At 44.3% G+C, this 65,840-nt stretch overlaps 2 protein-coding genes across 12 annotated transcripts; one reads left to right on the forward strand and one right to left on the reverse strand.

Moving 5' to 3' along the window:
• Nucleotides 1-12,406: 12,406 nt before the first annotated feature.
• Plgrkt (plasminogen receptor with a C-terminal lysine) lies at nt 12,407-26,691 on the reverse strand. 8 transcript variants are annotated; one of them, XM_063287022.1, is made up of 7 exons: nt 26,629-26,691; nt 24,490-24,838; nt 23,506-23,613; nt 20,727-20,813; nt 15,026-15,156; nt 14,342-14,451; nt 12,407-12,816 (listed from the first exon to the last, which is right to left on the reverse strand). In XM_063287022.1, exons 4-7 carry the CDS (start codon nt 20,805-20,807, stop codon nt 12,695-12,697), a joined length of 444 nt encoding a protein of 147 aa, XP_063143092.1. In that variant the 5' UTR covers nt 20,808-20,813; nt 23,506-23,613; nt 24,490-24,838; nt 26,629-26,691; the 3' UTR covers nt 12,407-12,694. The 8 variants fall into 8 exon arrangements, with proteins under 8 accessions (XP_063143092.1, XP_038964779.1, XP_006231265.1 ...); XM_039108851.2 differs by lacking the exon at nt 26,629-26,691 and adding an exon at nt 22,087-22,116 and having other exon boundaries at nt 24,490-24,639; XM_006231203.5 differs by lacking the exon at nt 26,629-26,691 and adding an exon at nt 22,577-22,702 and having other exon boundaries at nt 24,490-24,639.
• On the forward strand, nt 26,048-49,789 carry Cd274 (CD274 molecule). 4 transcript variants are annotated; one of them, XM_039088034.2, is made up of 8 exons: nt 30,069-30,107; nt 30,320-30,398; nt 35,267-35,332; nt 36,370-36,711; nt 43,104-43,388; nt 44,321-44,431; nt 45,876-45,935; nt 47,036-49,789. In XM_039088034.2, the coding sequence occupies exons 3-8, from the start codon at nt 35,281-35,283 to the stop codon at nt 47,056-47,058; spliced, it is 873 nt and encodes a 290-aa protein (XP_038943962.1). In that variant the 5' UTR covers nt 30,069-30,107; nt 30,320-30,398; nt 35,267-35,280; the 3' UTR covers nt 47,059-49,789. The 4 variants fall into 4 exon arrangements, with proteins under 4 accessions (XP_063127798.1, NP_001178883.1, XP_038943962.1 ...); XM_063271728.1 differs by lacking the exons at nt 30,069-30,107; nt 30,320-30,398 and adding an exon at nt 26,048-26,380; NM_001191954.2 differs by lacking the exon at nt 30,320-30,398 and having other exon boundaries at nt 30,065-30,107.
• The last annotated feature ends 16,051 nt before the right edge of the window (nt 49,790-65,840 follow it).

Below are 65,840 nucleotides of genomic sequence, written 5' to 3' on the forward strand. Positions count from 1 at the left end.
ATTTCTTTTCTGCTGCATTTCTGAATGGCAGCTTTGACGTGAACAATTTTCTTGGTTGTCACATGTTTTCTTTCAGAACATAGGACTCAACCCTTCCCTTCCCTCCCGGTCTGAAGATTTCCTGTAAGCAGTTAGACTGCTGGAGGCCACGATGTGACTTCTTACTTTCCTCTTGCAGGTTTTAAAGTTTTTTCTTTTAAAAAGATTTTTAAGGTTTTTTTTTTAATTACATGTATGTGGGGGGCGGGGCATGTGTGTATGGACATAGATGCCTGTGGCGGCCAGAATGTGTCAGGTTCCCTGGACCTGGGGTTATCTTGTATTTTTCACAGTGCAACTATGTATCCCACAGGAGGGTCAATTCTGACAGTTCTATTTGGGGTTCTATGTGCCCTCAATATATCTACATGTCTATCTCTGAGACTGTGGGGTTTTCCAACTGTTAGTTCATTTAATAGATTTTTGTTTGTTTGTTTGTTTGTAATACTTTTCTCTACTTCTTTAGCTTCTGGTGCCCAAAAGGTGAGTCCTTATTCCTGAATCGTGTCTCAATTGTCTCAGAGGCCCCATTTTTTTCTCTTTCCCTTTTTATTTTCTGTCTGAGACATTTTGGTCATCCACCCTTCTTTTTTTTTTTTAAAGATTTATTCATTTATTATATATAAGTACACTGTAGCTGTCTTCAGATACACCAGAAGAGGTCATCAGATCCCATTACAGATGGTTGTGAGCCACCATGTGGTTGCTGGGAATTGAACTCAGGACCTCTGGAAGAGCAGTCAGTGCTCTTAACCCCTGAGCCATCTCTCCAGCCCTCATCCATCCTTCTGATTGAGCAAGTCTATAGTTTAAATGTCCAGCCTCCGTTTTTTCCAGGTGTGCTCCTTCTGTGTAAGATTTCTGTTTGATTCTTTTCAAATGTCTCCAGCAATCCACGGCTGGTTTTCTAGCTTTGCCCTCCTGTCTCCCTGCGTGGTCCCTGACACCGTTCAGTTTCCCTGTGCTCTTTCTCTGGAGTCACACCCTTGTCCTGTGCCTTGTAGCATCTGTGTTATTGAGCTCTGTTGTTTGTGTGTTTCTACAGAGGTGCCATGGCTTTCATGCTTCTTGTGACCCTGGGCTGATATTTACACATTGATGACGCCCATTGTGGCTTTTGTAGCACCTTTTGTGGGGGTGTCAGTTTGCGAAGGCTCGTGGCGGTTTGTTCCAGCTGGGTCCTGTGGCACATGCACTCTACAGCTTCAGCTGTGATTGACAACTTTGGGTCTGATGAGTGTGGTTAGAAGGGTTGAGGAGCCTGTCTGTCTCCAGCATCACAACGGGTTAACAGATACTCCAGTGGCCCAGCGGGTGAGGGGCCTACAGCTGTGGGGGTGTAGCGTTTGGGCGTGGCTACTCTGACAGTGGCACTGAAAGTGTGGGGCGCAGCTGCCCTGGCTCCCCAGAAACAGCTTGGCTATGCATGGCAGCAGGTTTTGGGGTGGGAAGCATAGAATTTGTATCTGGGCTTAGAGGTATCTCAAGCTAATGAGCCAGTTATGGTGTTACCATCAGCAAATTATATGCTGTCAGCCCCAGCGCCAGTGCAGGCTGAACTCCCCCACTCACCCTTTCTCCCATAGCGTGATACTCCCTACCTCACCAGGGAAACTGAGATCATGGTTTCTCACACTCTGTTCCAGTCTCTAACCTTTGTGTCTTTCAGAGTTCCAGCTTCTTCTTTCCTATGTCTAGCACCGACCGTCCACTTCAAAACACAGCTATGTATTTCTCATTTTGGTTCCTCCTATTGGAGCAAGAGCCAAGCAGTGGACAGCCAGCAACCATCCTGCTCCTGCTCCAAATACAGTTTTAAAAGTAAAAGCATTAAATTGAACACAGGGTCATCTGCTTCTCACAAACATCTTAGGCACACTTCGACAGGGCATGCATTAGCCATGACAATACTCCGAAGATTGAAGCAATTGTTTGGCTCTTTATAATAAATGGTTTACCATGGGTTTTCTTGACAGCATGTAAAACCCAGTCTTTCAATAATTGAGTATATATTTTGATGTTGTGACCTCTGTCTGAAGTTCTTTGTTTGGAAAGAAAAGGTGGATACAGGTGGGGCTGGGTCTGCGGGGCTCCTTCTGCATCCAAATGTCATTTCTGTCTTATTGTCCAGGATCTTCTGTGTTGACATCACGACACAGATTTTGAAGAGCGCAGGTCCTGCCTATATCAGGTGATCAAGCAAATCTGAGTTCCCACAGCCTATTGTTGAATTCCTCTGCTCATGGCCTTCTCCCTGTGCTAACTCCTACCCACCATGACATCCAGTCAGGCCTAGCCAGTGGCTCAAAGAGAAAAGGGAAACTCAGTTTTTAAAAGATGGGCTACCCACTCTTCCAAAGCTGACCACCAATAACTTTCTGGTGCTTTGTCTTTTCTGATCAGTTCTTAGTGTTTTCTCCAGTCTGTCAACTGCAGACAGTCTGCTCCTGGGCCCGCCCGGTGATGATCCATGCCTCACGGCACCTCTGTTTGTTGCCTTTTATTCTACCATATCATTGGTTTGAGGAATAAGGTGAAGGTGTGCATTTCCAAGCATTCTGGGTAAAACATGGCGGTAACTCTGCAGTTCCCAGAAGTCCCTGCAGTCATTCATCCAGTGTTCCCTACCTGCTGTCTTATTGACAATGAAAAGTAACAGTGGGAAATTGATCTCCAAGGGCTTCTGGCTGGGAAATTATTGGAAATTTCTCAACTAAGAGATCAAGAGAGAGAAGCTTTTCTGATCACTGATTGCTCAGCTCAAATAGTAGCACAGGTGCCCAGGGAAGCTCTGCAGTGCCCCAGCCTCGTCTATGGCTCCAGGACTCACTCCGCAGACTCCAAAGAGGTTTTTGGTTTGGGTGTGGTTTTTAGATTTACTTATTTTATTTTATGTGTATGAGTATCTGTGCATGCCTGATGCCCAAGCCGATGAGAAGAGGGTTTGAATACCCGTAGACTTGGAGTTAAGGGTGGTCGTGAGCTGGCATCCGGGTGCTGAGAATGGAACGTGGGCCCTCAGAAAGAACAAGTATTCTTATCTGCTGAGTCATCTCTCTAGCTCTCTCTCTCTTTTTTTTAACCAGTTGGCCACTGAAGTGTGCCTTTATTGTGGTCTGTGGCTTTCACATCACACCAGGCACTGACGCTGTGTCATAATTTGTTTTCTGGCTACATCACTCAGCCGTTACCACAAACATTCTTGGAACATCACAACCACAACCCGCTCCCTGCCCTGTCACAGGACCTGGGACTCACACTTAGTTTCGGGAAGTTCTATTGCTAGTAACGAAGTAGGCCTGCTGAAAGATGGCAAGGGACCCCAGACAAGATACCACACTTCTGATGACATTATTCCCACACACCTCTCTCAGACCTCACAAATAAAGTGCTCAGGGGCCATGTTGAGAACCACAATGTCGTACCAAGCACCACTGCCTGATAGCCAGTCACACACATAAAACCTGCCAACCCAAACCCTCATGAATATTAGCCTCGATGCTCTAAGGTGGATGACAAGGGACAAGCCACTCAGTCTTTGTCTGCATTGATCAGCCACTGAAGTGGAAGTGTTTCATTGTCAAAGAACTACTTATTGTGCTTTTTGGTCGAGAGTCTTGGGCAAGGACGGCAGCATTTCAGTTAAATAAAAACATACTTTATACTAAGAATCCTGAAAACCACAGATGTTTTCTCTTGGCTGTGTCAGAGCAAATGGAGCCAACAGTTCTCCACAGGTTTGTAAACCCCAGAAAGTCATCCTAACAATGTGGTCCTGTCCTTCCATGTATCAATCACCCATTTCCATTCCTGGTAAAGAAATGGGATCAACTTGGGTCTGAGGCCTCAAACAAATGACCAGGAGTCTCGTGTGCTGCCCCGATACCAGCTGATGCTGGAAGGGCCTCTGATGGCCTGTGCACAAGCCACTCTCCCTCACTGTTACTTCAGATGACGTCTCCCAGCAAAACACCCTTCCTTGTGAAGAGAACGCACGAAGTACTACTCTCCCTTGTCCCAGGGGAGTGAGTTTCAATTCTCTGCCAGCCAGCTGGAGTATCCAAATCAGCCAGTCACTACTCTCCTGGTGGCAACCAGGAATCACGTCACCCTCTCAGTACTACAAATGCTTGTCTCTCACAGGTTTTTGCCTATTCAGTCTTTGCCCACCTGCCTCACCCGTGTGCCCCTGTACAGCATGCAAGACCCATGTCCCAATCCTGGAACTACATGATTGATAGCTGCTGTCTCTCTTATGTGCTCAACACCAGTGGGTGGCTGTTTAGTCACCTCCATAACGCAAATGGGGGACCCCTCCCTCTCCGGTAAAGTGACTTGATTAGAAGAAGTTTCTAACTGACAACCTCTATAACCTGCCTATCCTTCCTCTCTCTCTCTCTGTCTCTCTGTCTCTCTCTCTCTCTCCTCTTTTCTTCATTCTTTTAGATCCTTCCTAACCGAAGTATTGTACCATGGGTTTGATTTGTAACCAGTACTTCTGGTTCTGAGGGTGATATCTGAGGCTTCGAACAACTATGTCCACATTGTTTGCACTCAGGGATCCAGTCGTCCGAATCTGGAGATTCTGTTGTTGTTGGGGTTGCACTGCAGACTGCTTTTGGTGGCTGGGGCTTGAGTTTTCCACCACCATCACCCGACCCCCCACCCTCCCACCCACCCCCCCCGCCTCCCCACCCCCCACCCCCGAGAGCCCTGCAACAGGCTGCAAGCTCCATTTCAGGCAACCTTCCCACTCTCTCGGTTATAGGGAGCATGGAGCTCTCGGTCTTTGAGCATGGAGCTGTGCTGGCAGATGTAGGGTCAGAGAAGCAGACCTTAAGAATTAGAGGCCAGGGCTGGAGAGATGGCTCAGTGGTTAAGAGCTCTGACTGCTCTTCCAGAGGCCCTGAGTTAAAATCCCGGCAACCACACGGTGGCTCACAACCATCTGTAGTGGAATCTGATGCCTTCTTCTGGTGTGTCTGAAGACAGCAACAGTGTACTCCTATATAATGATAAATAAATAAATCTTTTTTTTTAATCTTTAAAACAAAAGAGAAAAATAAGAGCTATAGGCCAGCTCTTCTTCCAGACTGAGCTTTCAATTGATATACCAAGATCAAAGCGTCCCAGCCACCTGACCCCACCACTGTCATAGCTGCTGTGCCTTTCCTGCCATGATGGACTGTGCTTTATCAGACCATGAGCCAAAATATCCTTCCTCCCGTAAGCTGCTTCTTGTCCGTCATCTGGTCACAGTCCTAAGGAGGTGTCATGCCTGTGTTTGCTACGGGCTTGTTGTATGTGGACTTGAATGCTTAACTTGTAGAGAATTAGCACCAGGGGCATTGAATTTCATCGAGTGCCTTTCCTTACCAGTTGAAATGATTGTGTGTTTTGTCTTTTATACTATTAATGTGGTGTGATAATTCGGTCCCCCAGCCCCCTCATTGTTGGGCTGCTGTTTTTCTGTGTGTTCATGATTACTTACTGGTTGTAGATACTTAGGAATCTATCTGTCCTTCCAGGTTGTCCAGTTTGTTGGTTTTAGTTATTCACTGTGTTCACATTGAATTATGTGTATACATGCGTGAGGGGAGGTGTGTGCACCTGAGTTCAGGCGTCCAAGCCAGGAGAAGGCATCGGATCACCTAGGTTAGGCACTGTGAGTCTCTTAACATGGGTAATGGAAACTGAACCGTGCCCCTTTGCAAGACACCTCTTACGAGAAACTTCTCTCTTATAAATACTTGCGCAACCACCTATAAGTTTTGGAACATTGTATTTCTATTTAAATCTTTAAAATTTTAAAAAATTTTCTTTTCAGATCTAATTGTCAGTCAGGAACAGGAACATATTGTTTAATTTCTACAAGTTTGTTAATTCTCCACGATTTATCTCCTCATTTTCTAGTTTCAAACCATTGTGGTCAGAAAGGATATTTGATATGACTTTAATCTTGTGAAAAACGTAAGCCGTGTTCTGAGACTTAACACATGTTCCGTCATGCAGAACATCCCATGAGCAGTTGTTAGGAGCGTGTGTTTGGCAGCTGACAAAGGAATGTTAGGTCCGTGTGCTCTGAAATGTAATTGAACGTCCTTGTTTCTTATTTAGGCCTGGTGTCATTTGACAGTGATGAGTTCAGTGCTGGCCACCACAGAGTTCCTCACATCTTAGGCCGAGAGTGACCGCAGTCATGGTAGGGGTCGTTAGAGTCTCCATTGGCAATGCCCCTAACATCCTCCCAGTCGATTTACTGAGGAAGTTACGGCTGAAGACATCCCTCTTGGCGGTGTCCGGCTTGCAGACTATTTGCTAGTGGTGATGGCATCATGGAATGGACAGTCCATAGAGCTTAGTCCTCAAGCACTCATGAAGACTGCTGCTCTGGGTCTGGGTCAGTGATGGCACTGGTCCCCATCAAACTTCCCACGTCAGTAATGGTGTATGATACGGGTACTGGTGAACCAAGGGGTCAGGAATGAAAACAGAGCTGGACACCAAGTTGGGGGCTCCAGGGTCAGTGTAGAAATGTTGGTGCCAAGAGCGTGGGCATGTCCAGAGAAACACAGTGGGGAGGTGCGTTCAAGTACAAGTTAGCGACGAATGAGTCTGGTGTCTGAGGTGTGGTGAGCAAGGCAGTATAGTCAAAGAGCATAGACCTAGAATGTGGGCATTTCTGGAGCATGGGTGGGGGTCAGGACACAAAAGGCTGGGAGAGGTGGGGAACATACACCCAGGTCTCTCTCTGTGGTTTCCAGGAGGGAACGGCTGTTGAGTACTCTGTGGCAAAAGATACTGGCATCCTTTGAGGAGCAAGCTTTTTGGGAACACAGTGGCTCCAGTGTACGGTATACGGAGGCTACTACAGAAACTTTAGCTGTTCTAACCATCCAGGTGTCTCAGACAAGTACCAGCCACCTATCGATACAGATGCTCCATTTTCCTCTGCCCCACTGTATTGAAGAATTTTAACGGGCCTTCTCAAGGGTTTTGTTTATAACTTGTTTTTTGTTTTTGTTTGTTTGTTTTGTGGGTGGATGTGGGTTTCCAACTCCTACTCCATTATCTTGGTAATGTCACCTCTTTGGCGTGGATTGCGTTTCGGGAATCTTTTTACTGGGTTGAATGAATACCTCTATTAGGTTTTTTTTTCACTCAGCATTATACTTTTGTTATTTATATTTTCTAATGCATGTAGTTTCAAAAGTCTAGAAAAATCAAGTTTGCTGATCAGGCAGATTTAGAAAATTCCTTAGACTTTAAAGATTATTTATTATGAAATTATGTGTCATATAAGGTATGTTTCACATAAAGGACACCCACTTACTGGTTTTTGTAATTATTGTTCTACCATTCTTATTTCACCTGTACCTACAAGTGTCTCTCTTTCTGCATACATATAAATACACACATATACACATACCACACACACACACACAAACACACCACACCACACACACACACATACAGACACATACACACACATTTTCATACACACCATATACAACCATATACACATACTACACACATACCACACACTATACACACACATACCACACACACATACCATACATACTATACACACACTACACACACATATATACAGACCACACACACCATACATGCCACATACCATACAGATACACACACACCACACACACACACACCACACACCACACACACACACACACATACTATATATACATACCACACACATATCACACACCACACACACACCATACATACCACATGCCATATGGATAAACACCACACCACACACACCACACACACATGCCACACTTACCATACACACCCCACATACATACACACTATACACACACACTACACATACACACTACACACACACATACACACCCCACACATGCACACATACCATACACACACCACACATGCCACAGACCATACAGATACACATGCACACACATGCACGCACACACACACACCCCACATACACACATACCACACACCATATACACATACCACACATCCACATACCACACACCCACCCACCCACACACACACACACACCACACCATATACACATACCACACACACACCACACACATCACACACACCACACACACAGCACACACCATATACACATACCACACACACACACACACAAACACACACACTACACACACACACAGACAGACACCACCCACATACACACACACAAATACACACACCACACCATATACACATACTACACACACACACACACACACACACACACACACTATAGTCTTCTACTCATCCAATTATGACAATGAAAATTATGGTGATAGTTATTATTTTAGATAGATATTATTCTAACTAATATACCTTGAAATGCACAAATATTAAGGACACAGTTTTGACAAAAGAGGACACCGGTGTATGCTATATCTTTGTCCTGACACAGACAGTTCTATTCCCCTCACAATCCTTTGTAGTCACTGCTCGGCTTTCCAGGAAAACGCTGTTATGGGCAACTGAGGTTAGTGTTGCCCAAGATTTCCTACGTGGAATCACAATGCATGAGCTTTTTAATTTAAGGAAGACTTGGCCAGAATGGGTCTCTCATTAAAAACAATTACAAAAGGCATGGCCCAGAAGCATGGAAGCTATGCAGTGAACAGTAATTGAAGCAGTTCCAGTAATGGGTACCAAATGTACTCAGAGAAAGCTGGTCTAACTGAAGCATCTCTGCCTTACGTGTCTAAACAGAAAAGGAGTGAAATGTGGCAGACAGCGCTGAGTCGGCAGCTAAGACTCCTGGCAGCATTCGATGTTTAATTACAGCAGCAGAATCCAATAGAAAACCTTCGATGGTCTTCTCTGACCTTAGATCTGTGGTTCTCAACCTGTGGGTCGCGACCCTTTGGAGGGGTCAAATGACCCTTTCATCGGGGCTGCGTATCAGATATCCTGCATGTCAAGTACTCACCTCATGATTCATAACAGTAGCAAAATTGCAGTTATGAAATAGCAACAAAATTACCATATGGCTGGGGGGTCACCATGACATGAGAAAATGTATTAAAGGGTTGCAGCATTAGGAAGGTTGAGAACTGCTGGTTAAGATGTTATCTCACACTGATCTTTATTGAAACATCCAGATACTCGGAAACAGCTCTGCTATTTAGGAGATGTCTGTGCTTAGAACAACAAAGGCACAGCAGTGGGAATGTGTGTGTGTTTGTGTCAGAAGAAATCACATTCTTCATTAGCTGTTTAAAAAGGGACTGGCTTGTGAGAAGATCCCACTATGGCCACTGGCAGTCATGCATGGACTGTCAAGTGAGCCCCTCCCCTCACAAAGACTGCGCCTGCTCAGCCCGGTCCTTGACTTTTGGGCCTCTCAGATTGGGCATATACACCCCTTTCTGGGTCTTGTGGTCCCCCTGTATATAACTCAGGAACTGCTCTAGTCTTCATCAATCATGAGACTGACCAGTGTAGGTATTTAAAAATCAGTGGGGATCTTGAAAGCGCCAGAAACTGCTTTCCGCACATTGGTAGCGTGCACTGTGTCTTCCTGTCTTCTTCTGTGGGTACCCACAAGGCTGAAGCCCAGGGAACATTTCCAGTCCTCTTGCAGAATAGACACACCCCCAAGGGCAGGAAGCACCACAATGTTTGAGAAACAGGCTACATTTAACAATGATTTCTTAGCAAGAGACTGTTCTTTTCTCAGAAAGGCAGAACAGGAAAAAAACCATGTTCTGGTGAGAGTCTCTAGGCTGTCCATTCACATTTGGACATTCATATGTTGGAATTGTTGGCATCTATATAACACACCAATTAGATGGTTTACATTTGAATCATATCAGTTGTGGAGATTTTGAAATTTGACATCTGTGAGTGCATACACATTATATATGTTATATACAATATCATATGAAGGCTGTCTCTATATCTGTCTGTCTCTGTTTCTCTCCTCTCTCTCTCTCTCTCTCTCTCTCTCTCTCCCTCTCTCTTTCTGAGTGTGTATGTGTGTGTGTCTGTGTGTCTGTGTGTATCTTCCCAGTGCTAGGAATTGAGCCGTGGACCTCATACATGCTAGGCAAGCACTCTACCACCAAACTGTATGCCCAGCCCAATTTTGACAATCAGAGTCTGCCCCTTGTCTACTCTCTTTTGACCCATGTATTTTTTGGTTTTGGGTTTTTTTTTTGTTGTTTGTTTATTTGGGTTTGTGTGTGTGTGTGTGTGTGTGTGTGTGTGTGTGTGTGTGTGTGTGTGTTTGAGAGAGTCTCATGTAGTCCAGGCTGGTCTTGAACTCACTACGGAGCCAAAGGTCATGGGCTAACCCATGCACTTTTGATTCATTTCCATACACTTTATATGGCCCTAAGACATGACAAAAGTGACTTTTAAAAAAAGCATATTATTGGTGACTTTTTGATGTTTCATTTGTGATTCCAAGGATAGAGCCTACAGCTCATACACACTGGATAAGAACTGTATTATTTAGCTACAAACTCAGTCACTCACTGGTTTTAAAACTTGATTTAGATACCACTCAAATACAACCATCACACTGTATTGAAAAGAATCCTCCCACAGATTCCTGACACTAGCATCCAGTGGAAACTACTCATTTTAGATGTAAAACTTCATAAAAGTTTTGGAGAGGCACGATGCTTTCCCCTAAGTGTAAATTTAAAACATCCCGAATGCTTAGAAGGGGCCTGGAGAGATGGCTCAGTGGTTAAGAGCACTGTCCGCTCTTTCAGAGGCCTGGGGTTAATTCTCTGTTTTCACATGGCAGCCCATCACCCTCTGTAACTCCTCCCCCAGGGGAATCTGACCCCCTCCTCTGGCCTCTGCTGGACTGCACACATGTGCAGGCAAAACACCATTCACATAAAATACAAATAAATCTTGATAAGGCTTAAGTACTAAAATCTCATAAACTAAGTCTTAATTATTACAAAAGTACTCGCTTTCTCCTCCAGCAGACTACTGAATGCTCACTGAAGCCCTCCCACCCTGAAGGGGACTTCTCACCTAGGTAGCTTTGCTCTGTCTGCCAGAGTGTCTCCGGACGTGTCCCACCCCAACTTTGCCTCTGACCATTGGCAAAGCCAGAGTGTGGTTACTACGAATCTCTACATGTTTGTTCATAAAGCGACTTCAGCTTCCTCTCGCCTTTACCATGTTTTCTCACGTTTTATTACCTCATTTTTCTTGAAGCCCCGCAAAAGGCTGTGATAAAAAGCTACTTAAGAGACCATAGCTGGGTTGGGGATTTGGCTCAGTGGTAGAGCGCTCGCCTAGGAAGCGCAAGGCCCTGGGTTCGGTCCCCAGCTCCGAAAAAAAAAAAAAAAAAAAAAGAAATTAAGAGACCATAGCTGATCCGGTATTAGGAGTTTAATAAAAGTTGTAATTAGGATGTGCTAAATATCTAATTAACATAAGTGACTAAGATAATACAAGAGTTACAGATGTAATGTCTGGCAACGCAGTAAAAGGATGGTGTAAAGAAAGGAAGAAGGGAAGCCTTGAATAATCACTTCTAAGGCCGGTTGGATCAGCTTTTAACACAGCTGTGCTTCAAAGCAGTGGCTTCGACTGGCTTTGGTTTTTGTCTCTCTATGCACGTGGGGGAGAATCCTGTAGGAGTACATGTTTCGATGGGAGTTATCGATGAACCTCATGACACAGAGCCAGAAGGAAAGGTCTGAAAGTCAGAGTGCTAAGGGCCTGGCTGGATTGCTTGAGGCCCAGTTTTCTGAGGCACGGCTCTGAGGGGGCCTCAAACTCCACGGGCTGAGCACTGATGTCCACAGAGCTCACACATCAGAATAGCTCTGAATTTAAAACTCTCCATGAACTATTTTGGGCACCGATAACACACCAGTATTGTGAATTATGAGATTGTGTGCACACCAGAATTGTAAGATTGTGTGTGCGTGTGCGTGTCTTGTTACACTGCTCAGCCTGGTCTCAAACTTAAGAGCCTCCCGCCCAACTTCCTGATTAGTTGATATTATGGTAGATTCCATCGTGCCTGGATTCACTAGATGAAATCACCATTTCTTTCCTCTATAATTTCTTTTATTTATCTATTTGTTTGTTTGTTTATTGGTTGGTTGAGACTATCATGTATGAATACATTGAAATAGGATCAACCCATTTCCCTCCTCGCACTCCCTTCAGATTCCCATTTATATCTCTCAGTTCATCACCCCCTTCCCCCCCCTTCCCTCTCCCCGAGACAGTGATCGTTGTAGTTCTGTGTGCATTGGTCACTATTCTTTCGTGGGACAGGACACAACAGCAGACGCCTGTGAGAGATGAAGACCGGGTAGAGATTCTGTCTGACAGGACCTGAAGCAGCAAGACATGGGTGTCAGATTCAGAACAACATAATTTATTAATTTTGCACTTGGATACTTGAAAAAAACACACATACACACGAGAAATCTTAATGTTACTTAGGATACTGCCATGGTTTGGTTGAGTGTTAGAAATTTTATTTTAAAATAGTTCAACAAACTCACTTCGGATTTTAATATTCTAAAATAAAAATGCATTGTATCAAAATCTTGATCATTTAAAAAAACTGTAAACACCATGATTCAAGCCAACGATTTTGTGCTTTTGAGACGCAGTATGTGCTTCGAGGATAAGTGGGACTTCATTTGTCTGAGAAGAATTTACTCTGCTCCCTTCTGGCTTTTTCAAGGCTTTCAAAGGTGATGAGTCCTTTTGGCAGCTCCAACTTTGTCTTTTCTGTTTCCAATATGTCTTCAGCTTCACCTTAAAATGCAGAATAAAAGGCAGAAATGGATAAGCTGATGAAGGGACCATAAGGGTTTTATAAGAGGACTGGCCGGATTGCTGTTCCAGGGGCACACTGTGGGTCACAGGATCAATGACCTTAAATCTCACTTAAGCGTCTCACCTATCTGACTCAGGAGAAGGAATCTATACCACTCAGGGGAAACACACGACGGATTCTGAAAACCCAGCTAGAGGTGCTTAGATTCTATCACTCAGGAAGTAAGACAAGAGGTTCATGAGTTCAAGGTCAGCCAAGGCCACACAGGGAGACTGTCTCAGAAAAGAGATGCTCACAAAAGAAATGATAAGTGCACGAGGAGATGGCTGTAACTACCTTGATCTGACCAATGTACAACACACACACACACACACACACACACACACACACACACAAAACTGTGAATTGACACTAAAAACGAATAAGCTGTCTTACAAAATGAAGAATACCTATAGAAATCACTAGAATTCTTTCCCAAAGGTTTAAAAATGTCGACAGTTTACAATCCCTGGCCTAGATGATCAACAGAATACAGGGTTAAGCCTTGACTTGGTGTGTTTCCAGTGTCCATGAAGTAAATACTCCTCACGTGACAAATCACAAGCCACCAACGAGTGCTGCCTGAGGCCGCAGTCGTGGCTGTTCTTTGCTGCATCCGTATGCTGCGTTTACATTTACAGGATGCAGATCCAATGGATATGAGCAAGCCATGTCATATAGAGTAGAAAAATAATTAGCGACAGATGAGTTCTGAGTATCTGATACCTTTGTTTTAAGTGCAATTTAGTATTTATTATAATTTTTAATTTTTTAATTTAATTTTTAATAAACAACTGTGCCTCGTATCCATCATGCAAAACTTCTGGTTTCTTTTTTTTTAATATTTATTTTATGTATATGAGTACACTGTAGCTGTCTTCAGACACACCAGAAGAGGGCATGGGCATGCAAAACTTCTAATCATTTAGCAGTCAGTTCTTATGAGCTGGTGAAAGCTGACTCCATGCCATTGTGTTAGAAGTAGAGATGCCTGCCCTCGGAATCATAGTAAAATAGTCCTATCAGAATCCACATAAGTCAAAGATTTGTAAGGAAGGTGTGTGTGTGTGTGTGTGTGTGTGTGTGTGTGTGTGTGTACATGTGCATATATGTATTCATTGTGTGCACTCGTGTGTGGAGGCCTGAGGTTAACTGCCAGTATCCTCGGTCATTATCTCTGTGTTTGTTTTTGTGCTTGACACAAGATCTCAGACTAACTTGGAGCTCACCAAGTAGGCTAGTCTGGCTCGCCGGGCACGCCAGAGATCTGCCTGTCTCTACCTCCCCGGTACTGAGACTGTAACATAGACCACCACACCTGGCTCTTTCACAGGGGCACTAGGAATTGAACTCCAGGCTTTCCCGCTTGCAGAGTGAGCTTGTTATCAGCTGAGCCACCGCTCAGTCCCAATCCTGAACTGCAGATTAATTCTGACACAGAGTCTCTTGCTTAGGAAGACTTACTTTTCATTCTTTGTAGAAGAGTTCCGTAGCCCAGGTCATACTGGTAGGTGAAGATGAAACTTAGGGGAACTATAGGAATAAGAAAAGCTGGCTTCTTTCGCTTTATTGCTCTGTTTCAGAAATAGAATGATGAGTGTCAAATGTAACCAGCAAATACATATCTTATCCTTGTAATTAAAAAAAAAAACAACCACCTTTGGGAGGATATATTCTATCTTGTAAGCTATTTAATTCATCTGAGTCTTCCATAGGGATTGAGTAATTGAATTTCTTTGTCCATCACACCTTGCCAGATTCTTTGGTTTTCAAGGGGAGGGTCTATGACTTGCTAACCTTCCTTTGACTTCAGGTCTTAGATTCCTCCTTTTAAAGCAGACAAGGACTGAGAGCTACCATTCAGGACCTCTGGGATAAGCACAGAGGCCATCCATCTTGGTGTCAAGTGAGCCCTCTTTAACATATGGACTAGAGAAATAGTCAAAAGGCACATGAGGAACTAAAGGCAGGACGAACTGTTACCACTCTTGTTCTACAGACCAGTAAGCTAAGGGAACTTGCTTTGTTCCATAAATACTCAAGATTCAAAACTCACAGGCCTACTCCAGCCACCTTAACGGTGCTATGACCTATGACCATGGCAAAGACTTTGCTATTTCAGAAACTTCAAGTAAATTGTAAACATACCCAGCTGCTAAAGAGATCGTTGCGATGCCAAAAAACGTTCCAAAATATTTGAGGAATTCCCGAGACCAGGCGATCTGCATAGCCATTTGCCGTTCTCTCATCTCATTCTGCATGATCAGCTGTCTTTCCAGCTAAGCACAAAAACAAAAGAACAGTTTCTCACCCTCCGCCTTGGACGGTGTGACGACCTGCTCTTCCTCCTCCCTTTGTTCTCAGGTGTCTTATTTTTGTTTAAATCACAATAGACTTTGACCAAGTTGCTCTGAACAGCTCTGTGAAACTGTCCCTTTGGCAATGACAATTCCTTCGAATGAATGCAGGACAGTGCCCTGCTCCCTGAGGTCTTGACTGGTTTTTTGTGGATCTGAGCCATGGCTATATATCTAGGCCTTTCTGTTTCACATGAAGAAATTTATGGGTCACTAAACACACACCTTGCTGGCCTTTGTTGTTAATTCTTGCATGGGAATCATTTTGCCTTCTGCTCATGTTGCCAAACACACCCAACTACAACTTGAAATACCAGGTCTTCACACAGTGATGGAGGGATGTCAATGGAGATCCTTGTTTGTCACATGTTTTCCTAGGTGGCTGTCAACAGCAGGGGAGAAGCTCCCCTCAATCAGAGATGCCTCCTCTAATGCCTGTGCCACCTAGGCCATACCAAGATTGTTCCAAGGCAAAAGGAACAGAGAAGGAGAGAGGGTAAGAAGCAATCAAGCCACCTTGTGTTGGCCAAATTTGCCTTTATCAGTAGAAGCTGAGGTTCATTTTGAGTTCTGTTAAAGATACATAACATGATTTTGTATATGTGAGTATTGAGTGTGCAAAATGCATCCTTGCCGACCAAAAGTTATTCCACATGTTAATTGGAGGTTAGGTCAGCATTACTTGTTTAGTTTAGTTTAGTTTAGTTTTTTTTGCAGGGCATCTAGGTAGTCCTAGTATGCAACCAGGATTAAGCCAGGATTATGAGCTATCACAGGATAGATTTTTTTTTTTTACCCCCAGTAAACATCAAGTAGGTACCAGTCTAAAACTGATGGCTGGGAACTATCAAAGGGAGCAGCAGAAAGTTTCATATCAATCATGAGAAAGTAAGATGTTGTGGTGAACACAGAACATGCTGTCCTTGTCACAAGAATAAAGTTTATGGTAAAGAGTGAACTCGATGTACCAAAATGTATAAGTCAGCCAAGAACTCAGGAGGGGACATAGAAAGAAGAATCATAAATTTGAGGCCAAGTGGGGCTACATTGCCACCCTTTCTCAAGGGACAACAGCAGCAGCAGCAGCAGCAGCAGCAGCAACAACAACAACAACAACAAAGATACAACTAGGGTTGAAAGTCTGGGATTAATGGCATTTTGCAAGACAGGAGACACAGGGCAGTGGGTGTCTTAGTAAGGAGGAACCTGAGAGGCGTCAGCATGGATCAGGTGGGAGGGAGGGAGCCAAAAACATAATCTCTCATTCTACTGTAGTTTTAAAACCTTTGAGGTCTTCATGTTCAAAAATTTTGAAACATATGAAACTTGAAGTTAAGGTTTTTCTTTTGGGAACATATAACTGAAATTTTTGTCTGAATAGTATTTGGCACCTAAACAATGTGTAATGATTGAAAAACTAAAATATACCCATATATAATAAATTCATGTCTCCAATGGCACAATTATTATAATCAGTAACCTCCTAAGCCAACAGCTATAATTCATCAAACATTCTAAACAAAATCTAACAATGAACCTGAAACTAACGTCTGTTTTCCTAATAGATTTAAAACAGAAATAAATTTATTAAACATAATCCAAGTACTTTTTCTTCTAAGAAAAGTCCTATATAAAATATTTGACCCATGTCAGAACAGACAGAGAGAAAAGCTCTCATGTTTATTCCCTCATTGACAATAAAATTGAACCATGTGCAAGATCTAATCTCACTAAAAATTAAGGGACTCTACACAGTCCAGTACCTTACATTCTCAGCACACAGACAGTCTGGTTCTCATGTTTGGTTGGCTTTTGTTTTTCTCTCACGTTGTTCCCTGAACACAGCCAACGACAAACTTTTGCTGCCCACTAATCTTTGCATGACCCTACTGCTTGGCCTACAGTCCTACATCATAGCATCGGGATTCTTTCCAGACTTTCTGGTGTTATAAAGTTGTTTATGTGTGCCATCTAGTGGCATTGTGAAGAAATGCTCATTTTAACTATTCTCAGTAGCAGAAGTTAGAAGAAGCAGTTTCTACCAAAGACTGTTGATAATCATTGTAATTACTAATGTGGGTCCCTTCCATCATAAGCATTCTCTCTCTCTCTCTCTCTCTCTCTCTCTCTCTCTCTCTCTCTCTCTCTCTCTCTCTCTCTCTCTCTCTCTCTCTCTCTCTCTCTCTCTCTCTCTCTCTCTCTCTCTCTCTCCAGTACTAGGAGCTGAACTTAGGACCATGTGCGCATGTGCGTGCTTGGCAGCTAGTCTACCTCTGGGCCACAGCCCCCAGCCCTAGTACCTCGTATGAAATTCTCAAAAACTAAATTTTTAAAAAAGGAAAACAAAATCAAAAAGTTTTTTGTTGTTGTTTTTGTTGTTGTTTTTTTGTGGTTCCTGAGGGGGAAACAGAAAGCCTTGTCACAATAATCACTGAGCATCTGCCAAAGTGTATAAACTCCCGAAACTGTGTAGGGACCTTACAACACTTAGGCTAGATTCTGTGCCTGGAAGATGGGCGGAGTTCAACGGAGGTAGTCTGAACAAAGTTTGCAGTGAGGAAGGGAGCTTGATGCAATTCAAGATTCTGTCGTGCACACATGTAAGTGTACAGTGAAATTGATGTGGCATTCTGTACAAAAACCTCAGGGTGACCAAATCCCTCCCAAATCCCTCCCAAATCCCTCAGGGTGACCTCTCTGCTGCTCCTCCTGGGACGGCTTACAGAAATAGGGAGGAAAGCTGCATGGAGCCTCTAGCCCAACACACCAGCGCCCCCTTCTGGACACAGGCTCCAGTACTCCCTGCTTTAGTTTGCTAAAGCTGCATACTCCCTAAATCCCTGCCCCCCACCCCCAAAGAGGCCAAAAACTGGTTAATTTAAGCAATAGAATATATATATATATATATATATATGTCTTAGTTCTGGAATCTAGAAATCCAAAAATCAATGTGGCCGATTCCTGGACAAGCAGTGAGGAGACCTCTATCTCTGGCTTGTAAATGAAATGTTTGGGGTGCATGATTAAATTTCCTCTTAAAAGTCACCAACATATCAGATTAAGGTCCACCCTGTGGATTTATTCTAACTTGATTACCTCTGTGAAGACCCTATCTGCAAATGAAGTCATATTGGGGCTGGATTTCCAGCATACAAATTGTGAAGGGATTCACTTCAGCGAATAAGTGAAGGGTCAGAAAGGCAACGCCATCGCGGTTCTGTTTTGTTTAAAATAACCTTTGCTCTGTGGAAGCCGCGTGATCCTTAGGTGTGACAAGTCCACTGTGGAGTCAGGGATCCAAGACAGGACAGGTAGAAGGTAGGAGTCCGACTGCCGGAAAATCAAAGTAGTGTGCTTGAAGGTGCAATTGGTCAGACCACACCCTAGTCTCTTCTTGGTTGCACGCAGGAGCGGTAGTCACAGTTCTCGGGAGGATTTCAACCCGTCTTCTTCCAGCTGAGACAAAGCTGCTGGCTCAAAAAGGGCTGGGTTCCCAGGCTGGGTTCGCCTTTGGTTTAGCTAAGCTGTAAGTGATGGCTGATACAACTCGACCTCAACGCCACACATGGAAAACCTGCTCTTTGGGATATCGATGAGGAAGGACTTAAAGCTGTTCTCCTGACTCTGGTCAGTCAGCCGATTAGCAAGGACCATGGACATCCTGCACATTCTTGATGGATAAGTAAAACAAAAACAAAAACAAAAACAAACAAACAAACAAAAAACCCCAAAACCAGGGCCCTAGCTGCCGGAGCCATCTCTTGCTTGCGTGTCAGTGAAAACCTTGAGGAGTGAAACAAAGCGAAAGCCTCCACTTTCTTCTTGTTCATGCTTCCCTAAAAAAGCAGTGGATTCCCGACACTCAGTCTTCCCCATACCTGACCCAATCCACAGAGCTCAGGAGCTTTGAGTAGCAGGAGGAAGTGACGTCAGCGCCATGCCCACACTGCTTCCATGAACTCCTCTGGTGTGGGAGTCTCTGGTTTTCTGTAACTTCCAAGAGGAATAAAGTCCCCAGATCTTCACAGATCCTGAGGTCATGTAGTCTAATATAAGAATGAAACTCTCGTAGTTTCCACCCACACGCTACTCTTGTTTCTGAGATCCTGGACTGATTCCTAGTCTATAAGTCTTCTCTGGTCTCTGCTCGGTTACAGAAATTAACTTGCCCGTTCTTTCAATTTTCCCCAAAGGAATCATTACCCCGCACTGAAACTTTTGTGTGTTTCATACCAATAATCCCATCACTGAAGACGTACGAGGATTAGAAGCTCAAGGCCATCTTAGACTACATAACCAATTTGGACTGAGCTAGATGAAACCCTAACGTTAAAAAAAAACATTTTTAATAGCAATGACAGCAACACCTAATATAAGTAAGAGGCATTATATTATACATTCTATATAACATACATTCTATATAATGTGCATAAGTTTTACTTCTTGGAGCATCTCTGAAGAGTGTGTTGTCCCCAGGGTACAGACCAGGAGACTGAGGGCAGGTCATGCACACAGTCAGGACACTACGGACTCACCCAGGCCGTCTAGGTTATCTCTCCACTTGTACTGCCCGAGAGTAGGACTTTCTTCTCTTAAAGCCATAACAGACCACAGGGGCCTCACGATCACTGTCTACAACCTTAGCACAGTCGAACTTTTTAACATTCAGCTGTGTCTTGCAATATTTTAAAATACTTTGACAGCTTACATTAGACAGTTAAGCAATCTCTTTGATTTTTTTCTAAACATCTGCTGTACAATCTGAAGTCAGGCGCCACAGTGGATACCAGTTTCCTAATGCCGCTTTAACAAGTTACCATCTAAGTTTAAAGGGCTGTGGCTTTTCTGACTTATTAAGGCTGCCTGCACTTTTTGGCCCACGGCCTGGATTTTTTTCCATTTTCAAAGGTAGTAGAGTGCTGCTCCGATGTGATTGTGTTTAAGACTCTTAGGTGCAACAGTATAACATCTTCTAATTCTCTTTCTCTGTCTCTCTGTCTCTCTCTGTCTGTCTGTCTCTCTCTTTCTCTCATACACACACACACACACACACACACACACACACACACACACTCACACATACACACACACTCTTATAAAGGTTCTGGAAATGACAATGGATCTGCATTGATAATCCAGGACACCACTTCTTTAGATGAACACATTGTAACATCCATTTCCATGCAATGTATCATATTCCTAATCTAGTCACAGTTTCTAGGAACCCAGAATACCTTGGGGGAAGAGGCATATTCTGTTCATAATATATTCTAAGCAGTTACCTAGTCGTGTAGGAATTTTGGCTCAAGTACCTGTATTGGAGACGTGGGCCATTCACCAGTTACTTGGTCATCCACTTCACCTTGTCTTTGAGGGTGGAGCCCAAAAGCGTCTTAATTAGGGGTGAAAGGGGTTCAAAGAGAACATGCCTCAAGAACACCATTCTAGAAACTTAACATGATTAGGAGCATAGCTCCGTAACTAACACATACCTGAAGTCGAGCGTGCATAACCATGAACTCCTGTTGATTTTTCATGTTTTCATTCATAGATTTCGAAAATATAAACCCCATCTTGACCTAAAGTGTAAAATGCAGACATATTTAGAAAACAGACTCTGTATATCCTTATACAGGCTCTGGGCTCCTATCAACTGTGACAATGTAAAAAGGTAGAAAAAAACCTTGACTTAGGGAATAGTGTAAACTCTAAGTAGCGGTCTAACCTCTGGCATACTTACTTACCCATTTTGAACACCATTTACTTAGCCAAGAACAGCTGACTGAAATGATTTCCCATCTCTCCCTGCTCTGTGAACACACAGTGCCATGTTTCCTCATTTCCCCCTCTATAAACCTAATGCGAGTCACCTTCTTACCGTCTGTTCTGGAAGACAGGAAGACCTTGCATCTGAGGATGTGTGTTCAGACCTTTTTTTTTTTGGTTCTTTTTTTCGGAGCTGGGGACTGAACCCAGGGCCTTGCGCTTCCTAGGGAAGTGCTCTACCACTGAGCTAAATCCCCAACCCCGTGTTCAGACCTTTTGTGTGTCCCTCTTGACCTTGCATCTTAAGATGTAGGTGTCTTAGGGTCAGTATGTCAGTATTTCTCCCGGACTCTCATGCTCCTGTCCTTTGACACAGGTCTCATCCTCTTGCAGCTGATAGCCCCTATTTTCCTCCAGCTCCGACTTCATTCTTGCCAAGTTAGAAGGCGCTCACAAGGGCAGGATGAGGATGCTCACATGGCTTTGCAAATGGATCTCAGGGTTGGGGATTTAGCTCAGTGGTAGAGCGCTTGCCTAGCAAGCACAAGGCCCTGGGTTCGGTCCTCAGCTCCAAAAAGAAAAAAAGAAAAAAAAAAAGAAAATGGATCTCCATGTATGGAAGTATGTGTGTGAGTGTATGTATTCACTCGTGTGTGAGTGCAGGTGGGTGTGTGCCACAGCACATTTGTCCAGGTCAGAGGGTAACCCCGGGCATTGTTCTGCCCTTTCCACCTTGTTTGAGACAGTCTGTCCCAAATGTTGCTCTCAGCTGTGTAGCCCAGGCTAGCTGACTGGGAGCTTCTCTGCCTCTCATCTCACCCCTGGAATTACAGATGTGTGCTACCACACCCAGCTCTTCATTGATTTGCAAGCTTTCAACACAGGTCTTCACGATAGCATGGCAAGTGTTTTACCCACCAAGCCATCTCCTCAGCCCAGAATTGGATTTTTAAAATGGTCACACTGTAGAGTTTCTCTATTATTTCCAGTGGAAGTTACAGCACAATAAACTCATTGGAAGTTGGAAATACCATAGAGGAAAAAAATGCATTTACTACACTGAATATATGGAACACTGTGGCTTACCTTAGCCTGCTTTAATGTTCTCAGAAACGCCTAAAGAAGAACAGACATCTTTTTATAATAATATGTTCAATATAATTTATTGAATGTTATAGTAGAGTTAAAAATAGGGGGTTGGGGATTTAGCTCAGTGGTAGAGCGCTTGCCTAGGAAGCGCAAGGCCCTGGGTTCGGTCCCCAGCTCCGAAAAAAAGAACCAAAAAAAAAAAAAAAATAGATTGGTTGTTCTTACTAGCCTGGGAAATGAATTCAAATTTTCAAGTTTTTTCCTTATGATCCATATCGTCATTTTTGACCATCATTTCCGTAAAAACTGTGACTTGAGCCATCCTCCTCATCTGGCACCATCTTGGTTTATTTTTAATTTTTTTTATCTTATCATATGATCTTACCTAACAGCTACCCGAGAGGGCTATAAACTGTAGGTGGGTCAGAACTCCTAACTTTGTTCTAAATACAGCCAAGTTTGTTCAGAAAACATTTTCCTTATTGACCTTTCAGTGGACCATAAGGCCCAGGGGAATGCACGATGACTCTGCTTTCTTCAGTCTTAGGCTGTCGAATGCCTGCACGCCACGGCAGTCAGGTCCAATGTTTCACAACCAGGGTTTATCTGTATTCTGAGGGAATCCCAGACAACAGTTATTTCCACAGCTTTCCTCACAAGGAAATCCCTGGCTTTAGAGTGACCCTGGAAATGAGCACGGAGAACAGGGGCATTTCACCTCAACTGGGATGGTTACCCTGTTAGTCGGGCTCCAGGGGAGTGTGAGCTGACAGCCAAGTTTCAATGACTCCCCTGTATTCAGACAAAGACACAGAAAACACATCCTGGAAATAAGTGGCCCTTGAGCCATTCGGCTGTAAGGCTAACAGAGGCTGAACTACTTCCTAGGAAGAGAGAGAGAGAGCCCTAAGCAGGCCTGGGACGTTATGAGGATTCCTCCTGTCTGTCACTGTCCCACTCAGCACCCTATGAGCAGGGGCAGAGGGTGCTCATCAGGGAGGGGGATCTAGCTGTCTACTCTGTTATCTAAGCATTGGCAGCTCACATGAGTCATTTCCAACTGAGAAACGTTATCATCCATCTTGATAGTCTCTGTGGCTTCTACTATACACAAACGCTTGTGCAAAATAGGAATGGTCCAGCAGAAGGCAAACTTTGGTTGAATTTTTCACCTGTTGCAAGAATCTTCAAACATCTTAAAAGAAACCTACTGTTCTCTAGTCTGCGCATTCGAGCACACACACGCACGCACACACATGGGCACGCGCGCGCGCACACACACACACACACACACACACACACACACGCTTTCTAAGGGGGTGAGCTCTCCCTCCCTTGAAGTAGTAGGACAATCTTCCCATCAGTCATCTCAAGGAGAGCAGAGAAACACTTTGGAAAGTTGGGATTTAAGCTTACCTCTTTCTGGGCCTTGCACTCTTGGACTTGGACTTTGGATGTGTCAGGGAAATCTCAGGTTCACAGCTAAAGGTAGAAGGAAGGTAGGAGTGTCCCTCTGGAGATCACCTGTAAATGAGTATGCCACACCTTGTAACTTCACCCTTGAACAGTGTTTCCAACCTCTTCTGCCCATACCTGACAAAGCCATTTTGCACCCTTTCCTTAGGACGTCCCAAATACCTTCAAATTTCTCACTCCCAGAGACAAAACGCTATCAGCAATAAGTAAGAGTGGCCCCAAACTGATTTTATTACAGGCGACACAGAAAACCACAGTGTTCTGGAGGATGAAGGATACTGACGTAAGTCCAGGCTGCTCCTGTTTTGTTTTTATTTGTTTGTTTGTTTGTTTGTTCATTTGTTTGTTTTGGGTGGGGGTGGGGAAGCAGTGGTGTTAATGCTCCAGTTCCAAGCGCCCATGATTCAAATTACCCTGGAAAGGTGTGTTGGGGAGGGTATGTTGATTGTGCAAATCTCAGACAGACTTTCTTTGGCCATCCTAGGAACCAGGATTCAATTTAGAAGGAAAAGAATTTCTTCCCTTATTTAGTACCAGAATTTTTGGTTGGTCACATCGTCACAACCATTCTCAATAAACCTTCCAAAGCATGTTCCCTAGAAGGAAGCACATAGCCTCTGGGGGTGTTTTTTGTTTTGTTTTGTTTCCACTCTCGCTCTGTTGAGCCAGTTTATCGTCATTTAGGTATTTCCCTAAAGGTACTCCATTTCCCTGTCCATTGCACTCAGCAGACTTGTCCCAACTTGGCGACAATGGTATGGAGAGGTCACACTCACAGTACCGGGTTGGCAATACCTGTCAGCCTTGGGGACATCAGCAGAACCCAGAGCCCGGCCTTCCCTACCTAGCCGGAGCTGCAGCTGTGCGGGGCCATGCAACCGAGCCGACCCTCCCTCCCAGGTTCCTGCTGCCCGATGCACTCACGCGACGCGGTGCGGGGCGGTGGCCACTGCAGAGGCCTCTAGCCAGAGCTCCAGAGCGATCGCGGCACAGACTGTACCTTGCTCAGCAGAGACCCAGGATTGGTTGGCTTTGACAGTGGCTCACGAGCTTCAACCAATCAGCGTGGCCTCTGGCTCCTTTAAGTGCTCCGGTGCCGGTGCCGGAGGAGGCTTGGGATGTCCTTCCGGTGCAGGCGCCTGGAGCCGGGAGGTGTGTGGGGCGGGCAAGAGCGGCAAATTCCAAGCTGCAGGGTCCAGTATAGTGTGTGATTTTGAGGGAAGGTGGAGGAAGCAGCATGGAAATGTCATTTCAAGTCCTCGGGTTCCCCAGCCTGTAAAAAAACGACACCATCAAATCGCAAAGAGAAAACAGGGAACAAAAGCAAACAGTGGCCAGAATTTCCATATTTCCTTATGTGCTTTCCACATTACATACTCCTACCAGCATTGTCTGTCTAGAGTACAGCTCCCTGCTTCACTGAGGAAACACTCAAGGACCCATTAGCACTTGCTATGCAACCGGCTGGGAAAATAGTACATGCTTCACAGCCTTTAGGAAGGGCCCCGTCTTATCCTTGGGTGACACCACACCTTAGAGAAGACAACTTTCAGGCACATCTAGCCTAGCAGGCTTGTATAGATGCTCTTAGCTTCAGTCTTCCGGATTCTGACTTTTAGATGGGGAAATTGCAACAGTATCTTTAGTCCCATTTATGGGAGCAGGTACATGTAGCTAGGAGTAAATGCTTTTGGAGAGTGATGGGCAGCAGATCAGGAGACTAAACTGGCCTCTGTTCTGTTCCCAGCTCTGTAAACTGTAGGAAGGACAGAAGTCCTTGTACCTGCAGATAAGCACAAGAATGTTAAACATGCAGGGTTGTATCTTCAAAGAGAAAGATTTAGAACATGTTTTCGGCCCCGGAGGCTGGGAGTGGAGGTGGTTAACATTTGCGCTCTGTGGGCGAGATCACAGCAGATCGTTCCTTCATCATGAGCTGTTTTTCTCAGTCAATCAATAGAACCTATCATTATGGGACAATGACACATGCAGTCAACCTATAGAACCCATCTTAATCTATTTTTGACCTTTTCAAAGACTTATGTATTCTAGATAGATCATATAAATGAAACGGACTTTTCACTGGATTCTTTTACTTTAACACTGTGTGTGTGTGTGTGTGTGTGTGTGTGCGTGTGTGTGTGTGTGTGTGTGTGTGTGTGTGTGTTCATCTAAGCTACAGTATGGGGGCTGGTGAGGTGGCTCAGTGGGTAAATGTGCTTGCCACCCTGAGACCCAGTTCTGTTCTTGAGATCCACATGGTGGAAGGAAAGAACCCATTTTCGCAAGCTGTCCTCTGACGTCCCTAAGTGTGCACTTGCACGCGCAGAGAGTAAATAAATATTAAGTGTAAATTAGAAACAAAAATCAAACGAGTACATTATAGCATGGCTCATGGCTCCATTTCTTGTTGGGACTAAAAAGTAGTCCGGCGTATGAATATAAGACATTTTGTGTATCCGTTCAGACGGAGGGACACTTGGATGGTTCTAGTTAGTCTAGTAGGAACAACGCGGTTAGTTTTGTGAGCATACCGTCAGTTGTCTTGGGCTGTAGGCATAGCATTGCTGGAGCATACAAGTCAAGGTTTAACTGAGGGGCCAGAAAACGCACACGCTGTGATAGCAGTGGATAAAGATGCTCACGTCAAGTCCCCCCAGTGTGGCCTCTGTGTATCAGACACTGGAGCATCGTTCGGGGTGTGATTCCTACTTGTATCATGTAAATTGCTTGAGTAAGATGTTGCCATTTCTACAGCCTTAAAGTAGAGCCAGCGTCAGGAACTGCAACTCGTAAAAACTACCCTACAAGTCAGGTAATCTAATGCATGGACGCGAGAGTCTGACGTTTGAAAATGCGACCTGTTTTACTATGACTGACACTTTTAATCGTTATCGTCCTTTCATCCTATTAATTTGATAGCTTTTTTTTTTAATGATGCTGTAGCTTGTCAGGGCTTGACACTGAAACCCAGTAACTGAAAATAACTGTGGTGGAAGAGGGCGGGGGAGCCAAGGAGAGCTGTGCCGAGCGAGCAGGGGCGGGTACATTTCAGAGTGTAACCTGAATCCAAGGAGGCTTCATGGAGCTCAACCGAAGCATCTCGTAGAAGCATCTCGTAGCATCCCAAGAATCGTACACGTGACTGAGGGAGCGTTGGGGAATGGTGATGAGGGTGTGGGCTTCAGCCTCCCTCAGCTGTATGTAAATAGTCGCACAGCTGATGAGAAGGAAGCTTGGAGCTGCTTCTCTTTGGGGTATTTTTCAGTGGTGATGTCAGTATTGACTAAGCGCCTGCTAACTTCCTTCTTCTGTAACCCATGCAACGCACATGACCCTGTCCTCAACCTGTGAATCTCAGCCTGTTCTCCTCCCCCGAATGATCTCCTCCTCCTCCTCCTCCTCCTCCTCCTCCTCCTCCTCCTCCTCCTCCTCCTCCTCCTCCTCCTCCTCCTCCTCCTCCTCCTCCTTTAGAAAGTAGTTCCCAAACTCTGAGAACTAGGACTGTAAAGCTCATCCAGTTAAAGCTCATTCAAAGGACCAGGGTTTGATTCCTAGCTCCCATGTGACAGCTTACAACTGTCTGAAACTCCAGTCCCTGGAGGCCTGACACCTTCTTCTCGCACAAACACATGCAGACAAAACACCCATACATATAAAATAAATAAAATTTACTATTTATATACTAGTATATCATTTTACACACACACACACACACACACACACACACACACACACACACACACACACCACTTTGGGATGTGACTTTCTTTCCCTATAGGTAGTTTTGGAATTGAACTGAACTGTAACAGAATCTTCTTAAAGCTCCCAGTTTCTATGAACATGGACTCCTCCACCTGCGTTCTTCGGCTAGTTGTAGACACGACTCTTCTGCCTTAAACTATCCAATGACTTTGCATTACAGTTAGAAACCGACCTTTCTCCTTAACCCTCAGGGCCCTTCGTGGAGGGGAGCCGGCCTTTCAGTGTAGACTCCACAATAATAATCTCTGGAAGAACTTGCTGGGCTTGCTCACCTTTAGCCTTTGCTGCGTGCCCACCCCCTGTGCCCCCCAGATCATTCCTGGGTATCTCCAGAATCACTTTGTGTGTCGCCTTACCCTGGAAATGGTTGGCCTTCATCCTCAACTATGCAGAATGTGAGCTGTAAGGAGGTTTATCTCCCCGCAAGGAATAGGCCAGGTGGGCTGTGAACAGGAAACAGGAAATTAGAGATGACATTAGAGATGGGTTCCACCCTTCTGCCTTGGCTAGCCACTGTTGTTTTCCTCTCATCTGACCTTTTCTCCAAATCACAAAACTCAGATCATTTTCAGGGATGCTCCTTTCCTTACCTAGGCTATTTTGGCTTATGTGTATCTTTTTAAGATTATATATATATATACATATATATATACATATATATATATATTCTTTCTATTTCTATTTCTAGAGGACACCAAAACTTCATTAAGGGGGCATGATCAACTTCATGGGAAAATAAATGTCGCAGGAGTACAAACAGGTGGGAGAGAAGTGGTGGGAGACTCTTCAGATTACTCATATGCAAATCAGCGAAAGCAGCAGGTCCCCAATTCCCATGAAGAGCTTCAGAGAGACCAGTTCCAGTCACCACTTGCCTTCTCTGTAGAGCATTTATGTACACTTTAAGCGATGCTGTTGTAAATCAAACAAAGCTAAAACACCTCACTCCTTCTAGCTTTGAAAATAATTCACGTCATAGCCGTAGAGACTGCTAAGGGGGTATCCCTTAATCCTCACCACTCAAACCCTCACTGAACCAAGAGAACTCAGCTAAGGAGTGAGTCTCTAAAGTGACTTTTTTTTAAAAATATCTGAATAGTCACAACCATGCTAACATATCATAAAGCTTATGGTCCTGGGTCTTGGCTATCCTTTAAAAGAATGAAATTATTAACTAGAAATACATTTTGTCTGCGCATGTGTATATACACACATATGTTTAGACTGGATTTCCACATAGAAAGTCTTTATTTTCAGTCAGCCAACTAAAGTTAGGGAAATTACTTCATTCTATTACTGGGGTTCAAAAGATATTTGGAAGAGGGACTATCTCAGCTGAGGGTATGGTCTATTCCAATGTTATTGATGTTGACAGTTCCACATTCTCTAGAGAGCCTTACAGCAGTGTCATCCCCAAAGACTTCCAAGTTAAAAATGGGGATGGATGGTGGGAAAAATCTCATTCACAACCAAGCCAGTGGACACCCCTATATTCACTCGGTGCACTACTGTAGGAGAATAGTTTTAGAGATTAAGTGGGAAAAGCAGAGGACAAAGAAGGCCCTTGAAGTCCAACAGTGACATGTTTAAACGATGACAGTGCTCTGTGGAGTTCCCATGGTTTTGTCTTGGAAAAAGCCCACATTTCCAGTTCGCAGAAGGGCTTTCTCAACATCACCTAGAACAGACTTCCCCCACCTGGATCCCGAGAGCAGCAGCATCCACAGCCCTCACAAAGGGCACTGTTCACAAAGGGCACGGCTCGAGATGGGAAGTTCTTGAATGGCAATGCAACTGGTTTCATTATGTCGAGGAACTTTGAGGAAGTCAACAAATCCACGATTTAAAAATATATTTCCTATTATACAGACACACCTACTTTCTAGAATTAAAGCCGAGTCATTTGTCTGTTATTAACTCTATAGATTGTGTAACTCTATATGCAAAATTTTGTCAAGACTGTCAAGTATCCGGAAAGGCCTTGAAAGAGGAAGGGAATCGAATCGAATGGTAATTTACTAAAGTGTCTGGATTCTGAAGATAAAATTTACGTTGGAGATCTTATGGCTTAGGATGTTTTGCTTCTAAAGCGCTCACTGCTCAAGCAGAGTGTTTGAAATTCGGGGCCTCATTACCCACAATAAAAGCAGAGATGGCCCAAATCTGAGATGGCCCAAATCGCTAAGACCCCAGCGCTGGCAGCAGAGGCGGGGGTGGGGACCCCCGGAGCACTCTGGCTGGCTGGTCTAGCCCGCTGAGAGCTCGAGGGAAGGTAAGAGAGACCCCCTTTCAAAAAACAAGGGGATAGTTTTAGAGGATGACAAGCAACCTACGTGAACCTCAGGTCTTGTAGATTGTAGATTTACGAGAAACCTAATGCGAGTTTCACTTTCATTTTTAGTTTCGATTTTAAATTGTTTGTCTGAGGGTCTCCGTAGTAGCCCGGTTGTTTTGGAGCTCTATAGACCAGAGATCCTGCTGCCTCTGTCTCCTGAGTACTGGAATTAAGGCATGCGCCACCACACCGGACCCTAGTTTCGTTTTTCTATAAACTGCAAATACCTATCCCAAAGCTGACTGACTCTAAAGTCATCTGTAGGAAATCCTTTGGGATCAGCGCCCACTCAAAGCTGCTGGGAAGCTTCGGTTTCAGAGTAGGAGGGCGTGGTTTCCGCAGAGGGGGCGGGGCTCTTTGCTACGGATAAGACCAGGAAATCGCCCTCCCCAGCCTCCAGCCAGGCTGCAGCTACGCGACTTGCCAGTCTCCTCGCCTACAGGTAGGGAGCATCTTCTCGCAGAGTCGGCTTGCAGGGCACTTTCGAGAGCCAGAATCACTAGACCTTTTGAGGATGGAGAAGGGAGAAGGCAACAGGGAAACACGATGGGTTGACAGGCAAAGACCTTTCCTGGCAAAGACCCCAGAATCCGCAGTTTGTCTGGTGACTAGGCACTGTTAGCTATAATGCCAGCCTTGTGTGTTTATCTATAGGATCTTGGCGTAGGTAGCTGGGTCAGAAGATGATGAATTGGTCCTAGCGCGACTTTAACTGTTCACTAGCAATGCCTGGGTAAGTCTTTCCTCTTGAAGCATCTCCTGAGGTCCCTTCCTCTGTCAAGGACCACGATGCTGGTAGCTTGACAGTTTTACTCTATCTGCCCAGAGAACCTAAAGGATTTTTGGAAGAAAATGTCCAAAACAGTTCTTAGACACAGTGAGCTTGGCTATGTTAAAGTTTAGATTGGGGTTCTCATCAGAGGTAATAAAGTACCCGTGTTCTTATTTTTTTAAAAAATAAAACATCTGAATAAATTATTGCAGGTGCTTTCCTGTGAACTACTTGGCCAGTTTTTTTTTTTAATTGCTATGTTCCATTGTGCTGGGTAATTAAAGGGCATCACTCTCCCATAGGTTAGGTATAGTGCCTTACTACCTCATCTATTGATCATCTGTAATGTAAGTAACTCGATAAACTCTCCTATGTCTAAGCCCTTTGTTATGTTTGAGTATCTGAAAGGCCTTTGTATGGGAAAACAAACAAACTGAGGAAACTCTCGTTCCACAGCTGATGGTGACGGCGACCAGCAGTGTTTCAGGAGAACTTTACACTTTGAAGTATTCGCCTATCCCGGCTGAGCAGCACAGATGGGCAGTCAGTGGTCACATGTTGCTCTAAGGAGGGATGGAGAAGGGAGGGATTTGAGCACGGAGTTTAGGGCCATTTGATAGAATTTGAAAATTGGGTAAATGTTCACTCTTTTGAGAAAGGAAGCTTTGCGTCTTTTCCCTCCCACCCTGGGAAGACAGAGAAGTGAGCTCCACGGTCCTCATCTGGACTTCCCCTGGGACAAACCTATTTCCCCATCTTGAATGAGACATCACTTCTTCACTTTGTGTTGCTTTGTGAACGGCGCTCAGCTCTTGTCTGGGAATTCGCCAAAGGTTACAGTTTCTTGCCCGAGGAAGAAGACCAAGCCTGCACTCCTAACCCCCATTGAAGAGGAGCAGGTTTAGAGGTCAAAGAGGAGCTGATTTACATGGTGCCCGAATTTCCTCTTCTTATCTCCCACTGCTCACAGCTGCCCCCGGAGAGCCAGGGAGGAGAGGATATGATACTGGATAAGTGGCTGTCAGACCCGACTCACCACCTTTCAGACTTTAGGCTAAGCTTTTAAAACAGACTCTCAGTCAGTGGCTAACTGTGCCAACCGAGTCTGCCATCAACGTGGGAAAAATGAGGTTTAGCCTTCAATGGATGTCATGTACCTTGGTGTGACCGTCTAGCACTCAGCTTGGCCATTTCTCCTACAGGCTCATGGTAACAGCCACTGTGTCCTCACAGGCCTGGATGTTGTCTGCTGCTTGGGCAGAGGAACTGGAGAGATATGTGCCAAATAATGAGTCATTTGATTCTGCTTTCTTAAGATAAATGTCCTTGGTTTGGCTTATTTTTGTTTTTGTTTTCTGGTTTTGTTGTTGTTTGAGACAAAGTCTCTCTATGTAGCCCAGGCTGGCCTCTAACTCAAGATCCTCTTGCCCCAGTCTCTCAGATGCGGTTGCATCTGCCCTTTTCTAACATGAAGGATTCATGATAGTCAATAGGAAGCCTATGGCCTTAACAGTTGAAATAAGTAATCAGATAACTATCAAGAAGTATTTGGGTTTGGGGATTTAGCTCAGTGGTAGAGCGCTTGCCTAGCAAGCACAAGGCTCTGGGTTTGGTCCCCAGCTCCAAAAAAAAAAAAAAAAAAAAAAAAAAGAGGAAAAAAAAAGAACTAAATATTTATTTAAACAAATGAAGTTGCATTTTCCAAGAATTGAATGGGGGTGGTGGAGAATGATGTCAGTGCTGTGTGGAGATGCTGTGCAGGCAGTTGTCATAGTCTTTCTCCCTAGACCACCAGTTCTCTTTAGGGAAATCTAGCATACAAGCCAAACCTTGGGAAAAAGGGACAGGGGGCTGGAGAGATGGCTCAGTGGTTAAGAGCACCGACTGCCCTTCCAGAGGTCCTGAGTTCAAATCCCAGCAACTACATGGTGGCTCACAACCATCTGTAATGGAGTCTGACACCCTCTCCCAGTGTGTCTTAAGACAAAGATGGTGAACAGTGTACTTACATAAAAACAAATAAATAAATCTTTAAAAATAGTAAAAGAAAAAAGGGACAAAAAGACCCAACATGGGACAGTAAAGGAGCTCAATATTAAGGGCCCATTAAAAACGACACCTGTGGAAATTATGACATAATCTTAAATTTTAAAAGTGGCTATTAAATGTATAAAACAACTGGGGCTAGAGAGGCCTCAGAGGTTTAAAGCACTTGCTGCTCTTCCAGGGACCCACAACCATCTGTAACTCCCACCTCAGAGAATTTGACATCCTCTTTGGCCTCTGAGGGAACTAGGCACACATGTGGTAAGCATACACATACATACAAGCAAGCAAGAAAGTTTATTCTTGAAGAACAAAAGCAGATTTCTTTATTATTTTTACAGGGTTGTGCTTGCATGTACGCCTGAAGGCCAGAAGAGGGCACCAGGCCTTGTTACAGATAACCATCTATAATGATGTGAGCCACCACATGGTTGCTAGGAATTCAACTCAGGACTTTTTGGAAGAACAGCTAGGCTCTTAACCTCTGATGATGTCAGTGATGTGTGGAGTATCAGACAAAACACTCTTACCCATAAAATAAGTCAATCTTTAAAAGTGTAGAGGAAAAAGGCTGAAGGGAAACTGTTGACAGGCTGTGTGGAGAGTGGTGCTGGAGGCCACCTCAGTCTCTGTTGCCGTGGGCGGGAGCGGGGTCTTGGCAGTTCTCAGGCCTCTGTTTCACTACACCAGTATCAGCCTTCTTCCTCCCCAAGCAAGCTTTGTGAATCAAATAAATATGTTAGCCAATATTACCAAATGCTCCCTAAAGGAGAATGTGTGTAATGTGCTTACATTAGTTTTTTTTTTTTATAACAATAGCAATAATTAACAACAACAGACCATAAAAGTAAGCTGAAATGATCATTCTGCCCTAGTGAAGATGTTTGAGCTCCAGTTCTAGGGTCCTTCACAAGAAAGGTGTGATAATTCTTTTCTTCTAATAACATAAGTAAAATGTTTACTCATGCATTTGAAAATTGGACACACATACAATGAAAAAAAATTCATGGTTCCATCTCTCATTTTCTATCTTTCTTTCTCCCTTTAAAAAAGTATAAATGTGGGCTGGAGAGATGGCTCAGCGGTTTAGAGCGCTGGCTGCTCTTCCAGGGGTCCTGATGTCAACTCCCATCGACCATATGTTGACTCACAACCATCTGTAATGAGATCTGATGCCCTACTTCTGGTGTGTCTGAAGACAGCAACAGTGTACTCACATACATAAAGTAAACAAATAATCCTTTTTTTTTTTCAAAAACAAGGTATAAGTATACCTGTCCTCCCTATAAAAGTCACAGTTACCTTTGTTGATAATCACTGTCCGGCAGTGTCTTCAAGAAGGGTAGGGTTGTTCTACAACACAAGTAACTCTAAGCTCCTTCCTACGTCTTTGCAAACTCATTCCCTATGCGTGTACTAGAATCTGTCCCTCACGGTATTTTGAGTATACAGTCTTATTAGCTAATACATGGGTATTTCAAGACTTATTCTTAGCCGCATCATCCCTGTTACACATGAGCTTATTTTTTTCTAGGGTGAATTTCCAAGACAGGAATAGAGAGATCGTAGGACATCCAGAGTTAAAAGTTTTAACAGGTTACCAAATTGACCTTTTAAAAAGCTATACAATTTCACATCCTTACTAATAAAGGTCAGGAAATCCTGTCTGCCTGCCTCTTCACTAACACTACCCACGAGGATTCTATAATTTTGGTAGAGCAGAAGATCCAAACGTTATCACAGATCTATGTACTTCCTTATAGAGAGCGTTGTGTGAGACTCTCGTTCATTTTCCTCTTGGCCGATGTATTTGTTTTTTCTCACTGAGTTTTAGAGTCTGGATGCCAGAAGCCGTACGCATTGGCTTTATACACCTGTCAGAGACACTGTGAATGGACACACAGGTCAGAGAGACCCTGAGAGGAAGACTGTCCCACGGAAGTTGTAAACATGTGAATTACATAGAAGAGGGGGAAAAAGTGAATTATTAGACCCCATCTTTAGACATCACTTTCAAGAAAGAGTGGCTTCTGTTTGCTGCCTGCTCCTCCAGAAGTGCCCAAAACAGTGCCAGACTCGTGTTTGCCGAACGAATCAGGAAAACGTTCAGCAGAGGGTAGACCAGAATTCAGGCAGCTACGTCTCAGCGAGTGGTCCTGAGACAACCAGACCTTAAAGTAAACCAGCCAGATAGAATCCTCCTTCCTTCTCACGCCTGTCATCACTGTACTCTGTTTACTAGGGAAAAGAATTATAATTTGAAGTAGGCAAGAGGTAGACATGAGATTTTAAGGGGGGGAGAGGAGGAAGTGTCAAAAAGTGAAAGTGAAAATTGGTTGTTCTTTGCGTTGAAGCTTTGTTTAAAGCAGGTTTTAGTTTTCAAGTATGTTTCAATGTTCAAACACGCATGGTACAGATGGGGGGATTTGGGGGGGTCCTTGGCTGATTTCCAGTGTACATTATCAATCTCTAGGGGCTTATAACTCAATTTAAAGGTGCTCACCACATCATATTGACTTCTTTTCGCTTGGTTCTCCATGGCTTTGAGTTACAGAATGGAAACTTTAAACTTTGCACTGTGCGGCTCTGTTTCCACACTTGCAAATCAGTCATTGGCCAGCCATCAAAATCGCTTCATTTGAGCTGGCTCGTCTGCGCTTTCCGGACTGGCTTTTAGGGCTTATTTCTATATTAGAAGGACACATCTACTATGTCTTGCTGTTCAGCTATTGAGTTAAACAGCCCTCTCTCTCTCTCTCTCTCTCTCTGTTTCCCATGACTAGGTAAGTCTCAAACCATGAGGATATTTGCTGTCCTTATAGTCACAGCCTGCAGTCACGTGCTAGCGGGTAAGTCACCAGATCTTTTCAGTGGGCTCGATATTTTCAATATTTTAGCCTTGAGTTAAAAAAATGGAAGTAATTTGTGGGGTGTGAGTGTGTGTGTGTGTGTGTGTGTGTGTGTGTATGAGGGGTGTGTGTGTGCATATGAGGGGTGTGTGTGGTGTGTGTGTGTATGAGGGGTGTGTGTGTGTATGAGGGGTGTGTGTGTGTATGAGGGGTGTGTGTGTGTGTGTAGAAGGGGTATATGTGTACATGCATTTGCTGGGTACACATGTGGAGGTCAAAGGAAACCTAGAGCTCGCTCGAGTCTCACCTTCTACCTTGTTTGAGACAAAGTCTTATTTGTTGCTCATGGCTGAGTCCTGTAGGGCACCTGGCTCAAAACCTTCTGGGGATTCTCCTGTCTCCACCTCCCAGTGTAGGTACATGCTACTGCACCTGGCTTTTACCTGGGCTCTGGGGATTTGAACTCGGGTCCACGCGTTGCACAGCAAGTCACTTACTTACTGAGCGATCACTCCACCCCTGAAAATAATTCAAAGGCATATACTTTGCTTCTAAAAAGCACATTCTAGTTTTCCTTCTTCATAAATAAGTTACTTGTAAAGGATGAAGGAAAATACAGGAGCTGTGGGTGTCGTTTAGTAGTAGAGCACTTGGCTGGTAAACACAAAATTCTGGATGCAATTCCAGCACCAGAAACAAATGAACAACATGCCCCCCTCCCCCAACAGGGGATGAATATAAAAATACAGGTAATACAGAACCAACAGATGAACCATTTCCTATGAGTGACCACTGAAAATTCCTGGGGAGATGGCCCGCTAATATCATCTTCTTATTTATTGGTTCCTTTTAAACAAGACTGGGAATATATTATCTAGATGGCTTGTGGTTTTCTCCGATGAAGTTATTTTAAAGAAGAAGTTTAGTGTTCATGTGATTCACTGATAACGCGACGGTAACCTTTTACCCATTTTTTTTTTCAAATGTGTGTGGAGGAGTTTTCTGTCCTCTGAAGGCTGTTCCTCTTTCCTTTGCAGCATTTACCATCACAGCTCCAAAGGACCTGTACGTGGTGGAGTATGGCAGCAATGTCACGATGGAATGCAGATTCCCAGTAGAACAGAAATTGGACCTGCTTGCCTTAGTGGTGTACTGGGAAAAGGAAGACAAGGAAGTTATTCAGTTTGTGGAGGGAGAGGAGGACCTGAAGCCTCAACACAGCAGCTTCAGGGGGAGAGCCTTCTTGCCAAAGGACCAGCTTTTGAAGGGGAACGCGGTGCTTCAGATCACAGATGTCAAGCTGCAGGACGCAGGTGTCTACTGCTGCATGATCAGCTATGGTGGAGCGGACTACAAGCGAATCACATTGAAAGTCAACGGTAAGAATTACCCTGGATGAGGAAGCCTTCATCTTTATTTAAAGCATCTCCCTAAGGTTGGGAGACATTCGTTCTTGGAAGTTCACACCCACTTCTCACAGCACGGCAGCAGCCTGTTCCCACTCGTTCGTTCTTTCGTTCATACACTCCAGCCGTGAAAACATCTAGCACTTGTGTGTTTGACAGCGACCTGAGATTCAGTACCAGATGATACACAGCCGTGTCCTGCAGTACCGTAGCTTGCAAAAGTGAAATGCCAGGTGTTTGCTTCTTCTTATCGTAAATGCAATATATATAATATATTATATATATGTGGATATATAACTATGCAATATATAATGCATATATAAGTATATAATATAATGTATAATATATAATTTATATAATGTATAATACTATAATATATATTTATTTACATATATAGTTATATATATTGCATTTATGATAAGAAGCAAACACCTGGTGTTTCATCTTTGCAAGCTTTATGAATTACTTGTAAATATGTGTACATACACACACACACATATATAGATATATACAAGTAATTTGGATATCATGGAAAGAAATAGAATCATAAAAATGTCCTTCCTTCCTTAGCACCACCTTCCATGACATATACATATACAGTAACTACTATTTGTACATTCCTCCATAACTTAGCACATTTACCTTCCTTTGAATATCTTCATACAAAATCCAATATATGTACATATATATACATATCATACAAAATTTAATATACATACACACATATATACTATATATATACATACAATATATAATGTGTGTATATACATATATGCATATATACCTCTACATCTATCTATTTCTTCTACTGTAAGGGTTGCAGTCAGAAAACTTAAGGTTAATATGTAAAGGGTGAGAAAGAAGACCTTAGGTGTAGAAGAAGCCATTCTTCTCAGGGATGGTACAGGCTACACTCGGCCAGCATACATTCATTGTCAGGGCACAGATCTCCGGGAGTACTGAGGAGGAACTGTGAGTGTGAGTTCCTGGATAACGAGCCACAGAAATGCCATCAGGTCACTTGAGTTCAGGGTTTGAGGTTGGGGCTAGCTAAGGGAAGGAAAACACCTTAATAACCACCCCTGCTTTCACTGTTGGCTTACACAGACCTGAGAGCTTCACCCATCCCAGGCGTGCACACAGCCAGTCCACATGCCCACCAGGACCAGAAACCCCCTAGGCTCTCTTCTTCATATACCTCCCATAGTGGAGTCCTGGGGTCAGGTCCCTCCATGGTCTCATAAGAGATCACAGTTATTAACTCAAAATTATGTAGAGATTAGGAAAAATGTATCCATTCGACGGCTTATTAATGGGTCTCTGTTGCTAGATTGGTTAGAGCTCCCATGGTTATAAAAATGTCACTTGTCTTATTTTGTTGCTTGGCTTTACCTTCATTACCTTTTGCTTATGTGAGAGGAGACTTGGGACATGGTCATTAATATCTTGAGCACGTGTTAGTACATGAGCAAATATGAGGCTTCTGTTTTGTTCTAAGACATTTAAAGAAATTATGAAGTCGGAAGGCCATGGACAGTCCAGGTTGCTGAACCTGGGGCATGGGAAGGAGCACATGCTGGCAGCAAGGAAGAAGGAAACAGAGTGCACATCTCTGTGACAAGAGGTCTCTCATGGCTTGTGAGGAGTAGGTGACTTTGTGGTGAGGAAGAATTTACTCCAGATTATCTGCTCAACGATATCTTTGATACCAAAGGCAGCCTTCTGGAGCTGATGGCTTCTCTGTGGAAGGACTTTTGTTGGGGCAAAACTGAGAACCAAGTGGACTTGAAAGCCTGTTTGATTATTTCGGTTTCTTTTAGAAACCACTGGGTTGGCATTTTACCCCCAGTCTGTCTTGCCATTTGCTTACAGCTTTGGGAGTTTAGCTGGTCTTCACCAAGGGTCTGAACCTTGGCTTCGGTGGGCGTTGTGGCTCAAATCTGTCATTCCAGCTACATGGGAGGCTGAGGCAGGAGAATCACACAATTAGGACTTGTCTGCCCTACAGACATACAGCAGGTTCAAGAGCAGCCTGGGTAACTTAGCAAGATCCTTTCTCAAACAAATAAATAAAAGAATAAAAGAATACATTCATACACATACATACATACATACATATACATACATAATACACACATACATACACATACATACATACACACATACATACACACATACACACACATACATACATACATATACATACATACATACATACACACATACATACACATACATACATACACACACATACACACACATACACACATACATACATATACATACATACATACACACATACATACACATACATACATACACACATACATACACACATACACACACATACATACATACATATACATACATACATACACACATACATACACATACATACATACACACACATACACACACATACACACATACATACATATACATACATACATACACACATACATACACATACATACATACACACATACATACACACATACACACATACATACATACACACATATACACACATACATACACACATACATACACATACATACATACATGCACACACACTTTCATACATTAAATAGGAATAGGACTGAGGACATGCCCAGTGGTAGAACACTTGCCCAGAAGGTATAGGACCCTGGTTTCAGCTTCTAGCACCGCGGTGGCTGGCATGCCAGAGGAAGTAGAACTCCTGAATGATGCCCTATGCAAATGATTTCACAGCAAGGCTGCCCAGATTTTCTTCCCATCAATGCAAGTGTGTGGTAGCCAAGGTTCCCTACAGGGAGTTCACTCACCATGGGGTTTTAAAGGTGAAGCATTTCAAAACTGAAATCTGAAAGAGCGTACTTTTGGATTAACTCAGTTTTTATTATCTCTTTGGATCCTGTCATACCTTCAGAGGTTTACAGAAGACTCTCAGGCATCTGGCTTTTAATTGAAAATATTCAGCTTTAATATCAGGAGGAAATGAAATGTCCACTTAATGATTCTTGGACTGTACATGGTGTTAAGCAGCTGCAGGAAACACTTTAATCATGGGGCTCAACAATTAAGGATTGCCATGGTTACCAGACCCCCTAGCCCGGTTTAAATCTTTCCTATACCATCTATCCCTATCTAAGGTGTCTCATGTTTAATGTCTCTTTTCCTTCTCTTGAACACAAGCTCTAGGGGTAGGGTTTTCTCGGTTTTATTGTTGTACCCCTTGGCCTTGGCTTATGATGAAGCTCCAGTGTAGTAAGAAAAGAAATGGTATTTGTTGAAGGAATGGTTTAAAAAACCGATTAGCTTAAAATGTTTGCTATACAAACAGGCTTGCATATGGGAAATTTTGGACCGTTCTTCATGAGCTGTGGAAACTTTCTTAAGACCCACTGAAGTAGTGATGAGAAGTGGGAAAAAATGTCTGTGCTCACAGTCCTCCCCAGCTGTGCTCACAGTCCTCCAGAGCTGTGTTCACAGTCCTCCACAGCCGTGCTCATGGTCCCCCACAGCCGTGCTCATGGTCCCCCACAGCCGTGCTCACGGTCCCCCACAGCCGTGCTCACGGTCCCCCACAGCCGTGCTCACAGTCCTCCCCAGCTGTGCTCACAGTCCTCCCCAGCTGTGCTCACGGTCCTCCCCAGCTGTGCTCACAGTCCTCCCCAGCTGTGCTCACGGTCCTCCCCAGCTGTGCTCACGGTCCTCCCCAGCTGTGCTCACAGTCCTCCCCAGCTGTGCTCACAGTCCTCCCCAGCTGTGCTCACGGTCCTCCACAGCCGTGCTCATGGTCCCCCACAGCCGTGCTCACGGTCCCCCACAGCCGTGCTCACGGTCCTCCCCAGCTGTGCTCACAGTCCTCCCCAGCTGTGCTCACAGTCCTCCCCAGCTGTGCTCACAGTCCTCCCCAGCTGTGCTCACGGTCCTCCCCAGCTGTGCTCACCATGCTCCTAATCTGATGAGTAACAGCAGGGGTAGCTGTTACAATCGATACTCACAGAACACCTACTATGTGTGAGGTCGCACCCTACCTTTAACATGACTCTTTGGGGAAGGCACTTGCTTATGACCATGGTTGGCTTTTCTTCTTCTTTTTTCTATTTGCTGTCTTTCAAATCTGAATGTGTCTGTCCATAGGTGGCATCTTAGATTAAGTGACATGTAGCCTTGTTCCCATCTTCAGGCATTAAAAATTTGAGGGCCAAAGAAATAATGCAATTTGCCTAAATTCTAACCCAGTAATATTATAAAGCCAGGTTCTAAACCTAACTAGCCCATCTGTAAAATCTATGCCCTTCCTAACCATGTCTTGTTACCTATCTCTTTACCTTGGGACTGTGTAGCAAGGTAGAGAATGGCTTTAAAAGTGACTTGAACGTCTCCTGGTTAATATGATCCCAGCAGTAGCAGAGTGCTCTAGAGTTAAACCAGAGGTTTGAAAACAAAATTTGTCTACTCGGTCTCGGAGCTGTTATGAAACATATATGTGATTATAAAAGATATATTTGGTACCAATGTATACATATATAGCTTATATTATAAGAAATGGTCATTGTGAAGATCAGAAGGAAATAACTCACTGATTCCATGTGGTTGATACAATCTAACACATGATACTTTCTGAAAACGTACAAAAAAAGAAAAAAGAAAAGATACCCAAAAGAAGAAACAAATGGGGGGTTGGGGATTTAGCTCAGTGGTAGAGCGCTTGCCTAGCAAGCGCAAGGCCCTGGGTTCAGTCCCCAGCTCCGAAAAAAAAGAAAAAAGAAAAAAAAAGAAACAAATGGAACAAAAGAAGTATTTGTAAGGCCTTGCCAGTTCTGAGAACTCAGGGTCAGTGTATGCTATGATGAGTTCATCATTAACAAATGGAGATGGTCCCAATCAGATTGGAGCTTATTTTAGCCAATGCTTTAATCACATCCAACTCAATATTTGTTTTTAATGTCCGAAAGTCACTCTGGCGTCTTGTTTTGCCTTGTGGTGAATTGTTAGCTTTATCTTCGATCCTCAGTTTCTTTAAGGAGACTTTGTAATGTGCTCATTTTTAAAGATGGCGACTTCAGTTACGAGTAGACGAGAGGGACAGATCTGTAGTTCAGTTGGTAGAGCGCTCGCTTTCCATTCATGAAGTTCTGTCCCCAGCACCACATAAAACCACAAGCAATGACACTCAGCTGCCTGTGACCCCAGCACCCAGGAGCTAGAGGCAGGTTACCTTTGCCTACACAGCAAATGCAAGCCTAGCCTGGTCCACACGAAACGCCTCCTCAAAAGCAGAGCAAAGCAAAAATAGACAGGAGAGTTGACAAAAGTCTGTTGTAACCTACATATAAATCAATGCCCTCCCCTCTTCCCATGGCAGACATCAGACCCAGGGACAGCCATCAACGTCTACGGGGTGTCAATGATTTAACAGATCCTAGAGCAAGTGTGCTAGTGGAAATTCTGCTATTTCCCTCCATTTCCCGCCTGCGTCCTCATGCTCTCCTTAGAGACGGGTGCCGTGGAGGCTTAGCCAGCTGTGGATGAATCCACATCAGCTGCTCACCGTGGCCTGCTAGAGGAAGCACAGCTTTTCATCCTTTCATCAATGAGAATAGAAAGCAATTATTTCGCTCCGTGTGGGTTTTATCGCTGACAGTGATTTTAAATCTAAACCTTTGATTTCCCAGAAAAATTAAGTCCTGGGCCATGTGGCGTAGGCCCCATCGTGGTGACATTATTTCCTGATGTGCCTGTTTAATAATGTAGAGTGGTTTCATCCTCGATTGTTCTTAAATGTGATAAACACAGAACACTGGGCCAGTGCTCATCAAAGCTGTTGCCGTAATTACACCTGTTTTATTGGTGCTCGTTTTGTTGGTTCATGGGCAACCGAACATACTACAGTTTTGCCTTGCCTTAGCTACTCTGTGTCAAGCTTCTGGGAAACCATCGTATTACGAAGCTCTTATTATGTCTTTGGTAATAGAATAGGGATCTCAGCCTCTACGCTGGGCTCTGTAGGGCTCACTAAAGGTCACAAGGACAGCAATGATGGCTGAAGAAATAGATATGTTTTGTTTACATTTAGGTAGAAAGACCTGCGGTTTCAAGATGACAATTTACTTAATTTAGTTAGTACGTTTTCTTCGTGCTCAGTAAACACCCTGCTGTGGTTTTTTACAACAGCACGGTTGTTCCTGAAGCCCAAACGTGACCCAGATTTGAACCCGAGGCAGACTAACACCCACTCCCTACTGCCAAAATAGCAGGGCTGGAGGCATATTTCTCTAATAACCAGCCCGAGTTGATACTCTTTGTAACGCCACCAAGCCACATGTTTTTGCCTAAGATGGGGGAGCCCTGACCTCTTTTTGCTTCTGACCTAGCTCCATACCGCAAAATCAACCAAAGAATTTCCATGGATCCAGCCACTTCTGAGCATGAACTAATGTGCCAGGCTGAGGGTTACCCAGAAGCCGAAGTGATCTGGACAAACAGTGACCACCAGTCCCTGAGTGGGGAAACAACTGTCACCACTTCCCAGACTGAGGAGAAGCTTCTCAACGTGACCAGCGTTCTGAGGGTCAACGCAACAGCTAATGATGTTTTCCACTGTACGTTCTGGAGAGTACACTCAGGGGAGAACCACACGGCTGAACTGATCATCCCAGGTGAGTCGCCTAACTCGGTCCCCGGACTCCTAGCAACATGGCCATCTGTCATTAGTCATTTAGCAGCAGTTGGCTGAAGTGTACAAATAAATGGCACTTATGTTTGCTAGATGTGTTCTTTTTCGTCTTTATCTTGAGTGTAAGTCATAATGTCGCTGGATAAACATCCAGCTAGAATCGATTAAGTGTTTCCTCATGACAAACTGTATGTTAGCCATGGAGTATTTGTAGATGAGTAGGATGTAAGTCACTGTGCTCCAGGAAACAGGTGACAGTTGCATGTAGGAAATGCTCTTGTAACTGGGGCACCACCCACCACCGGCAACGTGAAATCACGACTCTGTGAGTGCTTCAGGATTGTAAACCTCGTCACATCAGAGCTGCGCTCTTCCCCCCAGGGCTGCTGTATGAGATGAGAGTTAACAAGCCCAGAGCATCCCAGAGCCATGGGACCCATTTCTCTCTTTCACAAAACCCCAGACAGAGAAACAAGGAGGGAGAAGTCAATGACCAGAAAGCCCAAACACGGAAGAAAAACAACCCACACTGGTCCCTGATTTTGACCACAGTTGTGGGAGACAGAAGCTGCTTAACAGTGCTTTCCCATGTTCTTGAGTTCGCTTTCCCCCCCAAGTCCGCTGTTAGTGTCTGTATGAAAGAGTGCACAGGGAGTGACCGCACTAAGGTTACCATTTAATATTACAGTCACTCTTTGTGGCACTATGCTAAGCGTGTCACAGTCCTCGAGTTCTTCTCTGTGCTGCTCCCAGTTCCTTAAGAGACCTGTCTTCTCCTTCCAACCCTCACCCGGCCGGCCATTAACTTTAAGTAATTAAGATCACCCTACGGCCAAACGAGATCTCAGGGGTGATAATGCTCCTATTTCCCAGCAAAGCTTTATCATCCATCAACCTCTCTTTCTTGTTTCTCAGAACTGCCTGTACCACGTCTCCCACATAACAGGACACACTGGGTACTCCTGGGATCCGTCCTTTTGTTCCTCATCGTGGGGTTCACCGTCTTCTTCTGCTTGAGAAAACAAGGTATTTTCTCCTTTGCTGTGCTCCCAGCGGGAATGTGAACGAGGGTCCTTTCCCCATGGCCTGGAGCAGCCAGTGCCAGGGTCCAGGGACACTACTATCCTGACTCCACAGGAGCAGCCCCACATCACAGGGTGCTGTCCCACCCTGCATGCTAGCAGAGCCAGGAAACACTGACTTGAAAGGTGTTGCCTTCCTCTCTCTGGGCTAGCTTTCAGTTACACAGAGTAAGTTTTAGCAGTGACTCTGGTGTACTGAGTCTTCCTTAAGTCCTGCTTATGCTGTTGTTCTGCAACATCTCCTACCTTGGAGTGTGGTGTTGTCGTAATTTGGAGAGGTATGTGTTGGACAGGGCTTAAGAGAAGCTAGAAGACTTAGCCTTAGAGGGAGCGCTGCAAGCACACAAGTCTAGACAAGGAAGACACTCTAACTGGAAGTGGAGGTCAGGGGTGGGGGATGGGTAACAACGGAGGCTGAAGAAGAAAGCCATAGTTTCTTTTGACGGACTTTGAAGACAGAGCACTGTGGTGCCTATTGGTCTCAGTTGAACTCAAGTCTTGTATTCCTTACAACATCATGTTGAGCTGGGTTCTGGGCACCCTAAGTGGGAAAGCACTTCTGACTAAAAAGAGCTGTGGTATCTTTACCACAAAGCAAATTTTTTGGAGGGTAAGATTTCTGAAGACAAAATGACATAGTTTTAAAAATTAATTTCCATATATTTATTTCAGTACTTACCCATAAGAATGACTAAAATCTAGGAAAATGAATATATTCAAATAACGCCTTCCCATTGTAGGATGACTTAGAGTAAACCTTTTCACTAAAACTTTGAAATGTATACCAAGTGAGCCAACGGCGTATGGATTTGCCTGAAGCCAAATAGGGAAATAGAAAATGGGAGGGAACATCAACCGTCAGAGAGGAATTCCCCACCACCCGTGCGGAAGGAGAGCGTATGGGGAAAGTGTTGTAACTGGGGAGGTAGCAACCAGCTCTTTCCAAAGAATCAGCCCTAAGTAGAACCAAGAGGAATGCCAGGATGTGAGGATTAAGTTTCAGTGACACATCTGGATTAGGACTAGCCTGGGACTTGCACAAGGAAGCAGTTGTTGCCAAATCCCATCTGGGAGGATTGGTTTAGGATGAGAATAGCAGAGAATGAGTAGGTGATACAGTAGCTCTGGATGTGGGCTGTTTCTGAGGGAAGGGTGGGAAACAAAGTAGACAGTCCTAAAAAACCATCTGAGAATGAAAGGATGTGGCCTGAATTGTAGCGTAATTAACTTTGCAGTTTGGAACCTGGAATAAAGAAGTTCACGGGCTAAAAGTCTGGTGATTAGGGGTTAATTGGTGTCTCCTAAAAACTTTACATTGAAAATGGAGACCCTGTGGGATGTGGTGGCAACGTGCTATAAGGAATTAAGATTGATTTCTTCTTACTTAGTGAGAATGCTAGATGTGGAAAAATGCGGCTTCGAAGATAGAAATTCAAAGAACCGAAATGGTAAGTGTGATTAACAGAAGGGAGGGGCAAACCGAAAGACCTTGAGAGACAGAGCAACCGAGCATGGTCCTGCACTGCAGTTCCGGCACTCTGGAGGCTGAGGCAGCAAGATAGGGAGCGGCAGACCAGCCCGCACCACACAGCAAAGAAAAAAACAAAAACAAAGCAGAAGGAAGAAAGGAAAAAGCTATTGTACCAACAAGAGAAATCTGCTATTCTGATCTCCCCTCCTTTCAAAGGAGGCTGTTTGTGGGGGCTGTTGGCTCCTCGGCCACATTTGAGGAAATTGTGGGTTTGCTGCTGCTGTGTCTGTGTGGCAGCCCTGCATCAAGGATACTGCCGACTTATTTGAATGGGCAGTTAAGCACATGGCTCTGCAGTGCAGTTAACTGTTTCATGTGTGCAATGTGGCATTTTATTTGATCACCCTGCCCTCCAACAGTCAGATAACTATGACAGTCACCTCTATTTTACAGTAGGGAAAGCAGGGCCGAGAAGATAACGTGAGGTGCTTAAGGACACACAGTGTTACCACAGACATTCGTTCTTATGCTACATGCTTCCATTGATTCTGCTACTGATGTCTATATTTATAAGAGCAGAAAACTCCAAACCAGCCAGCTGAACTATTTCTTAAATAAGTTATGTTGTGTTCTAATTCATTTTAATGTTGTTAAGAAACCAAGCAGTAAGCCCAGGCTTAAAGTGGTTTAACTGACTTGGGCAGACCCAAACAGGTTCCCTCATGTCCATTACCATCTGCACTGCTGAATCATGCTGGGGAACCAGCCCTGCTTGCTCAGGACTGAGGATTTCTAAGCCCAGTGCACTTTCCATTTTAAAACCAGGGCAGTCCCGGACAAGCAAGGATGTTAGTCATCCTTCATCGTGTAAGGGGAGTCAGACATAGGTAGGATTTGTTTCTGTCTTCTTGCAACATGTGTGTGTGTGTGTGTGTGTGTGTGTGTGTTGCATATATATATATGTATATATATATATATGCGCTAGCAAACTTCAAATTTGTTTATCTTACATAGCATACACTTCCCCCCACATACTCCCTGCCCCTGTGAAATTATTATACTATCATCACTCTCCAGATACACAGTTCGAGGAGACGTAAGCAGTGTTGAACCCTCTGAGCCTCGAGGCGGGATTGGCAGCTTGTGGTCTGTGAAAGAAAGGGCCCGTGGGACATGGGTCCAGGGACTCAAAAATGGAACCGGAGAGGAGAAGAGAACAAAGAAAGTGTTGGAAGAGGAGCCTGGGACGAAAGACATTTCTACAGGAGACACTGCTAAGCAAGTTACCCATCAGTCATCTCGGGCAATAAGTTGAGGGTTCCTCATTTTAACAGCTGGTCCTCGCACAAGTGACCTTTCTCTCTACCCAGTGCCTGGATGAGAGGCAGAGTCACAAGTGTTGAAGTGTGAGTGCCTTCTATTTACTTCCAGTCCGTGTGTTCTTGCTGTGGGCATGTGGTTATGACTAGTGACATAATAGGCGTTAAAATGCAGTCACCAAACTCAACTGCTGCTTAGCATCCTCTGTAACTACTGGCACAAGCAGGAAACGTGGAGGTCACATGGTTCGTTTGACGGGCTCTTGCTGTCCGACTTGAGTAATCTTCATTCTCAGGCCTCAAGGTTCTGCAGTAGTAGTTGTTCTCTTTAAATATCTGCTTTACAAGTGTTGGGTACTATACTCAAACATCTTATTTCATCACCATGGCAACCCTCATACTAACCTCTGTCATACTCCCTTCATAGCCAAGACGCTGAGTGTCTGAGTAACTTGACCACAAAATGACAGCTATCAGATTTCTATTTTTCAGACACTGTCCTTTCAGGATAGAATTTGTAGCTAAGAATTTAATAATAAAAAAAAAACCCCGCTTATTAGGCACTTCCACACCACACCATGCCTTGTGCACTGCTCTGGCCTCTGACAGAGAAGGAAGCCAGAGTGCCGGTCGGATTTGCTTATGTGTGTTCAATACTCAAATCAATGCTCATTAACATGGAGTCTGCATTTTAAAGACACTCTCCAGTTCTTTGTCTAGCATTATATTTACCTCTAATCTGTTATCCCTGCCAAACAATCTCATGTTCTCCATGAAGTGTCTAGTCTTGTTGAGTAGTTCTTTTTTTTTTTTTTCTATTTAAATGATATTGACATCTGAGGAGACAGCTCAGTTGGTAGAATTCTTTCCTTACAAGTGGGAAACCCTGTTTTATCCCCAGAACCCACATAAAAAACAGTTGCGTATATCTGTGCATGCTTAATCCAAGCACTAGGGAGGCAGAGACAGGCAGATCTCTAGCTCTCACCGATCAGCCAGCTCCAGGTCTACAAGAGCTGACAGTGCCTGAGAAACATGTCTACACACACACACATACACACTCTCACATACATGGACCATGTACTCATACACCTAAGTGGACTCTCTTAGTGAACACACATACAATGGTCCCCAAGACAAAACAAAACAAAAAAAAAATAAACCAAACTAGCTCTATTCCATCAGCCTAGCCATGCTACTCCCTTCCCAGAAGCAACTGCTATTGTTTTTGCACATATATTTTCTTAAAGACAGTTAATATGTATAAATCTTTGTTAAAGTATGTCTGTCTGTCTGCCTGCCTGCCTACCTATCTACCTATCTATCTATCCATCCATCCATCCATCCATCCACCCATCTGTCCATCCGTCTGTCTGTCCATCTGTCTGTCTATCTACCTATCTACCTACCTACATACCTATCATCTGTCTGTCTGTCTTTCCTAAATGGTATAGGAAAACTGTACGTTTTCTATGCACTTTGCCCTTTTCATTTAGTGTATTGATACTTATGCTGCTTCCAGACTGATCTAAAGATCCATAAAGAGAACTGCCTCATTTCTAGGTTTTCTTTCCCATCCCTCTAGGCACCTCTCACACTGTCTAGGCCAGACACTTGCTGCCTGTATCTGTAGACATCATTTATAAAGTGTGTACTCACCGAGTTTGTGTCTACTCAAAGGGAGGCCATGGGTCCCCAGGGTCACTGAGTCAACCCAGTACCAAGGTGGAGCCTTGTATCTCCATGGCAGAAGCAAATCTGGGGCCATTTCTGTTTCTTCCTTGACTTCTTTTCTAAAACACAGATGCTCTAATTACTTATTACAGGTTGTCCCTGGTAATGTCAGCATTGCTCCTAGACTTCTGGGTGCCCTGGAAAAGCCCGTTAGCTCTGTGTGAACCCTTAAGGCAGCTGTCTCTCCTTACCTCATAGACACTGTTTCCTGGAGGGTTTGAGATACTGTTTCCAAAAGGTGTTCACTTGGGCGAGGAGGGGAGGGGGAGCCCAGAACTTTGTTACTATTTTCTTTGTTTTGTCACATGTCAAGGCTGAAGAAAGAGCCTGGGTATGTTGGCGCATGTCTCCAGTTGCAGGCAGAGGCAGGTGGATCTCTGTGAGTTTGTGGCCAGCCTGGTCTCCATAGTGAATTCTAAGCCAGCCAGGGCTCGGTTACATAGTGAGATCCCGTCTCAAAGGAAAGACTGGCCTATCAGAACCCCCAGTGAAACCCCTTCTGTTACTTGTTCACACATGTTTGTTGATGATTCTCGTGTTAATGTCTTGTTTGTATGACGTTCAAGAAAAGATCTGGTTGGGCAACACATTGTATTTATTCATCTTATTCAAAATCTTAATGCCATCTCATGGCATTGGATTGGTATGGCACTTTATTCTTTTGTGTTCTGTATAACCACAAATGGAAATTTTATTTTGTGTCTGATTGTCATTGTATTGCATTAATTTAATAAGATATTATTTATTAAAAACATTTGATTTTTTTCTTTTTTAAAAACTCTCCCTATTATCCCCTCCCTGTCTCCTCAGAGAAGCGAACCCCCCACCTTGGGTACCACCAGACTCTGGGATATCCAGTCACAGTAGGCCAAGGCATATCCTCTCCCACTGAGGCCCAACCAGGCAGTCCAGTTAGGAGAAGAGGATCCAGTGGCAGGCAGCAGAATCATCCAAGGCTGTTAAGGAGACCCGTATGAGGACCAAGCTGCACATCTATGAATATGTAGGGGGTCCAGGTCCAGCCCATGCATGCTCTTTGGTTGGTAGTTCAGTCTCTGTGAGCTCCCATGGGTTAGTTGCCTCTGTAGGTCCCCTTGTGGTGTCCTTGACCCCTTTGGCTGGCTCTAACTGGCTCAGTCTGTCCCCAACTCTTCCCAGAGACTCCTCGAGTACCACCTGCTGTTTGGCTGTGGGTCTCTGCATCTGTTTCTCCACTACTGGATGCAGCCTGTCAGGAGACAGCTGTGCCATGCTTCTGTCTGGATGTTCCTTGTATGACAAGCCTGGTGGGGGACAGCAGAGTGGAGGCCGCACAATGGACAGTGGATCTCGGGCACAGCACACAGCTAGCTCAGGGCAGCTGGGAATTTTTCTTTTTCTTAATCAAATCATTCCCAGTTTAACCTACAGTGAAAGAAAAGTCTCATAGACTATCTGCATTCCCGTCTTTATTTCTTTTTCCCACACAGCTTTTATGTTTCTATAGCATGCTACTGAATCCTGAATGATGAATATTATCAAGATAACTTATTTAAAGAATTTATTAGGAACTAGAGAGAGCTCAGAGGTTAAGAGCACTTGCTACTCTTGCAGAGGACGCAGGTCAAATGGTTACTCACAACCACCTTCCAGGCAATCACACCAATCTGGTGCCGCCTTCTGGCCTCTGTGGGTACTGCATGCACATGGTGTCTATACGGATGTACAGGCGAAACATGCAGGCCCATAAAATAGAAATAAATCTTAAAAATATATTAAGACGTTTCAGTCTCTTCTGCTTTAAAGATTTAATAAAATATGAAGAAAACTGTCAAAAGTCTTCCATCCAAAAATGGAGACCCGGGGTGGATGGGTGGGAGGAAAAGAGTGGGCCCCACAGAGTGGAGGAGCTGAAGGGCTTTGCTGAGAGCTCAGATCAGTGAACACAGAGCTGCACTAGCGGCAACATGAAACTGTGTGTTCTTCAGTCTTCAGGCTCTGAGGAGAAGATGAGAAACCGGGAACTAAGTTCAGGGCTCAGACCAAGACTTCCCTGGAACTATAAGGAAATTTAGTTTTCAAACAAACGTCACCATAGCAACCATTAAACAAAGTGTGTGGTGTTGAGTGTGTTGTCTCTCTTGACCACTTCTTCTTGAACTTAAAGGAGCTTGCAATCTTTGGATAATTTCTTAAAACCAGATACTCTCAAAGCATGGTGGGCGTTTCTAATAGCCTAGGACAGAATCTGGATGTTCATAAGGGAAGATCTGCATCTTTTGTAGCAATAATGGCACAGGAAGTCAGCCCCCTGGAACCTGGGCCCCTGGACAGTAGAGGAGTTTAGCAGCCGAAGGCTTCCTGGTAGGATGTGTCACGTGCCAACTATAATTATTGTTAATGTATTTTCTCTGAAGGGCTCCTTCTCCCTCCATTTTTTGCCTTTGGAGTCTTAGCCTTCCTCTCCTGGGCCCCACCCAAGCTGAGAAATACAAAGTGCTATTTAACTCCAGAAATTAACCTGCCATTCCCACCACAAACGTCTCAGCGACTCACCATTACATTTTACTGGGCACTACGAGGGAGTCAAAGATATACCCCAGGCCTTGCAGTCTTGCCGAAGAGACAATGTAAAAATTCATTTAAAATGCTCATTTAATTAAATCAACCACATTCATTAAAAAAAAAAAGGCATTTGAAACCATTCATCGGTGTGTTAGATTATGAGCGTTTAGGATGATGCCGGGGGACATTGAGAAGACGGTGAATTCTGAACAGATGAGGTTTGATTTGGATACGGTTTGTCCCCCCAAATACTCTCCAATGTGGTGGTGTGGGTGAGATGGAACCTTTAACAGATGGTGACTGGCCCTGAGGAGGAGTTGATGGGTTTCCGTGGGAAGTGAATCAGGTCATAGAGTTACCGTGGGAAGCTGGTCTCATGCTCTTTGGCTGGGATTAACCCAGATCATGGATGTTCTAATGAGAGCTCAGGTTCCTTCATTAGCTCTTCCTCTATGATCCCTTATGCACACTGCTCTCTGCACGCACATGGGCTCCCTCCCTGTGAGGCTGCTCACCATGCTTTGATGCCCATCAGAGGCCGTTGCCATGGTTGTGGAGTGCCAACGTGGACTCTGAAGCCTCCAAAAGCACAAGCTAAAGAAACCCCCTTTCCTTGTAAAATAACCATCCTAAAATATGACCTGAAAGTGAACCCTAGGAGTCCTTCCCAGAGGACAGCAGTCTGCAGCATGGAGAAGACGCCAACCCTGGATGGCACAGAAAGTGACTTCTTCCAGAGCATTTGTTATGGTCAGGGGGAAATCAAGCAGCAGGGCCCTGTGCTGGATAATCTGGCAATTTCTATCAGATTACAAGTGACCTAGCGTTTCTCCTGCTGAAGTCCCTCACCTGTGCAAATTGTCACACACACAAGCTTACCCATTGCACCTCTATTCGTAACGGCCAGACATTAAAAATTTCACTTGTAAGTGAATTTTGGCGTAACAGAGGTGGGACTTTTTTGGGCCAGTAATTTGGGGCCTTTGTTGAGTCTTGAAATCCCCTAAAACTGGGCTTTCCCTCTCGTTTTAGTATCTTGATTTCTTCCTGGGAACTCTGTCTGTCTTCTTTGATATTAGCTCTCCGGACTTCAAAAACATAACGCGGATGGCTTAGCAAGCTTGAACTCACTTACCAATGCAAAGGTCTATGAAACCAAATACAATTATCTCTTTCTAGGACACTGGAGGTGTTGAAGACTTCAAAAATAATTCTAATAATAGAGACATTTAGGGAAAAAATGGGGTGGGGGGGAGTACAAACAGACAAAAAGTTTACCTATTTTACAAGCCAGGACTCCAACTACTGATTGTCAAGGAAAAAAACCTGTCTGCATTGAGAAACCTAGCTGTACTTGGGAAGGTCAGGAGGTTGCCTTAACACCCACGACCTCAGTCATGTCTTCAGCCATGACCCCAGAGGCTCACCTGACTTCCCCGAACCTGTTTTCATACGGTGAATGGAGTCAGGACTATCCTCTTGATATCTAAGTGCCCAGCAGACTGCTTGGCTCCAGGAAACCCATATATTGGTATTGCTGACTTCAGGAAATGGCCTATTAAATTATTTTAAGATCCATATTCTATCCACCCAGATTATCACTGCTATGGAGGACTTAAAGACTAGCTTTAAAAGTATTAAGTTTAAAAAAATGGTTTTAAAACGTTTTTAAGATTTGCTGATTTCATACTGCAGGTATGAATGTTTTGCTCGTGGGCATGTAAATATCCCACAGGCATTGCTGGTACCCACAGAGGTCAGGAGATGATCTTATAACCCCTGAGTTATCTCTCCACCCATCCCCAAAGTGTTCAGCTTTTACACCTGTCTTTAATTAGCACATACGCTAATTAACATTGTGGCCAACCGAAGAGCTAAATCGATACACATTGATTTTGGAGTTTTCATGATGTCAAAATTGAACTGGAATTTCTTTTCAATTCGTGCATTTACATTTCTGGCATCAACTTCTTTAGAGACATTTGGGCCTTTCGTGCCAGCAAGTGCTGAATTACTGCAAACTTAGGCTGGATGACATATTTAGGGTGATTCCTTAAATGTTGAGTTTAGGGTAAAGCACGTTTCGTTTTGGTTTTAGGAAAGACATCATTCTTTATTTCATAACAGAGAGCTTTCTATCCCTCTTTCCACTCCAGGAGTCAAATATCAGTCGATTATCACGTCAAACAGAAAAATGGCATAACCACGACCCCGCTGCTGTCAAATTGGATTGGGGTCTGTACACAATAAGTAATAAATTAACATTTTTAGACATCCACCCTCAAGAACATGAAGGCTGAAATGCTCTCGGGTTTCTGGGAATAGCTCCTCTTCGTACAAAAACTGAACAACACAAAACTGTCAAAAATAAATCATGGAAGTCTATAGTCACTTACTTGTCCCTCTGTGTCACGACTGGGCCATGAACTTCCTGAGGAGGCCGTGCTGCATAGCTCCCTCCCCGCTGGTCCCTTAGAAGCGTCTGGTTCATCAGATCAACTGTCACAAGATGGATGATGCTTGTGTCCAGTTGTGTCCAAGTGGCCCCTTATTTCACTGAATAATGACCCTAAAGCCACTCTTAATGGTGGTGGTGGAAATTGAGATATACCAAAAAGAAGCCATACTATGCTACCTTTTAAGCAAAAGTGCAAACATTTTGACTCAATAAGGAAAAAAAAAATCATATCCCGAGGCTGCTGAGATCTGCAACGCAGTAACAGATTTTAAGAAAGAGAAACTATTCCTATAATTTCACTATGGTATATAACAATAATTATTCTGTTTTCACACTTTAATCTTTCTGTGTAGAATTTATAAATTAACATTAATATATTATTATATTATGCCATATATATTATATATATATAATCTCAAGTGTTAATTTATATATGTCACATATATGTATACACATATGTGGAGAAAACAAAGGATATGAAAGGCTCAGGACTACCTACTATCAAGCTTCCACAGGAGTCTTGGGATGCAGCCCACAGAGGAAAGGTCTAAGGGTCTGGGGAGATGGCTCATAGTTAAAAGCATGTACTGCCCTTGTGGAAGATCTAGGTTTGTTCCTAGCACCCATGTGTACCAGTTTACGACTGCCTATAACTCCAGCCTCAGAGAAGTCGGCTGCTTCTGCTGGCCTCTGCAGGCACCTGCACTCGCGTGCACATACCCCAACACAGACACACATACACACACATCATCAAAAACAAAATAAATCTAAAAGAAGAAAGACACCAAAGATAGACTGTCTATGTTCATGATTTTGTAGTAATCCTTAAGAGATCCGGGATACCAGACCTTCATCAGACCCATGAACTGAGAATGTCTCCCTCTGCAATTGCTAATAGGCTGTCTGTTACCTCTCTTCGTGAAGTACTCCATGAACAGAAGTTCACTGTGTATATTACAGCCTGTCAGCCTGTTCCCGATAGCTAGCACTATTTTTGCATCCAGTGGCAAACATATTTTGCTTACTCAAATTCCATGAAGAATTATTTCCCCTTTTCTTCTAAACTTGCTGTTGTTTCACATTTAGATGAAATCCTTCCAGAATCAGAGTCAGTTTGTTTTTTTTGTGCATATGAGACAGGGATCAAATCACACTTTTGTATGTAGATCTGGTTGTCCTTGTACCGTTTACTGTGTTGAAAAATATCACTTTCCCACTTTACTGCAGTACCAAAGGACAAATAAATATTATTTATTTGTTCATAGATTGTTTTGTCTATTATGATGACCAACTCATTTATTTTTGTGTCTAGAAAATTCTAGGAGAGCAGTACTAGTTAGTTTTAACTTCGCCTCTCTGGGACTCGGATGACATTTAAGGCTATGATTCTTTCAATTGTAGCCATAGACACGCCGTGACACCCAGTAAGGGCGTGAGCTTGTGGTTTGTTACATGAAGCAGAGGATGACCTGTCTCTCCCTCCCTCTCCCTGCCTCTCCCTGCCTCTCCCTGCCTCTCCCTGCCTCTCCCTGCCTCTCCCTGCCTCTCCCTGTCTCTCCCTGCCTCTCCCTGCCTCTCCCTGCCTCTCCCTGTCTCTCCCTGCCTCTCCCTGCCTCTCCCTGCCCTTCTCCCTGTCTCTCCCTGCCTCTCCCTGCCTCTCCCTGTCTCTCCCTGCCTCTCCCTGCCCTTCTCCCTGTCTCTCCCTGCCTCTCCCTGCCCTTCTCCCTGCCTCTCCCTGTCTCTCCCTGTCTCTCCCTGCCTCTCCCTGCCCTTCTCCCTGTCTCTCCCTGCCTCTCCCTGCCTCTCCCTGTCTCTCCCTGCCTCTCCCTGCCCTTCTCCCTGTCTCTCCCTGTCTCTCCCTGCCTCTCCCTGCCCTTCTCCCTGTCTCTCCCTGCCTCTCCCTGCCTCTCCCTGCCTCTCTGACTCTCCCTGCCTGTCTCTCCCTGTCTCTCCCTGCCTCTCCCTGTTCCTCCCTGCCTGTCTCTCCCTGTCTCTCCCTGCCTCTCTCTGTCTCTCCCTGCCTCTCCCTGTCTCTCCCTGTCTCTCCCTGCCTCTCCCTGTTCCTCCCTGCCTGTCTCTCCCTGTCTCTCCCTGCCTCTCCCTGTCTCTCCCTGCCTCTCCCTGCCCTTCTCCCTGTCTCTCCCTGCCTCTCCCTGCCTCTCCCTGCCTCTCTGTCTCTCCCTGTCTCTCTGTTTTGTTGACTTCATGCCCACATTCTCTCCAAGTTTTTATTCAGCCTTCATCCTTCTCTATGTGTTTGCCTCTCCATAAGAATAAATCATTATCCATTAATCATTTATCTGTTGGATATCTCTCTTCTTTGTGCATTTTAAAAGCAACAGAAAGTAGATTACATCATATTTTGGTTTTGTTTTTTTTTAAGATATCACACCTATGTAACTTTCAATGAATTTTTTTTCTACTATAAATGTGGTGGCTTTGGGTTTTAACAAATCATCATCTACCCTTTCTCTAGAGCTGCTAGATATTTGAGATCTGGAAGAAGTGATTTTTATTCCAATGTGGCAATCACCATAAGGCAGTCTGCCATTTCAATTGCAACTTAAACACCGATAGGTGTGTTTGTAAACTGTATTTTCCTAAAATGTCTTCACACACACCCTCAGTGCTACAGGAGACCACGTGGTTTCATAGTAGAGTCATATGGAAACACCCAAGGTGAATTTCTTGTTCTCTTGGCCTCACACTGGCTTTCTGACTGGGCTGTAACTTGCTGAGAGCACATTGTGCTGAAATCATGGGAGTGAGCTCCATCCCACGGCCACTCTGAACCAAGCTGCTGATTTGACTTTTCTAAGGCGTCTATGGATTACCAGATGAATGAAAAAGAGAAATAAAAGGAGAAAATGGCTTCTAAAGGACTCAGGTTTTTATTAGAGATATAAGAAAGAGCTCAGGCAGAAGCAGGTACTTGGGAGAGTCCAGAGTGAACAAGACTGGCAAACTGTGCCGTGTGAGGAGATGGGGGAGGTGAGAGGGAGCACCAGAAGCCAAGAGGGCAGGAGCTGGGGAACCAAGAGACTGAAAGGGCAAGAGACCCAAAAAGACCTGTGTAGCCCGAGCAGCTGGGAGAAGGGCAGCCCTGCCCAGTTCCTGAGGTTAGGGGGTGGAGTGTGCCAGCCATGAGGACCGTGTAACAGGCAGTGTAATAGGCAGGGACTGAGGAATGCTGGGAGAACCTGGTGGCCAGCATCAACTTCGATGTAATTAGCACCTCAGCCATTTGTCCTGGATTTGAGACCTAACAGCTAGAAGTAAGGATCTACCCTGTAACCACATGAGACCATCTTCCACTGACCTACATGGAAAAGGACATCTGAACAAAGTCACTGTTTTGTCCCTATGGATAATGGGGTCTGACTGTATAGAACAATGATGTCATCTCCAGATCCTAACAGCCTTGTTATAGATAATTGTAGCCAGCTCCTAAATAGTTTCTGCTTCCTGATTTTGGTTCTATCTTTTCAGTATCTATAAGATCACAGTGTCCTTAAAGACATTTCTGTCATCGTAGCATCTTCTTGGTCAGGGAGCCCAGATGGTTTTATTGACTAAAAGATAAAGCCCCGACATCATGGCCTCTCTTTTTAAGATTTCCACAATCAGACACCAACCTGTCCTTTATTCTTCCTTCTTTCTTATGACAGGTTGGGTAAACAGTTCCTGTTGAGGGTCAGACAGGGAATATTCAAGTTTGAAGGCCATATGGTCTCTTGTCATTAATGCTCAATTCTGCCCTGACAGTGCAAAGCAGACACACATACTGTGCCAGTCAGTCTCCGGTCACTGTCACAAAAATACTGAAAGAGAAAAATCAACAGAAGGAAGAAAATTTTATTTCACAGATTGAGAGATTTTGAGAAGCTTTGTTTCCCAGTTTTAGTACTTTTGGTTTCATTGTTTCTAGGACTGTAGTGAGAAACCACACTGTAGCAGAAGGCTTGTACTGGAAAGGAACGGAGAGGGTAAAAACACACCCTCTAAAGGAGTAACTCCAGCGACACGCTCCCTCCAAATAGGCCTCTACTTTCCACGTTTCAGTGGATAGCCCAGCAAGTATAGACAAAGCTTTCAATCCATGAGCCTGTGAGGGGGATAGACAGGATTTCCCTCTTGTTAAGTAGTCTTCAGTCTAATTAGAGAGTTTGTGGTTACCACCAACGTGTGAGTGCTACTATTGTCTCACTAGGAATTTTGTACTGATGGTCATTGCTGTGGGTCATAGGACAGGTTGCTTTTTGTAAGTTTATCAACTAGACCAATCAACTAATTCGTATACCAGAGCTTTCCCTAGGGCTGTTTCTTAGCATTTCTAGGCTATGTTATTTGAATCTATTTTACTAACTAGATAAAAGGCATATTTCTACACCTCAACGATCATGCAAATCATTAATCTGGGTCCTTCACTCTTGCCCCCAGGTGGTCATCCTACTCATGAAATCTTATCTCTGACCCCTCCCACTTCTAAAAAATAACTGACGCCAAATGAATGCACTCACAGGCAGCAATTGAGATTATAGATAGGCCCACATATACCAAATGCTGTCAGAAGAGCGATCTGTCAGAGGCCCGGAACCTTCCGTGCCAATTTCCCAAGGAAACACAGAGCTGTTAGAAAGACTAAAGGCTGATTATTTATTTAGCTCATTTTTAAAAACCTCTATCATCAAACAACATAGCAGAACTCTAAGACAGATGAGTGGAATGAGCAAGAACCACAGTTAGATCTGATTTGAACTAGGACCGTGCTATTGCTTCTCTCTCTAAACTTGGAGGATATATTTCTTAACTTGTGTGTTGATTTCCTCACATATGTTTTGGAGCCAAAGACAGTATCTAACCTGAAGAGTTACCAGGCTAATGACATGAGTTAATACATGTAAAAACATTGGTTTGAGTATATATAAGTTGGCAAAATGATATTTATGTTCTGTCACACATGAAATAAAATTCACAAGAGCAAACAGAGTAAACACACCCACCTAGGTAAGCAATGGCACTGGGTAGTCATTCAAAGACCCAGATCTGGTTCCTTTAACACAGGGGTGTTAGCTTTCTTAGGAGTGTCCCACATAACTGCTTGGACTGAAAGCATGGGAAATCTGAGCGAAAGATTTTTAACAAGGTTTGGGAACCCAGAATTTCTTCGGGTTGCATTGGTTGACCGTCACATGACAGGATGTGTACAGGACGGTCCTCTGAGCCAAATTTCCATCATCCTCACCAGTTCAGCAACGCCTGCTTGCACAAGATCGCCACAGCTGGGTTTGCTGGCTGTTGACATTCTCTCACAGGAGGAGGTGTGGGGAGGGTCATAAGACTCTCACCTGAGTCTCTAGCCACCTCCCAACCAGTTGAACGCAATTCTGTTCTAATCGGTCATGAATTCAAGGAAGGACTAGAATATAGGAGTTGGTGGGGTGCCTCCATCCTCTGGTCCTGGGGACTCACCCACACTGGGTTCAGACTTTCCAGCAGGGTTGCTTTAAAGCCCTTTCAGGCCCTTCACTCCTTCCTCACTCACTGCTCTGCAAACAACCTTAATACACCTATTAGTTCCTCCAGAGTGAACGCTAATGATATTGTATCACTGTTTGTTGTTGGGAGTTTAGAAAGAGGGGTAAATGCTGTGTCTCCTCCCAAAGGAAATTTAGCAATGCCCGGCAGAACCTCATTCCAAGGGAAGCTGAAAAACAGTCTAGTTGCCCAGGAGAAAGTGTATGTGGATGTAAAGTGAGGGCAAGATGGGGTATCAAAACTGACTCTTCATCGCTCAGTAGTTATGTAAAGCCTACAGTAAGTTGTGATAGTTACAGAATTTAGGATCTATTGAGTCTTTCTTTAAAGTTGTTTAATACGTTTTTTTTGTTGTTGTTCTTTTTTTTTTTTTTTTTTTTTTTTTCCGGAGCTGGGGACTGAACCCAGGGCCTTGCGCTTCCTAGGCAAGTGCTCTACCACTGAGCTAAATCCCCAACCCCTGTTTAATACGTTTTTAAACATTTTTAAATGTGTGTTATTGTTTTATATGTATGAGAATTTCTAGAATGTATTTCTGTGCAGCTTTTGTACACAGTGCCTATCAGAGCCCCTGAGACTAGAGTTACAGAAGGTTCTGAGGGAGGATGTGGTTGCTGGGAATTGAACCGAGTCCTCTGAAAGAGCAGCCAGTGTTCTTAACTGCTGAGTCATCTCTCCACCCTCAAAACAAAATTTTAAAGTGATTCTATTCCCTATAGTAGGGCTACTAATGAAGAATCCCTTAATTTTATTACTTTTATTATTTTTAATTTTCTAGGAATTTTTTTTTGTCCTAAAACCAAAATACTGATGTTTGTTTCTTCAAGTGATGGATTGCTTTACTTTGGCCCTAAATCTTGGAAATATTGTCAGGATTGGCTTAGAAAAACGAAATAACTTCCTTCTTTCATTCAAGTAACATTTATGGGACACTTATTAGATGTCAAGCTTCCAGCGAGATGCTGAGAACAAAGAAAGAATATCCAGAGGGATCAAAGAATAAGGCTTCTGGTCTCCTGTGACACACATTCTAGGTGGGAGAATGACTGGGCAGATAAATAACAGAAAAACATGAGCAACCATGTCAGGGCAGAACACTAACCAATACGGGGCCACACCAATGGGTGGCAGAGTTGAAAGCCAACTAGGATAGATGGGACAGGGGCTTCTTGAAATGGGCTTTCTATTCCAAACCTGATGAAGCCATAGCCAAGAAGTACAAGATTCGTCAAAACACTAATAAAGTGGACTTTAGTCTACCAAGTTCAAGGAAAGGAAGTGTGAGACCAGAGAGTGACAGCCGTCGGAGTGAGAGACGCAAGGTGAGCGTCTTAAAGCTCACCGTGCTGTCTCCAAGGCCGGTAGCTCAGTTTCAGTCTCAATGCAGTGGGAAGAATTTGAAAGTTTTTATGTAGGCGCGTTACCAGCAGGGCTGTGAGCCTGGTTCTAGAAGAAGCGTTTCATGGGCTATGGAAGCAGGAAGTAGCTGGTGTTGAGGGTCATGGCTTGGAAAAAGGTAGGCAACCTTGGTGAGCTCATGGATCCTGACAGCGAGCTTGTCCTTCTGGTGCAGACTCTGTTTATAGCCCTTTCCGGTCTGCACTCCTTTTGTTTGTTTGTTTGTTTGTTTGTTTGTTTGTTTTACAGGATATAGATCCTTGTAAATGGGTTAAGTTCTTCCTGAATCCTAGAACAATAGTCTTTGTTCCAAAAGCAATCATCATTTCATGATACAGCCCGGAAAGACCAGGTCCTGTTTTTGGGTGAGTTGATCTAAAGATTTAAGCAGTAAAGATCACTGGGACTGTGAAGGAAATGGTTCTCCATAAATTCTAAATTGCCACAAAAATTTGGATGCGTTTAGACCATGGAGCAGAGAAAAAGAAAATTGTTCCTTGATACTTGCCTAGTTTATGTGAAAGGGAGACATCGGGAAAGTCTGTGGAGAGGTTTGGGAAAGCTCAGGTTTGGTAATTGTGAAACCATCAACCGAGGGCGAGTGTGGAACGGTGAGGTAAGGCAGGAGGTTACTTCCTCAAATGTCAAGACAATTCTGAGAATGCTCTGGTTTGAACTTCAGGTTACTGGAAATGGAATGCATGAATGTGCGTGCATCATTCACACCTATCAGGAAGAGGAGGGAATGAACATTTTCTTTCCTCCTTTCTTTCTGTCTGTCTATCCGTCTGTCTTTCTTTTCTTTCTTTCTTTTCTTTCTTTCCTTCTTCCTTTCTTCTTTTCTTTTTCCTTCTTTCTTTTTTTTTTTGAGTTTAAACACCATGTCTAGACAATAAAAAATCTCTTGATAGGAGAAAGGTCTGTTGGCTATCAGTGTGGGCATGGCCGCTGTATCTGTAAGAGCAGGGGACTGCAGCCTCTCTCTAGAATAGCCATCCCTCCACCTAGGACAGTCTTCTCTGGGTTCATTGCACGACAGCTTTTTGACTTTATCCTTTGTTACCTTCGCTTCTCTTCATTTTGTTTAAAAACCTTACTTTTACGTCTCCTTTGAAAATTCCATACATGTATACATTGCGTTTCATCCTAGCCGTCCACCGCCACATCTCTCCAACCACCTTACCCACCACACGCTATCTGCACCCCGACTTTGCTGTTGTTGTCGTCAGTCCTGAGTCCAACTGGTGTTGCCCATGTAGTGACATCATCACCCATTCTGGTGTGAGCACTCCACCACCAGCTGTGGCTAGAACTTGGCCCTCTCTTGGCAGCCATCAACTACCGGTAGCTCAATCACCAAGATGGCATTTTGACAGGCTCGCTCTTGTATAGGTTTTGTACAGGCAACCGCAGCTCTTGTGGGTTGATATGTTGCTTTGTTTTAAAGGTAGGATCATACGCTATAGCCAAGGATGGCCTAAAACTCATATATATATATATATATGTATGTATATATATATACATATATACATATACATATATATATGAATATATATACATATATATGAATATATGTGTGTGTGTGTGTGTGTGTGTGTGTGTGTGTGTGTGTGTGTTGCTAGGCTTGAACTATCAACAACTGGGACTTACACTATAGATGAGGCTGGCTTAGAACTTACTACATATTGCAGGTTGAGCTTGAACTATCAGCCACCCTCTAGTTTCAGACTCCCAAGTGCTGGCATTACAAACGTGAGCCATCGTAACGAGCTTCCCTTCGTTCTCAGCACATCACGTCAAGGAGCCCCTGACTCTTACATACCTCATTTGATCCAATTGGTTTCCGGAGTAATGAGGTCATAAGTTGACCTTGGACATGTGTCCCAAACTGCTTATTAAACCAGATTACTTTCTCACACTCTTAGACAATGAAATCTGTGCAAATTTTGTGTCCATGATACCGAAAATGGGTACCTGCAGAAGACATCCCCTCTATTCCTCTCCTGGGTTCTACTTTATCCCTTTGTTTGAGCAGTTTTGAGAAGGGATGCTTTTTGTTGTTTTCGTTTTGAAGAGGAGCAATGGTGAGTGAGAGCCATCCAGACTTCTCTCATCTTGCAGCCTTCAACAGGCCCATCCCTGGGTTCCAGTTTCCGTACTTGGAAAATGGGAGTGATGAGGGTGCTGTCTGTCTGGGTTGTGACAGCAGAATGGTGGATATGTTCAAAGCAGGTGGAATTGTCTGGCAGTGTTTTCTCCTCTGCAGAGCTTAGTCTGTGTTTCTGATTTCCTTCTTAGGAATGGCAACAAGTGACAACTGGTGACCCCACTGCTTTGTGATGGCCCCTGCTCTGTGATGGTCCCTGCTAGGTCTCCGTGGTGGTGGTAGTGCTTAGGTGGGAGTCAGGAGGAAGCCGGGGAGACATACTGGCCTTGGGTTGGAAGGCCTAAGCTTTTAATCCCCTTCCCCACCTGTGAGAAGTGTCAGGCCAAGCTGACCAGGCCTTCATAGTCATTCCCCAGCCAGTCATGTTCTCCCTGCTCCATATCATCTTTCTCTACTCTCTGGCCCACAGAAGCCAATGCAGCTTCCAGCTACCAGTCCTGCTTGTGACCTTACACCCTGCGGTTTCATTTATTAAAGATATGCAGAGTCACCATCAGAAGAGTTTCGGGCCTGTGGAAATTTATCCCAAGTTTGTTGAGGGTAAAATACCCTGGGGATTGAACCCTTAAAAAGTTCCTCAAAAATGACATGACATTTTTTGGCCAATTAAACTTCCCTAATGTCTTCCTAGAACTGGCAGAAATTCTGAGAAGTTGTAAGGCACCAGAGGCCGGCAAGATCACTAGATTCTCCACTCTCGGCCTTGAAGAGCATCCACCTTTACTAAGGGCATGTTTAAAACCCGTGGGCAGGAACAGCCTCCAGACATTGGCCCACCCACACACTGGCCATCAGCCGGCAGGTGCAATAGCCACAGCCTTACCTGTCCCCTCCCTCCACGAAGCCTGACCTGATGGAGCGGACAAAGGTTCAGAGCCTGACTGGATGGAGTGGTCAAAGATCAGAACAGCTTGTGCAGTGTTTCCAACTGCCATTGTTTCATTAGGCACTGTGTCAGAGGCAAATCAAAGGGTCATGACTCCTAGTAGATTAAATAAATTATGGTGTTGCCAGACAAGAGCACCCCTGTCAGCCTCTACCAACACTTGTAGGGCCTGCATTAGCTCACAGGGATATATGCCCACATTGTATTACTTCACCGAAGCGCCTTTCAGCGTAGTGCCACCTATTTATGGATATGTCCGGATAGGCACAGAGTGCCTGCCAGCCATGCCTGCCAAAGGCCAGAGAGCAGTTATCTGGAGGTTTACTCTTTACTCTCTTCTTTACAATGTACTTTTTTTGTATCTTAAAATATTTTTTTTACAGTGACACACTGTGTCATTTTGTCCCCAAGGGCGGTGGGGGGGGGGGCTAAACTTTAAATTTTAAAATTTGAATTAAGTAAATGAACTAAAGTCACTCCTATTTGAGAGATGTGATCTGGGTTGGTTGCCCCACAAGACTGAAAGCGCATAGAGTACTTCTCAGGTGCCAGCCAACCCCTGTCTGAGGATCCTTCCGGGATCAACTCACGTTACAGTAGCTCCAGGAGGCAAGTCTTTTATGGTCCTCGTTGACCGATGATAAAATGGGCACTTAGGGAAGTCATCGGTCTAACATCTCTGGGTGATAAGGGGTGGAACAGAGCTCCATCTGGTCAAAGGCCTGCTTCCGGGGCAACGGCCACAAGGCTGTGTCTTCGGCTTGCAGCAGCATCAATTCAATTGTTCTGCTGCCCCGGGCATGGAAGAGACTGAGAGCTGAGCAGGAGCTAGGGCACGGGGTGAGGAGAAGGCAGAAGAGAAGGCTGTGGATTCAAACTGACCATCCTGGGGGTCCTGGGGGATCCTGTGGGCCTCCTGTTCCCTCAGCTCCTCCCAGTTGTGTTTCCTCCTTCGTTAGCAGGGTTTCAGGCGCTCCATTCGGAATGTTGGTTGCTATAGATACCTCCTGGTAGTGAGTCATGGGGTGCCACTTCAGTCCCCGACTGTCTCCACTAATACCTTGTTCCAGGCCAAGATGTCGGGGGAAGAGGGAGCCCTATGTGAGGGAAGTCCTGAGAGAACGTGGACTTCAACATGGACTTAGCTCGTCAAGGACTCCAAGACCAGTCGGCCCATAGGAAACGGGCTTGGCTTTCCTCAGGAGTTCAGAAACGAGTGCAATGATGAGCGTCTGCAGCCTCTTCCTCCTAGATGGTTACAGCCTGAGGCTGCTCATCTACAGAGACCCTCTACCAGACTAGCTAGCCCCTCCCCCTGTGCTGTGTGCCATAACGGTGCCTCACCTTCCAGGCAGCGGCCATAGTGGTGGATTAGAGGACCCACCCGATCCCTGCTTCACTGTACGTGTAAGTCTGTGTATCCGTTCTTCATTCCCTGGCTGCCCTTAGCCAGGGTTCTGAAACCCAAGCTGAGCCCATCACCACACTGAGAGACACAGACTCCAGGGTCTCTGGGTAGGCCAGTTGTCCCAGCAGGCTGGAAGATAAGCATCCCTGTCCCTCACCACCCTGTGGCAACTCTGTTCATTTGTCATTGTCCCATTGGGCATAATAAGCCCTTGAGGCTGACACATGCCTCGTGAACGCCTGTATCCCCACTCTGTGGAGAAGAACACTCAGCGAGCTTCCCCTGTTGAGTAAAGGAGCCTTGCGATTGTGGAACAGCAGTTGAAGTAGCATTTGTGAATTAACTCACAGGATTTTAATTTTTTTCTGTTTTCTACTTACCTGGCTCAGAAGTCTGATGCCAAGAAGTTGCTGATTTAAAAAAAAAAAAC

This window comes from Rattus norvegicus, chromosome 1, assembly GCF_036323735.1.
Source record: "Rattus norvegicus strain BN/NHsdMcwi chromosome 1, GRCr8, whole genome shotgun sequence".
Lineage (NCBI taxonomy): Eukaryota > Metazoa > Chordata > Mammalia > Rodentia > Muridae > Rattus > Rattus norvegicus.

Excerpts from the sequence above, each read along its gene's own strand:
- Plgrkt (XM_063287022.1), bottom strand. The coding sequence starts at position 20,807 with ATGGGGTTTATATTTTCGAAATCTATGAATGAAAACATGAAAAATCAA. Across the intron at positions 14,452-15,025 it reads ACGATCTCTTTAGCAGCTGG|AGCAATAAAGCGAAAGAAGC; the intron begins GTATGTTTACAA and ends TTTCTGAAACAG. Across the intron at positions 12,817-14,341 it reads TCTTCTACAAAGAATGAAAA|GTGAAGCTGAAGACATATTG; the intron begins GTAAGTCTTCCT and ends CTGCATTTTAAG.
- Cd274 (XM_063271728.1), top strand. The coding sequence starts at position 35,281 with ATGAGGATATTTGCTGTCCTTATAGTCACAGCCTGCAGTCACGTGCTA. Across the intron at positions 35,333-36,369 it reads CTGCAGTCACGTGCTAGCGG|CATTTACCATCACAGCTCCA; the intron begins GTAAGTCACCAG and ends TTTCCTTTGCAG. Across the intron at positions 43,389-44,320 it reads GGCTGAACTGATCATCCCAG|AACTGCCTGTACCACGTCTC; the intron begins GTGAGTCGCCTA and ends CTTGTTTCTCAG.